The sequence below is a fragment of the Homo sapiens genome, chromosome 7, assembly GCF_000001405.40.
Source record: "Homo sapiens chromosome 7, GRCh38.p14 Primary Assembly".
Taxonomy (NCBI): Eukaryota; Metazoa; Chordata; class Mammalia; order Primates; family Hominidae; genus Homo; species Homo sapiens.
The window spans coordinates 148,453,041-148,513,988 of NC_000007.14; the positions used below are offsets into that span (position 1 = coordinate 148,453,041).

Genomic DNA, 60,948 nt, shown 5'->3' on the forward strand with positions numbered 1-60,948 from the left:
AAAATTATTACGTGTACATGTGTGTGGTTGTTAGACATCTTTGAATAGGTGATAATATCTTATTAAGTTCTTTCATTAATTGAGTTTAAAAATATTTGACACCCATTGATTTTATATTTGTATGAGAGTCATGATTTTACTTTTTTAAAAAATTGCTCTTTAAATAACAGATGCTACTGAGGTTGCAGAGAAAAGGGAATGCTTATACACTGTTGGTGGGAATGTAAATTAGTTCAACCATTGTGGAAAATAGTGTGACATTTCCTCAAATACCTAAAAACAGAAATACCATTTGACCCAGCAATCCCAAAACTAGGTATATACCCAAAGGAATATAAATCATTCTATCATAAAAACACATGCACATGTACATTCATTGCAGCACTACTCACAATAGCAAAGACATGGAATCTAAATGCTCATCAATGGTAGACTGGATAAAGAAAATGTGGTACATATACACCATAGAATACTATGCAGCCATAAAAAATGAGATCATGTCCTTTGCAGGGACATGGATGGAGCTGGAGGCCATTATCCATATCAAACTCATGCAGAAATAGAAAACCAAATACCGCATGTTCTCACTTAGTAGTGGGAGCTAAGTTATGAGAATACATGGATACATAGAGGGAAACAACACACACCAGGGCCTATCAGAGAGTGGAGGGTGGGAGGAGGGAGAGGACCATGAAAAATAACTAATAGGTACTAGGCTTACTACCGGTTAATGAAATAATCTATACAACAATCCCCATGACACAGTTTACCTGTGTAACAAACCTGCACATGTACCCCAGAACTTAAAATAAAAGGTTTTTTATTTATTTATTTATTTATTGAGATGGAGTCTCGCTCTGTTGCCCAGGCTAGAGTGTAGTGGCGTGATCTCTGCTCACTGCAACTTCCGCTCCCCAGGTTCAAGGGATTCTCTCTTCTCAACCTCCCGAGTAGCTGGGACTACAGGTGCCCACCACCATGCCCAGCTATGTTTTGTATTTTTAGTAGAGACAGGGTTTCACCATGTTGGCCAAGCTGGTCTTGAACTGCTGACCTTGTGATCCACCCGCCTCAGCCTCCCAAAGTACTGGGATTACAGGCATGAGCCACCACGCCTGGCCAAGGTTTTTCTTTAATTGCTCTTTAATAGTTGAGGATTCATGAATTACTGTCAAAAAAACTCAGTCATTTTGTGACCTGGCTCCAAGTAGTCATGTGGACTTTCCCTATAAGATTGTCATGAAGGGAAGATCAGACATCTGTCTTATTAACCTCTCTACCCCCACTGACACAAAGCTGACACATGGTAGGTTCTTAATGAATATATGAATGGAAAAGCTAAACTCGGTAAAATAATTTAAAGAGGTTTCTTCTGAGCCAAGATGAGTGACCTCAGGCAGGGGAAAACAAAAACCCAAGAAGTCTTGAGTAAGTGAGCCCAAGGAGATCAGATTACAGTTTGGTTTTATACATTTTAGGGAGACAGGAGTATCAGGCAAAGGCATAAATCAATGCATGGAAGGTATACGTTGGTTTGGCCCAAAAAGAAAGGATATTTTAAAGCAGAAGCTAACAGGTGTATAGGTGGATTTAGAGATTATTTAATTTGTAATCGGTTAGAGTAGTAAGGCTCTCTCTAAAACTTGTAGTCAGCAGAAAGGAATATCTTAAATTCAGATTAGGATGCTATGTAGCAAAATCAATGGCCTGCAGGCGTGATTTAACCCTTGCCTTGCATGGTCTCAGGTCTTGTTTATAATTTGGTATCTCATCTCGACAGAAGTCTGTTTTGTCAGTCCGATGGTCTCTATTTTAACATTAATGCTGGCCAGTTGTGCTTAAACTCTAAGAGGGAGGGAATATAGCAAGGTATGTCTGACCTCCATTCTCATCATGTCCAGGAATTCCATTTTTAAGGTTTTCTTGGGTCCCTCTGGCCAAGAGGGGATCCTGTTCAATCAGAGGGGGGCTTAGGATTTTATTTTATTTTATTTTAGAAACGTTTGTAGAATAAATGAATTCATGTGGTCATGGTATCCCTTATGCCAAGGTCAGTAAGGGACCTAACCATGTGTGAGGTGATAAACTTTCCGATGAGAATGTTTCTTTCCCTACATCTGTCTTTGTTATGTGCCACGCCCATGATTTCTGATTCCTTTGCCCTGGGGAGGCAGGTTTCTAATTTGAAAAGGAAGCCAGAAAAAAATGTCAGGAAAAAATAAATTGTGATGGAGAAAAGAAAGAGTAATGTCCTGAATAGGAAGGGGTGATAAGTGAAGAGAATAAAAGCAGTTTTGATATTGATGTGCTTATTGAATTTAAAATGCAAAGATACATTTTATGAGAAATGCATATTGAAGGTAGAAGTTAGAGAAAAGAGCAAAAGACCCTGTGGTTTTAAATCTAATAGAATCTGTGACAGGCAGGAGGAAATCTAACGTCTTGAATTGATATGGACGAAAATGAGAAGTAATACAAGAAAATGAGTGATTATTTCTCTTCCTAGAGTAGTGTGGTCTAATAAAAGTATGATGTGAACCACATACGCAATTTTAAATTTTCTAGTAGCAAGATTAAAAAGTAAAAACAGACAGGTAAGATCAATTTTAACAACGTTTCATTTCTCAGTATGTTGAAAATATCTTTGTAACATGTAAACAACATGTAAAAATTACTTAATGAGCTATTTGACATTCTTCGTTTTCATGCTAAGTCTTTAAAATGCAGTGTGTATTTTATGTTTAAAGCATATCTCAGTTCAGACAAGCCACATCTCAAGTGGTCAATAGCCATGTGTGGCTGGCGGCCACCGTATTGGACAACACATGTATGCAACTTCAAGGTGACAAGGCTCCTGTATTTTGATTCAGTGGCAGATTTATTAAATCACTTCCAATTTCTATTTATTAGAAAACATTGGGTCTTCATGGTCCCCTTAATCTTTCTAAAATTTCAACTTTCCTTTAAACAAAAGAAAAATAGTACTCTGCATATCATTACATTTTGATGTTTGGTGTTATTAAGTACTTATTTCAGTATCAGCCAAAATGTCAAAAAAAAGTCTGATTCAAATAAAATGAAAGTCGTAAGAGCCAAACTTGTCCTTAAATCTTCACATTCACATTTACCATTAGCTCCTTGTAGATCTGTGTTTCAAGAGGAAATATCAGAATGCAGGAGAGTGACTGTGTCGGGACATCTCAAAACCACTCCAGCCCTGTTCTGTGGCTGGGATTGCGAGGAGGCATTTGGAAGGGTCACGAGAGCCTTAGGTTATACTATACCACTTACTAACATCACAGGAGCTTCTGGGTGTCATTTTGCCAGCCAGAAACCTCTGTGGCTGGTGGTGCCTTTGTCCGAGTTTTGCTTGGGCTGGCTAGGCTCATTCCACCCACTCAGCCCAGCAGGCTGTACTCAGCCCACACTACCGGCCCAGATCCCACGCCTGCCAAGGGCAAGCCAGGCACAGAGTGGTGAGGGATGTGTAAGTGAGCGAGCATGGGGTCTGGACACTGCACACAACCAGGCATGCCAGCTGCTGCAGCGGGATGGGCAGCTCCAGACACCAGCTCCCTGCGAGGCCTCAGTTGGACCAGATGTACTACGAGTGGTTTCCCCTGTGGGCACCAGTGTCTGGACTGGGTAACAAAGTAGCTTGGAGATGCCAGAAGCCGCAGAGCCCTAAAGAGGGTGCTACAGCCCTGGCTGGGGGAGCCCCTAGGTCTGGGCTTCCTGAGGGGCTGCAGCTCTTCTCTCCTTCTTGTCACCTGCAACTTGGAAAACAGGGGTGCGTGTTTCAGCCCTGTTTGTGTTACAGCTCTTTCAGTCCCACCATTTGGGTTTCCTGAGTTATTGTCATGCATCCAGGAGGAATGAGATACATGGACAAATGGAGGGTGAACAAGGTGGAGAAGAGATTTATTGAGCCACAGTACAGCTCTCAGGAGACCCGAAGTGGGTAGCTCCTGACAGGTAGCAGGTCATCCCAACATCTGTGCAGCTCTCGGCAGAGAGGAGACCTGGAGTGGGTAGCTTCTATCTGCAGGCAGGGCGTCCTGCCATTGGCTTGAGTCTGGCTGAATGGGGGGGTTTATGGGCTAGGAAGGGAGGAAGTACATGCTGATTTATCCCTGGATGGCCATGGGCAGGCCCTGAAAAAAGCACCATAAGTTCTCACTCTGGGCTGCAGACTTCACCTAGAACTGACAGCCTGGCTCCCAGGCTTCAGGCCATCCCTGGCTTGAAGGTGGGCAGGGACCTCCCCATTTTACCCAGGAAGCTGTCTGTCTCCCGCCATCAATGTGCCATCCATGATGCCCAGGCTGTTCATGCCAAGGGGTGCTTTCAGGCTCACGTAGAGCCACCCTCAGCACCTCCCAGCCTCCCTCCCACACTCTTTGGTGCCCAAAGTCCAAAAAGGGCTGAGGCGGTGTGTCAGCATGGTCCTGAGCACATGCACACCTGGCTGGGTCACTACAGGGCCCAGGCTAGGCTACCTTGTTCCACATCAGAGCAGGCCCTAGATATGGGGAGAGGCCAGGGAATAAGAGGAGGAACTTCCGAGCCTGTGGGGGTAGGGGGAGCTTCCCTGGCCCCCAAGAGTGCAGGGATGCCGGAGCCTGGAGCTGCAGCTGGGCAGCTATAGCTATGCCTGGGGAGCCTGGGGCTCCCACCCCGCCAGCGCGGCCAACTCAGTAGGAGGCAGGGCTCTGACCTGTTCCTGGCCCCCAAGAACACAGGAATACCAGGGCCTGGAGCCTGTTCCCAGCTCCTGCTGGCTTCCTGGAGGGCGCAGTCCCAACCACACCCTTCTCCCCCATTACAGCCGGCATCTTCACAGTGGCCACTCCAGACAGGCCACTATTGCCATCACTAATTCCCTCTTTCAGAATTACCTAGAAGCCTCAGAGGACCCAGTACGCTGTGGGGGAAGAAAAGGAATAAAAGCTCCCACCCACTCCCAGATTCAGCCCCACAGACTTGCATTTCCCAAGTCCCCACCTTCTGTATCCCATAAAGATCGTTTGCCTTTAGCCATGGTACTCAGGGTGAGCTTGGCTATGGCAGGGCCTCTATAACCTTCATCAGCACCTTTCCTTGGCCAACCTCAATAAACAGTCATTAAAACAGTGGGCAGCTATACGAACAAAAAACCACAGGGATGTTCCCTGATCCCAGCTACTTTCCAGACACACCTTGGTTCCAAAGTCAAATTCTGGAGCTGACTCTGACAGAGACCACCAGGTCTAGGACCCAAAGTTCAGTGCCAGGCTCAAAGGATACAAGACAGAGGCAGACTGGCAGGACTCAGAGACTCCATCCAACTTTGCCCCTCCTGAAGCCACAAGACAGGGAATGCCTGGGGCTACCAGGAGCTGGAAGAGGAAGGAAGGATTCTCTCTAGAGTCTTTGCAGAGAGAGCAAAGCCCTGCTGACACCTGCTGGCTTCCAGAACTGTAAGGGAATGCATTTGTATTGTTTGAAGATGTCCATGTTTGTGGTCATTTGTGATAACAGCCCTAGGAAACTAATGCACCCATATGTCAGACATTATTACAGACAGGCATCCTTATGGTTGGATCAGCTGGATCCTGGAAGAATTGAGCTCACCTGGGAGCTCTTACTCCCCTGGCAAGCAAAAGGGAACTCTGAATGCTGAACAATGTGCCAGGAAATGGTTATTTATATGAAAGCTATTGGTGGGAAGAGGAATGGGTTCTCAAACCTGGCTGATTATCAGAATCCCTGGGGCTATTTTTAAATAGCCAGGTTGTTGTTGTTGTTGTTGTTGTTGTTGTTGTTGTTGTTGTTTGAGAGGGGGTTTTGCTCTTGTTGCCCAGGCTAGAATGCAATGGCACGATCTCGGCTCACTGCAACCTCCACCTCCCGGGTGCAAATGATTCTCCTGTCTCAGTCTCCCAAGTAGCTGGAATTACAGGCTCCCTCCGCCATGCCCAGCTAATTTTTGTATTTTTAGTAGAGATGGCGTTTCATCATATTGGTCAGGCTGGTCTCAAACTCCTGACCTCTGGTGATCCGCCTGCCTTGGCATCCCAAAGTGCTGGGATTACAGGCGTGAGCCACTGTGCCCGGCCTAAATATCCAGGTTCTTAGAGCTCATCCACAACCTTATAAATCAGAATTTCTAGTAGTACAGCCAATAAGCTGAATTTTTAAGGGTCCCCTGAGGTTTCTGCTTTTCGACTTGGTCTCATCTCCATGCCAGGGTGAGAGGGGGTTTACTTCTCTATGATGTGTGTGTAACAGGCGCCATCCTGACCAGAGGAGGGCAGGGACAAGAAGACTTCTGAGTTCTTCACACAGCCAGGAAAGCTTGGGTAAAAAGAACCAAGGGATCATGGTAGCCGCTCACACAAAGCTTTAGAGGGGAAGATGCCTTCTTTTAGGGTTCAAAGCACATTTCTCATTCTTGAAAATGGATAGCAGATTTATCAGGAGGCGTTGGGAGTGGCCTGTGCAGTGAAGGATTAACCTTGACTGAAGATAGGTTTCATCTTTTGTGCCCCAACTTGGGAGGTAACTTCGAAGCCACTGGGATGTTCTGGCAGATAAGAATGCCTTTGTTGCCGGGCGCGGTGGCTCATGCCTGTAATCCCAGCACTTTGGGAGGCTGAGGCGGGTATATCACGAGGTCAGGAGATCAAGACCATCCTGGCCAACACGGTGAAACCCCGTCTCTACTAAAAATACAAAAAATTAGCCGGGCATGATGGCAGGTGCCTGTAGTCCCAGCTACTCAGGAGGCTGAGGCAGGAGAATGGCGTGAACCCGGGAGGCGGAGCATGCAGTGAGCCAAGATTGCGCCATTGCACTCCAGCCTGGGCGACAGAGCGAGACTCCGTCTCAAAAAAAAAAAAAAAAAAAAAAAAAAAGAATGCCTTTGTTTACCGAGGGGCTTTGGGCTATGCTAGATAGTCTCTTCTAACAGTAAGATTCATCCTGGGGACTTTGGGCCACATGATATTAATTTGACCTCTTGAGGGGCTAGAGACTAAGGTCAGCCTTATAGTTGTCAGACATATCTGTATTACCAACCTCCAATGAAAGCCCTGGATGCCAGGCCTCAGGCAGGTTGGTGATATTCCATACTTCATATCACACATTTTTGCTAGGAAAAAGAAACTTTGCTCACGATGCCACTGGGAGCAGATGACTGAGTGCTCTGTGCCTGGCCTCACCTGGACCATGCTCTATGAACCTTTTTGCATTACTAATTTTAATCAATATCATTTCACTGTAGTAACTATAGCCATGTGACCAGGCACGGTGGCTCACGCCTGTAATCCCAGCACTCTGGGAGGCCAGGGCAGGTGGATCACTTGAGGTCAGGAGTTCGAGACCAGCCTGGCCAACATGGTGAAACCCCATCTCTACTAAAAATACAAAAATTGGCCAGGTGTGGTGGTGCAGGCCTGTAATCCCAGCTACTCGGAGGCTGAGGCAGGAGAATCAGTTGAACCCAGGAGGCAGAAATTACAACCAGCTGAGATCGTGCCACTGCACTCTAGCCTGGGTGACAGACAGAGACTCTATCTCAGAAAAATAAAATAATAAAATAAAATAAATAAAATAAAATAAAATAAAATGAATAAACTGTAGCCATGAGTATAACTGCTTTGCTGAGTTCCATGAATCCTAGCAAACTATTGAACCTGAAGGTAATCTTGGAGATATTCCCAAAGCATAATTATAAATAAAGTTTTGTGACTAGTGTTTCTTCACTTAACAATAGAGCATAATTGCATTTTATATTATTAAACATTTTCCATCATTTAAATGGCATATATCCAATATATGGCTATCCTCAAACTTACTTTACTATTATTAATTTACCTGCCCTACTACATTACTTTATTATTGGACCTTTAGATAGTACCCGAATTTTCCCTATGGAAATATTGCTGAAAATAACAATTATAAGTAGATGTATTTGTTTGTCCATCATTTTGACTTTATAACAAATTCCTAGAAGTGGGATACTCCATCAAATGGTACGCATATTTGTTTCATATTGCCAAAGAGTCTTCACAAATATTTTCCCAGTTTACATTTCTCATACCCTTGACAATTCTGTGCATTAGCATTTTTCCATTTCTGCCAAATTAAGAGGTGGAAAATGCTATCTGAATATTAGTTGAACTTGCTTTAATTTGCACTTCATTGATTACTAATGGGAGTGGACAGCTTTTTCAGATGTTTTTATTAGTCCTTTGAGAACTCCCTGTCATTTAGGAGATTCTCGATCTTTTTTTTTTTTTTTCCAGTTTGCACCAATTCACACTCCCACCAGCAGTATTTGAGAATTCCTGATTAGAAAAGGGCCGTATTGGTGTGAGCTGGACTCACTGGGGTGGACCCAGCAGGTGAGGCTGGGGTTTGAATAGACGGGCATTTTCATCAGGGAAACCTGCATGTAGTGAGAGGCAGGTATATTTCAGAACCTGAGGATAAAGCAGCTGGGTGGGAGCAGAGGGTGGGTCAGGTTGAGCAAGAAACAGCAGAGCTGGCTAGACGGGCCTCAAGGTGGAAAGACTTGAGTCATAGCCAGACCACTTATCCTGTGGACAGCAATAACCCACAACAGGTCCCTATGCAAGGGAACAATTTATAACTATTGACTTTCTTGCTTAACCAAATATTTAAATTCTCAACATGTGTGGTATTGCTAAAAAGTCTGTTTTAATTTTTATCTTCCACCCACCCAATCTCCCAAGCCTCCATCTGCTCAACTCTGCTCCTCAAACACATATCCATATCGCAGTACCTATACCACCAACACTACCATGGTATGTACTACATACACACTCACATACACATGTACACATAACACACATGCACACACACAAATATACACACTCACATACACACACGCACACACATACACACACAAGCACACAAACATACACACATAAACACACTCACATACACATATACACATTCACACATATACATACACTCACACATATATACATACACATGCACACATATACAAACATACATACACACATACACAACATATACACACAAGCACATATACACACATGCATACACACATGCACACACAACACACACATGCACACAAACACATACACATTTACACATGCATGCACACACAATACACACTGTACACACATATACACATACATGTACACATACACTAACATGTTTCGAGAAGTCAGGGACCCCAAATGGAGGGATCAGCTGGAGCTGCAGCAGAGGAACATAAATTGTGAAGATTTCATTTTAATATGGACATTTATCAGTTCTCAAATAATGCTTTTATAATTTCTTATGCCTGTCTTTAATCTCTTAATCCTGTTATCTTTGTAAGCTGAGGATGTACATCACCTCAGGACCACTGTGATAATTGTGTTAACTGTATAAATTGATTGTAAAACATGTGTGTTTGAACAATATGAAATCAGTGCACCTTGAAAAAGAACAGAATAATAGCAATTTTTATGGAACAAAGGAAGACAACCATAAGGTCTGACTGCCTGCAGGGTCGGGCAAAAAGAGCCATATTTTTCTTCTTGCAGACAGCCTATAAACGGACGTGCAAGTAGGAAACATATCGCTAAATTATTTTCCTAGCAAGGAATATTAATATTAATACCTTAGGAAAGGAATGCATCCCTGGGGGAAGGTCTATGAACGGCCGCTCTGGGAATGTCTGTCTTGTGCAGTTGAGATAAGGACTGAAATAAGGCCTGGTCTCCTGCAGAACCCTCAGGCTTACTAGGGTTGGGAAAACTCAGCCCTGGTAAATCTGTGGTCAGACCAGTTCTCTGCTCTCGAACCCTGTTTTCTGTTAAGATGTTTATCAAGACAATACGTGCACCGCTGAACATAGACCCTTATCAGTGGTTCTTCTTTGCCCTTTGCCCTGTGATATTTGTGAGACCCTTATCAGTGGTTCTGCTTTTCGCCCTTTGAAGCATGTGATCTTTGTACCTACTCTCTGTTCTTACACACACCCCCCTTTTGAAACCCTTAATAAAAACTTGCTGGTCTGAGACTCGGGCGGGCATCACGGTCCTACCGATATGTGATGTCACCCCTGGCGGCCCAGCTGTAAAATTCCTCTCTTTGTACTATCTCACTTTATTTCTCAGCCGGCCGACACTTACGGAAAATAGAAAGAACCTACATTGAAATATTGGGGATGGGTTTCCCCAATACTAACACACATACACACACATGCACACACAACACATACACACAAGCACACATATATGCACACTCATACACGCATACACATGCACACACAACACATACACACAAGCACACATATGCACTCATACACGCATACACATGCACACACAACATACACACAAGCACACATATATGCACACTCATACACGCATACACATGTACACACATGCACACATACAAACATACACATACACACTCACATACACAAACACACACGTGCACACATGCACAGATGCACACACATACACACATATACACACTTATACAGGTGTAAAAATATACACACATACACATATATACACATAAACACTGACATATACCACATGCACACACATATACATGCACAAACATGCACACACATACACACACATACACATACATACTCATGAATGCACGCACATACACACATACATAAATACACACACGTACATACATATACATATGCACATACATACATATGCCTACCCACCCATTTTGCCATCCAGTGGGCCCTTCTGGTTTGAATGTCCTTGTTCCACTTTTTCACCTTTAGAATAAAGATACCTTCTTTACCCTAAAGGTGTAGAATAAAGTCCTACAAATCTTTTAAGGCCACAGTCTGCTTGTTCATATCCTTGGGAGCTCAGTTACAAGCTGTACCACGATGTGTCTGTTTCCTTATCAGTCTACCTGCTGACAAAGATTAAGACCAATTCTGTTTTGTGGTTGTCATAGTCATTAGGAACCGATCTTTCCTAGAACTCTCCAAGCCTTAGTGGTCTGATTTGAGGGTCCCTAGGGAAGCTTTCCCACCTGAGAATTTCACACATTTGCCAATAAACCAGAAATTCTACTTCTTTTGAGTCTCAGTGGGTTTTCATTTTCCAGCTTCTCCTAATAAACTGAAAGTGCTCTTACTGTCAATCTCTCATCAGCTAATATTCTGATCATTGGCCCATATCTAAGTGGTGATCAGACAACAGCTCGGCTTTGCCTGAGTGCAGGTGAGTCGGGCAAGGACAAAAGAACGTGCACACTAGGACTTCACCTGTGTTGCTGCTTCCTGGCAGCAGACTCTGAAGGGAGAGTAACAGATGCCCACAACTGGAATCAAAATTTAATCTGGAGGCCAGGCACAGTGGCTACTGCCTTAATCCCAGCACTAGAGGCCAAGACAGGTAGATCACTTGAGGCCAGAAGTTGGAGACCAGCCTGGTCAACATGGTGGAACCCCATCTCTACTAAAAATACAAAAATTAGCTGGGCATGGTGGCTCACGCCTGTAGTCCCAGCTACTCGGGAGGCTGAGGCACAAGAATTGCCTGAACCCAGGAGGCGGAGGTTGCAGTGAGCCGAGATCACACCACCACACTCTAGCCCGGGTGACAGAGCAAGACTCTGTCTCACATAATAATAATAATAATAATAATAATCTGGAAAATAGCTGCAGAAGTAGCTCCAGCATGCATATTGGTCCCTGAGTTTCAATTCTCAATACATCATATTAAATGCCTCCATCCTCTTTACACTAACCTGGATCAAAAAAGAGAAGAACTGGCATCCTGTGGACAGTAACTGTCCAGAAAGTCTTGAGATAAATTTATTCATAAAACCAGGCATCCCAGTGAATCTGTTGGGCCATTTTTTAATAACTTCCATGTCTTCATCTTAAATAACACGTATTTCACAGTTCACTCCTGTCTTCCATCCTACTCCCTCCTTTTGTTCTTTCTGTGTAACTTTCTTTATCCATGGCCTAAGCGCTGAGGATACAGAGGTAAATGCTGTCACCTTTCACAGACTCTCAGTCCGTCCCTCTCGTAATCCCTTCCCCATGGTGTTGTCTGTCACTCATGGCTCTTTGTGTGGGTGTGCGCATTGCCGTGTGATGCAATTCCCTCATCTTCTCATGAAAACACACGCACAGCCAAGTTGACTCTATCATCCATGCTTGTCAGAAGCAGGGAGGCCTTTGCGTGACTCTCCTCTGGGTTACAGGAAAGACATAAACATGAAAAATGTGCTTTTAATTGTATTTGCTTGCACTCCTACTCAAGTCTATTCTTTTTTTTTTTTTTTTTTTTTTTTAAGACAGAGTCTCGCTCTGTCACCAGGCTGGAGTGCAATGGCGCGACCTCGCCCCATTACAACCTCCACCTCTCGGGTTCAAGCAATTCTCCTACCTCAGCCTCCCGAGTAGCTGGGGCTACAGGCATGCGCCACCACACCCGGCTAATTTTTGTATTTTTAGTAAAAACGGGGTTTCACTATATTGGCCAAGCTGGTCTCGAACTCCTGACCTCGTGATCCGCCCACCTCGGCCTCCCGAAGTGCTTGAATTACAGGCATGAGCCACTGCACCCGGCCCAAGTCTATTCTTAAAAGCCAGAAGAAGGGGCCCAGCGCGGTGGCTCACACTTTTAATCCCAGCACTTTGGGAAGCCAAGGCAGGTGGATCACCTGAGGTCAGGAGTTCGAGACTAGCCTGGCCAACATGGTGTAACCCCGTCTCTACTAAAAATAAAAAATTAGCTGGGTGTGGTGGCGTGCTCTTACAGTCCCAGCTACTCAGGAGGCTGAGGCAGGAGAATCGCTTGAACCCAGGATGAGGAGGTTGCAATGAGCTGAGATTATGCCACTGCACCCCAGTCTGGGCAATAGAGTGAGACTCCATCTCAAAAAAAAAGGAGAAAAAAAAAAGCCGGAAGAAGGACCCATTAACAGCAATCACAGCCCCACAACCAGCACTGAGGCAACAACAAGGATCTCTGGTTCTAATTTTTCTTCCCAAAATCCTCTGGAGGCAGCGCTGAAGACACCTTACAGCAGGGGGGTGATTAAGTCAATTTCCGGGAAACAAGCCAACAGGTTGCGTTGTGGTTTAGAACAAAAACCTTGATTAAATAAATTAGAGTCTTGGGAGCCCTCTTTCTCTGAACCCCAATTCCATGGTACTCATACTAAGATGCTTCAGTTCAATTCTGCAAATGTTTATTGAGCGCCTGCTATGTGGCAAGCACAGTGCATGGCGCTGGAGCTAATGAGTGATAGAGCCTCTTCTCTCTAGAAGCTCATCCTGACAGGCAGACAGGACACACCCTAAGTGACTCTATTACTCAGTAGCCTATAGTAGGTGCTAATTTAAGGGTTCAAACAGAAGTGCAATGAGGAAAGACAGAAAGGAAACAGTAATCAGAGAGGCAGTGGAGCTTAAGAGGTAGGAATTGGAACCCAGAGCCAGTGGACTGGCTCAACACTCTCAACCATTTGACTTAATCTCATTAATCCTCAACTTCCTCACCTGTAATATCAGCATAATTCTAGTAACATCCTTATTGTGTTATTCTGGAAAGGATTTTTAAAACGGTGGATGTGTCCTTCTCAGCACAGTGCCTGGCACATAGTAAGTGCTCAGCGTAAATATTAGATAGCAGCAGGGCAGCACACAATAACTTCTTTGAAAATTATTATAATAGGATTTTCTATGACCTCTGAATGTTAATTTTAGAAATGTTCTTAATTATGGAGGAATCTCAAAAGACTTCCTGGTTCCAGTTCTTCCTAGGTGTCCAGCTGCCAACTCCCCCTGCAGATCCAGGGACTTGCGGGCTCTCTAACTGTGTGAGCCAATTCCTGAGAATACATTTCTGTCTCTATGTATACATCCTATGGATTCTGTTCCTCTAGAGAACCCCGAGGAATACAAGTACGGTTTACATCTGAAAACGGAGCACATCCCTCCCCAGGCAGGGTTTGGGTAACTTTTCTCCGAAGTCATGACCTAAATGCAAAATAACTGGGCCAAAAAGGAAGTCCATCAAAAGGATAGACTTTTTGGAATTTTTCCTGTAAGTCTCTATTAGTTTCTTAAGGCTAAATAAATTGGGATATCATAAAAAGTACTTTTCATGCTTTTCTGATAAATCCAGGAAAAGATATGGGAGAGATATAGATATATAGATATACATTTGGTTAATGTCAGTCAAGTGTTGTGAGAAACGGCCTCTCGTCAAGAATATCCCAGTGGGCAGCTCAGGCTCCTGGGTTGCCTAGCATGCTGCCCTGTGACACTGTGTGGTCACTTAGCACTCCAAATCCCGCTCTGCCAAATACCTCTAATATTGCTTCCAGCTCCACAATGCCAAAATAAAGCTCTATGAAATGTACACTAAATATAAATAGAAATAATTACACATTTGTGACTGCGCATCGATTTACAGATTTATAGACCCATCACTCAAAGCTTGATATCGGCATCAACTGACATTTGGTAGCAGCAGTTATCTCAGTTCTTAAGGCTTCCTGATGCTGGCTACAAAGCTTATGTGCTTTATGTGAGATCCAATTTTTTTTTACTTTTTACATGTTTATTTATTACTTATTTTTTAAAGAGACAGGGTCTTGCTACGTTGCTCAGGCTGGAATGCATGATAAAACCCCATCTCTACCAAAAATACAAAAATTAGCTGGTTGTGGTGGTGAGCACCTGTAGTCCTAGCTACTCAGGAGGCTAAGGCAGGAGAATCACTTGAACCCAGGAGGTAGAGTTTGCAGTGAGCTGAGATCACGCCACTGCACTCCAGCCTGGGCAACAGAGTGAGACACCATCTCCAGAAAGAAAACAAAATAAAAATAAAACTGATGGCAATAGGTGAATAACACGGAAGCAGAGCAACATGAAAAAAAAAAATCTATATATGAAATTAGATCGAAAGAGAGCCCATGAAGACCTCTCTGGCACAGGTCACAATCAATACATAAGCCTCGGCCTCAAACTTCACACTCATCAATTCACAAGATGTCAAACTCCTGTCCACCACATACTGCAACCAAAGGGTGAGGAGTGCTATTGTCTCATCTGAGGCTGGGGAAACCCGGCACTCAATCGTATGTACTCCTACATAATCATCAAACAGATTTGTGCAGTGGTGTCTGCAGAGTGCTCAGCGGTCCATGGAGGTTTATTTATTTATTTTTTATTTTTTTTTGAGACAGAGTCTCACTCTGTCATCCAGGCTGGAGTGCAGTGGTGCAATCTCAGCTCACTGCAACCTCTGTTTCCCAGATTCAAGCGATTCTCCTGCCTCAGCCTCCCGAGTAGCTGGGATTACAGGCACGTGCCACCACGTGTGGTTAATTTTTGTATTTTTAGTAGAGACAGGGTTTCGCCATATTGGCCAGGCTGGTCTCGAATTCCAGACCACAAGGCCGATCCGTCCGCCTCGGCCTCCCAAAGTGCTGGGATCACAGGCATGAGCCACCGCGCCTGGCCGTCCACAGAGGTTTAGAGGCCACCGTGGAAGAGGGGAGAAAAACACAGAGAACACCATCTGTGTCTGCTTCCTGGGTGCGCCAGAACAAAGATGAACTTATTGTCTCACAGTTCTGGAATCTGGGAAGTCCAAGATCAAGGTGTTGGCAGGACTGGTTCCTTCTGAGAGCCGTGAGGAAGAATCTGTCCGGGCCTCTCTCCTCTTCCGATGGTGTGCTGGCCGTCTTTGGTGTTCCTTGGCTTAAAGAAGCATCACCTCAATCTCCGTCTTCATCCTTACATGGCATTTTCCCTGTACATGTGACTGTGTTTATACTGCCCCCCACCTTTTTTTTTTTTTTTTTAAGACAGAGTCTCCCTCTGTTGCCCCTGCTGGTGTGCTGTGGCACAAACTCAGCTCACAGCTCACTGCAACCCTCACCTCCTGGGTTCGAGTGATTCTCCTACCTTGGCCTCCCGAGTAGCTGGGACTAGAGTTGTGAGCCACCACAACCACACCTGGCTACTTTTTGTATTTTTAGTAAAGACAGGGTTTCACCATGTTGGCCAGGCTGGTCTTGAACCCCTAACGTCTGATGATTCGCCCATTTCATCCTCCCAAAGTGCTGGGATTACAGGTGTGAGCCACCATGCCTGGCACTTCCCCCTTTAATAAGGACATCAGTTATGTCAGACGAGGTCCCACTCTCATGACTTCATCTTCATCAATTACATCTGTAACAACTCTATTTCCAAATAAGGTCATGTTGGAGGTACTGGGAGTTAGGACTTCAACATATGAATTGGGAGGGGGCGGGGCACACAATTTAACCCATAGCCCTCTCCTGCTTCAAAGCCTGTATGAATATGTAAACTCACATTTTAGAAGTGCATTTTTGGCCGGGTGCGGTGGCCCACACGTGTAATCTCAGCACTTTGGGAGGCTGATGCAGATGGATCATGAGGTCAGGAGATCAAGACCATCCTGGCTAACACGGTGAAACCTTGTCTTTACTAAAAATACAAAAAATTAGCCGGGTGTGGTGGCAGTCGCCTGTAGTCCCAGCTACTCCGGAGGCTGAGGCAGGAGAATGGCGTGAACCCGGGGAGCAGAGCTTGCAGTGAGCCGAGATGGCGCCACTGCACTCCAGCCTGGGCGACAGAGCGAGACTCTGTCTCAAAAAAAAAAAAAAAGTGCATTTTTATTTTGAATTAGTATAAGACTCACAAGAAGTTGCAAAAATAGTGCCAGGAGGTCTCACACACCCTTCACCCAAAGATTGCTTATGTAACGCTAGTTAGTACATTGTAGAAAGCAGGAAATTGATATTGGTATGATGCTGTTAACTCTGGAACAGATCTTACTGATCAACTTTTACATACAAATTTTCAAATCTGTTTTTTAAGTCCAACAATAATAAGAAAAAATAATAACTACATGTTTTAAAAGATACAAAATGAGAATAGTACCAGTAAAACATGATTTCTTAATGTAAAATATCAAAATATAATGTACTTGGTTTCAAGAGCAGCAAATTCTGGCATTTGAACTACAGTACTTGATTTGGGTTTATAAAATGTTAGCAGGCTATTGAGGCAGAGGTCCAGAAGATGAAATATTTTCCTATTATTTCACTGGATCAATAAACTCTGCTTTGTGTTCAAAGCCTCTCAGCTCAGTGCTTTGCAACGGTTCACTTTCATTTCTCCTCCATTTCCCCTCCAGAAACCAAGGTCATCTCCCTCCACCATTCGGTCTTAGCAGCTAAGCCCTAATCCTCACAATTATTAGAGGAATTGTTCTTAGGTCACTATTCTGTTTCTACTAACTTTTTGGAAAATGCAAGATGTAGTGTATTGGGGAGGGGCAACCACAAAATTCCTGAAATGGGCCTGGCGCGGTGGCTCACGCCTGTAATCCCAGCACTTTGCAAGGCCGAGGCAGGCGGATCACGAGGTCAGGAGATTGAGACCGTGCTGGCTAACACGGTGAAACCCCATCTCTACTAAAAATACAAAAAATTAGCCGGGTGTGGTGGCGGGCACCTGTAGTCCCAGCTACTCGGGAGGCTGAAGCAGGAGAATGGCGTGAACCCATGAGGCAGAGGTTGCAGTGAGCAGAGATCACGCCACTACACTCCAGCCTGGGCGACAGAGCAAGACTCTGTCTCAAAAAAAAAAAAAAAAATTCCTGAAATGAATTTAGATCTGAAATTCCAAATTCTCCCATGAGAAGAGTGGGGATTTGAGATTTCTAAGGTATAGATTTTACAAGTTACTCCTTCCCAAAGAACCCATGCCCACCAAGACCATGATGAGGTGAAGAGAATCCTGAAGTTACACCAAGGGAAAGGAAGTCCCCCACAGCAAGAGAGGCCAGGCAACTGGAAGGCAAGAAAGATGAGGAATGAAGCAAACCTCAGAAGGCACATTTGGATAAAAAACTGACAGAATATGCCCTTCCCACTCTAGATTAGGTGAGAGGGCAAGGTTGAGTGAGTGGGCATTGGAATGGCTAAAGATGGGCAGGGGAGGGTTGTAGGAAGAGGACACGTTCATGTCTTCCACAGACCTGGCTCAAGGTTAATTATAATACCTTTGCAAAGTTGAACCTGACCTTCCTGTACCCACCTAGAGCTCCCACTCCAAGTAACCACTTAGCCATTCCTGTTCCTGGGAGGATTTACAGGGAAAATTGTGATTGGGTCTCATCACCATCAATGGCATCCCATTTTGTTATTATGTTTTAAATCATCAATTTGTGCCAATATTGATAGAATTAGTGAGACAGTAAGTACCCTACCTGTCGGGGAGAAAGCAATACTTACCTTGACAACCTGAGGAGGCCGCACTGGGTATGTATGGTACAGATGCTAACTGAACTTTAAAGGGGTCAGTACATTCAGTGAATATATATTGAGCCTGTGCGGCATGTCAGGCTCTCCTTTAGGCTTTGGACATACAGCAGTGAAAAAGACAAACCATTTTTTGACCTTGTGGAACTTATCATCTAAGGGGAGCAAACAAATAACAAATACCTAAATGTATAATGTAACGCCAGAAGTAATGTGTGTCATAAAAAAGAAAGCAGTGTAAAGAGAAAAAGAAAAGCCAGGCACAGTGGTGCACGCCTGTAATCCCAGCACTTTGGAGGGCCAAGGTGGGCAGATCGCTTGAGCTCAGGAGTTCAAGACCAGGCTGGGTAACATGGCAGAATCCCATCACTACAAAAAACAGCTGGGCAGTACAAAAATTAGCCAGGCATGGTGGTGAGCACCTGAAGTCCCAGCTACTTGGGAGGCTGAAGTGGGTGGATCACGTGGGCCTGGGAGGTGGAGGTGGCAGTGAGCCAAGATCATGCCACTGCACTCCAGCCTGGGTGACAGAGCCAGACCCTGTCTTGCAAAGAAAAAAAAAAGAAAAAACAGAACGAGAAAAAGGAGGAAGGTGCTGGTTTAGATTGGGTGGCCCTTCTTTGAGGAAGAAGGAGGCATTTGAGCAGGGACCTGAGTGACGTGAGATAGCCAGGCAAGTGGTCTAGGCAGAGGGAACCATAGGTGCAAAGGCCCTGGGGCAGCAGCCAGCTTACTTAGGGAAACTGGAGGGACAGGTGAGTGAGTGAGGATATGAAGCCACGGGATAGCCAGGAGCCTGGTCACATTGGACCTCCTGGTGAAGATTTTGGATTTTGTGCAAATGTTTGTAGAAAGCCATAGGAGGATTTTGAACAAGGGAGTGACAAAAACATATTTCGGTTTTAAGTAAAACAGAAGTAGATGAAATGACACTAGTTAGAGGGCTAGTCCAGCAGTTGCAGGGAGAGATGGCAGTGGCTTGAAATGAAGCTGTAGCAGAAGTGGCTGAAGCAGCCAGATTTAGGATATATCTTGTAGGTAAAGGCAGCAGGACCTGCTAATGGATCGAATAGAAGGTGTGAAACAAGGAGAAGAATCTAAGATTCATACTGCGTTTTGAGTATGGTATCACTGATTGCAGTGGGAAACTCAAGTTCTGTTGGCTTTCTGAAATGTGAGGTGTTATTAGTCATCTCAGAGAATGTGTCCCGTAGGCAATCGGGGTGCCCGTTAACAAAGCCTTGTAAAATGACTCACAAAAGAAACAAATTGGGCCGGTCGTGGTGGCTCACGCCTATAATCTCAGCACTTTAGGAGGCCGAGGCAGGTGGATCACCTGAGGACAGGAGTTCGAGGCCAGCCTGGCCAATGTGGGGAAACCCCACCTCTACGAAGAAAACATCAAAAAAAAAAATTATCTAGGCATGGTGGCACACACCTGTAATCCCAGCTATTCGGGAGGCTAAGGCAGGAGAATCACTTGAACCTGGGAGCGAGAGGTTGCAGTGAGCCGAGATTGCACCACTGCATCCCAGCCTGGGCAACGGAGCAAAACTCCATCTTAAAAAAAAAAAAAAAAAAAAAGAAACAAACAAACAAACAAATTAGGAGATGCTTAATTGTGAGATATACTGGATTAATAAGAAAGGTGAAGCCAGCTCAAATTACAGGGGCCCATTATCCTAAAGTCCAGTACTCTTTTCCCCGGGGTCTGTCTCCAGAGTGTGAGTGTGAAGCAGTCTGCACCACCCTACTCTGGCCCCGTGGACTTAATCGTGGCATCTGAGGCTGGTTCTGCCTTTCAGTCTGCCTGGCTGCGATGTTGAGTCCTACCTGCGTATCGCCACACTTTCCCCTGCAGGGAGCCTCCTTCCATCCCTAAGCAGCCAGCTGCAGTCCTGCTCCAAAAGGACAGGACGCTCAGGATCTAGGAAATGAGCGTTTTCCAAACACCAGGTTGAATCCCTTGGAACTGAAACTAGACTCAGTCAAGCTCAAGTTCATCACATCCCTTTGGGCAGCCAGCTACCCCCAACCCTACTACACTCACACCCACCAGGTCCCATTCACCCCGGCCAGAGCACTGAATTTCAGCAACCCTACCCCATACAGCGTCTGACGCTGCAGTTTCTTTAAACATTTGGTGCACTTGCAACAGAAATTGAATTTCTGAAAACCATTTTCACACAATTTGTCAAGTCACATATGCTGGGAGAAGAGAAACCCACCTGTAGCAGAATAATTTTATTTCTGTTTATTTTAAAATAAGGAGGAGAAAGCTATCTGATTTCAGGCTTTCTTGGGAATCTTATCCTAGTAATTTGGACAAATGGCTGGTATCTAGATAGCAACAAATCTATTTCTGATAATTAACCGACAGTGAAAAATACTAAGGTCCCACCATTTGTCATTTGAAGTGAACTATGTGCCCTGCTGGAGGGAGTGTCATTACGCAGCTGCCGAGCTAGCAAACAAAACTAGAACATCTCCAGAGAAGTTTCTAACCTTGGCTCCAATTCCTTAGATGAACTTCTGTGACTCTCACTGCGGAAAACTCCAGAGGACTTTTGTCTGTCCTCTGCCCAGATCTGACACGGGTAGGAGCACGATGCAGCTCTCCCCAGGTGATCAGCTGTCCCCAGAAGACAATATGGCACCAGACGGTCTTTCTCGAATGCTTGGAGAGGCAAAGCGATGGCCAAGGGTTTCCACTGAAGCTGCCATCAGGACAGGAGTGAATGCAGGGTCCTTCTTTGTGATTTTGACCTTCACCGACCTTGATTATTCAATGTGACCTTTCCCTGGACCTACGTCATCCCTTTCAAGAACGTTATTCCCATTTACCATTCTCTGGGTACACAGTTCAGCATAATTTTATTTTTAGACCTATGTCTAGAGACTAACTTTAAGATAATGTTCATAAAAAGTTATAAATTCCTACTGAAATGTATATGGTCATAAATTTTCCTTCCCTTCTGTTTCACAGCTGTTGCCTCCAAAATGCTGTTTTCAATTTATTCGCAGTCCCACCTTCTTCTTTCTTTCGCCCAAACCCTTTCAGTTTGAATCCACAGGACACTGACAGTTAAGTCACCCTTTGTCAAGTGGATGAATGTGCACACTTGCATTTTTCTGGAGCCACCAAGCATATCAAATCCTGTGTGAAGAGAATTCCCAGTCTTTCTTTCCGGCTGCCCCAGCTGACAACAGGGGGTCTTCACTGAGAGACCCTCTCTCTGGGCAGCTTCAGTGAGAGCCACATTTCCAGTTCCAGGGCTGTGAGGTGCTGTCAGAAAGCCGCAGAGAGCAGGTCGGCGTGGGTGGTAACACATCCCAGAGGGTCAGGCACAGCAAGACCTCCCTCTTTGTCTCCACAGACTCCAACTTAAAGACCACAGCCACACAGCGGACTAAATTAGAGAGTAGGCACTTGAGATTCCCTAAAGAAAGACACTGCAGAACTACAGGGTATCCACCATATTTATGGCATCCAAAATGCCTTGTGATCTATAGAAATCTGTCTTCTCCGCTTCTTCCCTTCATCTTCCCTTCCATGGCTGTAAAACTTCATTTCCCACAATTGGGACTGAATGAAAGAGGACTCCAATAAAAAGAGGGAGAATAGCCAATTTGACACCACTGTGCAGAGTGATCAGATGCATTCAGCTCTGATAAAGGAGAGGACTCGGAGAGAGGCGGGCCCAGGAACCCATGGCTGTCTGTTAGTGGAGAGTTTATTCACCCAGATGTTGGGTGCCTGTTGCTGTAAGAGGAGCTTAGGAATCAGAGATGAATGTGGTTGTCAAGGAATTATGTGTTCTGGCTACTTATTACGAGATATGTGGCCTGAGATAATTACTCAACCTCTTGAGCCTCTGTTTTCTTTTCTGACAAATGGGAAGAATTAAATCCATCACTACACGTAAAGAGACTTTCCAAGTGACTACAAGTGACTACAAATATTAGTCATTATTTGTATTAAAAATAAACTCCTAGACCAGGCACGGTGGCTCACGCCTGTAATCCCAGCACTTTGGGAGGCCGAGGCAGGCAGATCACTTGAGGTCAGGAGTTCAAGAACAGCCTGGCCAACATGGCAAACTCCATCTCTACTGAAAATATAAAAAATTAGGCCGTGCATGGTGCTCACGCCTGTAATCCCAGCACTTTGGGAGGCTGAGGTGGGTGGATCATGAGGTCAGGAGATCGAGACCATCCTGGCTAACACGGTGAAACCCCATCTCTACTAAAAAGACAAAAAATTAGCCGGGCGTGGTGGCAGGTGTCTGTAGTCCTAGCTACTCAGGAGGCTGAGGCAGGAGAATGGCGTGAACCCGGGAGGTGGAGCTTGCAGTGAGCCGAGATCGCGCCACTGCACTCCAGCCTGGGCAACAGAGCAAGACTCCATCTCAAAAATAAATAAATAAATAAAAATGTTAAAATTAGCCAGGTATAGTGATGCATGTCTGTAATTCCAGCTACTCAGGAAGCTGAGGCATGAGAATCACTTGAACCTGGGAGGCCAAAATCGTGCCACTGCACTCCAGCCTGGGTGATGGACTGAGACTCTGTCTCAAAGATAAGAAATTATTTTTATTTTTACTTTTATTTTATTTTTTCAGATGGAGTCTCGTTCTGTCGCCCAGGCTGGAATGCAGTGGCGCGATCTTGGCTCACTGCAAGCTCCACCTCCCGGGTTCATGCCATTCTCCTGCCTCAGCCTCCCGAGTAGCTGGGACTACAGGCACTCACCACCACGCCCAGCTATTTTTTGTATTTTTAGTAGAGACAGGGTTTCACCATGTTAGCCAGGATGGTCTCGATCTCCTGACCTCGTGATCTGCCCGCCTCAGCCTCCCAAAGTGCTGGGATTACAGGCATGAGCCACCGCGCCCGGCCATAAATTATTTTTAAAAATAAAAAATAAATAAACTCCTGGAGTCCCATAAGAGAGGTGTAGGAGTTCAAAGGAAAGGAGATTTTCTTTAGGTGGGGTAATCAGGAAGGGTTCATGGGAAAAGCAGTTTGTGAATGGATCCTTGAAGGATTTGTAGGGTTTAGCCAGGCAATTATGAGGAAAGAGAATCGGCCGGGCGCGGTGGCTCACGCCTGTAATCCCAGCACTTTGGGAGGCCGAGGCGGGCGGATCACGAGGTCAGGAGATCGAGACCATCCCGGCTAAAACGGTGAAACCCCGTCTCTACTAAAAATACAAAAAATTAGCCGGGCGTAGTGGCGGGCGCCTGTAGTCCCAGCTACTTGGGAGGCTGAGGCAGGAGAATGGCGTGAACCCGGGAGGCGGAGCTTGCAGTGAGCCGAGATCACGCCACTGCACTCCAGCCTGGGCGACAGAGCGAGACTCCGTCTCAAAAAAAAAAAAAAAAAGAGAATCAGTAACAACATGTGGGCAGCAAACAATGAAGCTCAGATGGACAAAAACAGGGAATTGTTCCCAACTAGGGTTTCTGAATTATGAAAATGATTCTTATATAAGTGAAGCCCCTCAAATCAACTTTCATTGCACTGCTTCCTACGTTCCATGCACCACGCTGCTGCCTTGAAGGCGTGGCTTCAGCTGACCCTCTCAGCCCCCATATTAGCTCAGTCTCTCTAATGCTCCTATTTACAAAGAAACAAGCACAATTTCCCACGGTCCCACTTCCAGCGAGTGGTGGCATCAGAATTTGAGCCCAGTTGTTCTGACCAGCAGATCCCATGTATTTAAATGGAATCCTTGGGGAGGATCATTGCAAGAAAGACCAGTGTTACAGGCTGAAGTGTGACCTCCCACCCCAAAATTCATATGTTGAAGCCCTAACCCCCAGTACCTCAGCTGTGACTATATTTAGAGATGGGGAGGGAATTTAGGTAAAATGAGGTCATCAGGATGGGTCCCCATCCAACATAACTGGTGTCTTTATGAGAAGGGAAGGTTAGGACGCAGACACACACAGAGGGAAGACCGGGTGAGGATAATGGGGAGAAGGCGGCCACTTACCGGCAAAAGAGAGAGGGCTCAGGAGAAACCGACACCGCCAGCACCTTGACCTCAGACTTCCAGCCTCCAGTACTGTGAGAAAGTAAACTTCTGCTGTTTAAACCCCCCAGTCTGTGGTCCTTTGTTATGGCATCCCGAGCAAACAGATACAACCTGTCATGGAAATCTCACATCAGCACAGGGAGACAAATCATTATTTAGATCTCAGAGCCACACAACTTGATCTGAACACCTTCCTCATCGTGGGAAAAAAGGGAGCCTTTTTTTTTTTTTTTTGAGACAAAGTAAGTCTTACTTTGTCACCCAGGCTGGAGTACAGTGGGGTGATCTCGGCTCACTGCAACCTCCTCCTCCTGGGTTCAAGTGATTCTCCTGCCTCAGCACTGAGTAGCTAGGATTACAGGCATGCACCACCATGCCCAGCTAATTTTTGTATTTTTAGTAGAGATGGGGTTTCGCCACGGTGGCCAGGCTGGTCTCAAACTCCTGACCTCAGACAATCCACCCGCCTCAGCCTCCCAAAGTGCTGGGATTACAGACATGAACCACCGCACCCTGGCAGGAAGTCAATTTTTATCTCCACGGACTTCAGAAAGCCCAAGTTTCAATATTTCGGGTTCCTGTCATTAGGCTCTTAGTTTTATAAGAACAGGAACAACTGGACATTTCACCAAGGGTAGAGTATCATGAGGCAGAGCCCTGTCCCTTAAACACTTTACTGTTTTTTTAGAAGATTCCAGGTGGAGCCATACCAGAACTGGGCAGGTGAAATCCTGCCTCAACCAGTCGCTGGAGGATTTATCTTGGAGAAAGCATTGCAGGGTCTGTGGTCGCAGTTTGGACTTTTTGACATTTGATTATTTGCACAATTAAAATTTATTTTAGGCCAGGCACGGTGGCTCATGCCTGTAATCCCAACACTTTGGGAGGCCGAGTCGGGTGGATTGCCTGAGGACAGGAGTTCGAGACCAGTCTGGCCAACATGGTGAAACCCCATCTCTACTAAAAATACAAAAAAAAATAGCCAGACATGGTGGCGTGCGCCTGTAATCCCAGCTACTCAGGAGGCTGAGGCAAGGGAATTGCTTGAACCAGGGCAGCAGAGGTTGCGGTGAGCCGAGATCCTGCCACTGCACTCCAGCCTGGGCGACAGAGCAAGATTCCCTCTCAGGAAAAAAAATAAATAAATATTTTAAAATTACAAAAACTTTTAATGATGGAGCTGGGTGTCTTGTGTATCCTCAGGTCAGAAGCAAAAGAGCCAGTTTGAATGCTCAACCCAAACTCCCTGGCTCTTCTGGGTTAGCCCATGTCCCGGAACTGCTGGAACATCTCTCACCCCATCTCCCGCTATTCGGTCCCACAAGTGCTGCTGTCACTCCTGCTCCTGTTAATACCGCCTCAGTGTCATCAACAGCAGGAAATTACAAAGGAATTCAAATGGAAAACTAATCCCTTACAGGAGACAAAGAGCATTAAAGACAAAGCCCATTGGAATGACTTTCATTTTTTTTCTGGTGCGTGCGTGCATGTGTGTGTGTGTATCTGTGTGTGTGTGTGCGCGTGTGTGTGTGCGTGTATGTATGTGCGTGTGTGTGTGTGTGTCTGTGGGGGGTGTGCATGTGTGTATCTGTCGGGGTGTATGCACAAAAAGCAAAGGAAAGAAAACATCACTCTTGAAGCTTTCCAGGCCCCAGAAGGCACACACCAACCACAAATCTAAGGCCAAAATCTTTCCTATTGTTCAACTATGTTTAACAACAATCCACAAAATTTAATAGAGCAATTTATAATCATGTTCAACAAACAATATATGTGCACTTTATATACCCCCCAAAATTAACATTTTTTTTGCAGTTTTTAGTTCCCCCAAATTTCTCTACCACCTTCCGGTCAATTTTAATTTCCCAAAGAGAAGAGCAACGTGACAGATTTTGAGAAACAGAAGAGACCCTTGACAACTGGGAGCCGGCCTGGCACACAGCTGGGAGCGGTGTCTTCCTGTTAAACAGGCGATTCCACAGAACACCAGCACGCAATCACTCTGTGACTAAGTGGAACAAGACAGGAGCAAGACCACTCCTTAATCATGTCTAAACACTGAAAAAAATAGAATCATTTGTCCAAATCACATAGAAACCAAACATCTCCCCATCCTGGTTAATATGGGTGACCTCTGCTCCTTTACCAGTAACAGCATGAGCCTCTATTCATTCCAACCCCTTGCAGATACTGTCTGTTAAAATATCTAATCACAAAATTTGCTTCCTGACAACATTCGGTCCAGAGCAAAGCTCTGCTTCCTTGGATCAGCCCCAGAACCACCAAATACAGCCCGAATCCTATATTAAGTCCTTCCTAGCACTCTCTTACTGAGGTGCCCCACAATTCTGCATGGGGTTCTCTCTGTTTGCAACAAATAAACCCAACATGTTCCACGACAGGTGTATTCCTGTAGTTCCTGCCCCTTTACTTCAAAATTGCACAATCCTTCTGTGTTAGCTGCAGTTACTCAGTTTACACAGAAGAGCCTCAGACCCAGTTCTCAACACATTCCACTTAAATTATAGCTTCTGGCCGGGCGCAGTGGCTCACGCCTGTAATCCCAGCACTCTGGGAGGCTGAGTTGGGTGGATCACAAAGTCAGGAGTTTGAGACCAGCCTGGCCATAGTGAAACCCCGTCTCTACTAAAAATACAAAAATTAGCCAGGCCTGGTGGCATATGCCTGTAATCCCAGCTACTTGGGAGGCTGAAGCAGAAGAATCGCTTGTTCCTGGGAGGCAGAGGTTGCAGTGAGCCCAGATTGTGCCACTACACTCCAGCCTGGGTGACAAAGCAAGGCTCTGTCTTGAAAAAAAAAAAAAAATTATAGCTTCTGAGGTCTCCTCAGCTGCTACTCCATCATTCAGTCAACAAACATTTGTTTACAGGGGTTTCTGTCTGCTATTTCTCTGGCAGCAAATCCTGGAGACAATAAGAATACCCAGGCTCTGACACTCTGTGGTCTTTATATATGACCAAGTATTAGAACTGAAGGGACCTCCCTTTTACAAATGATTAAACCGGTACTCAGAGAAGTTAAGTAGCTTGCCTAGAACCATTCATACTCTCTTTTGCATGCACGTAACCTGCTAAGGGCATGCTCCCAGGTCAGTAGAGAGGTGGGGGGAAAAGAACAGGGACGTGGAAGAAGCCAGTCAAGGATGGGCTTTTGGATAAAACCTGCGGAGAGTAGTTTCAAGCCAGTGGTTCCCAACTCAGGCAACTTTGCCCCCAGAGGACATTTAGCAGTAGCTGGCATATTCTTGATTGTCATGACTTTGAGAGAGGGTCCTACTGTCATCTGGTGGATAGAAGCCAGAGATGCAGCTCATCATCCACCAATGCACAGGCAGCCCCCCACAGCAAAGACGTGTCCAGTCTAAAATATCAGTCATGCTGATGCTGAGATATTCTGGCCTCCAATGCTGACAGAAAATGAAAGTTTGACAATTTGGGACCACATGCCTGAGCCCCAGGCCAGCTGGGCCTGGAGAACACTGAATTCCCTCTTGAGCAGCTGAGAGCCAAGCCCAAGCTTGCATGGAGTATTTGGAATCAGCTGAGGCATTTGACCATTTTGCAAATTCAACCAATGTTTATTAAGAGAGTGATTGGGTTATTTCCAGGCAAACTCTCCTCCTTTTTTAAAATTTGAAGTTTGATCTAAAAGTGAAAGTAGCACAATACAGGAGAAAGGGCCCGATCCTGACAGCCAGTTGAAACTGAGTCTGAATTTCAGAGTCATCATTTTCTCAATAATACGTCTTCAGGCGGGTTACTTACACTTTCCAAGTCTCTGTTTCCTCCCCTAAGAAATGGAGGTGATCTTGCCTTGTCTTAATAGTGTTGTTGTGAGAGTTAAAACAAAGCAATAAGTAAACAGAAGAAGAACACTGGACCACATAGGCACTGAATGGATGAGAGCTACTTTGAATTTAATCATTCTGTTAGGAACTGGTCAAATAAACCTTTGGCCTCCAGCATCCTGCCAACCATCTGGTCATTAGTCTCGTGCCCAGGCTTGGGGGGAAGTTCATAAGGGTGCATGAACTTCAACTTACCAAGGAGAACTGCATCCCAAAAATCTCATATTACACTACTCTGATTTCTGGCAGAAAAGAAAATGGAGCACATAGTAAAGAAGACAGAGTACACACACACACACACACACACACAAGGTCACAGAGGTCCCCCCTGCCGCCACCCCACAACTTCTGGATGGGCTGTAGTGAAGCCGTAGCATAGGGAAGCCCCTGGCCAGGGCAGAAGGAACAGCTGTCACACGGCTGAGATGATGCTGTCTTCTAACAAGGAAGCCCTGGCACAGCCAGATCAAAGGAGACATTCTTGTCCTGATGAAAGCCCGACGAAGCCTGACAGGTAAACTTTGGCTCTTCCAGCTAAGGCAGCAAATCCAAGTTTTCCTGGCCACAAGAGTTGGGACACTTCGTGCACAAAATCCCCATTCCCAGTTCTACCTGCAAAGCAAAAATATTCCACTTGCATGTTGCTTTTATCCGTATAAAGCCAAACTCGCCTGGCAGACTTGGATCCAAGGGTTGATGCGGGGCTCTGCAGTGGGGCATCTAGGAGAGGCAAAGCTGCCTGTTCCAGCCTGTCCCCAGGGCGTTCGTGTAATTCCAGACACTAGTAATTACTCAACCTTCCCCCTCACCCCAGGGCTTCCTCCAATCTGTAACAAGCCCCAAACCATCTGGAGACGAGCGGGATCCTCCCTGGCCTCCGCAGCTTCAGGACACATCCAAAGGAAGCTGCCATCGAGCATCAAACGGCTTTGCCAACAGATCACATTTCTGGAGCTCTCGCAGTCTGAAGGGATTCGAGATGACAGATGTAACCCACATGATCTATGACAGATACAGCCATGGAGAATGTCAGCGTTAATATTTAATATTATTTGAATAACTGCCCTGTTTGTCTCACTTAACATGGCAGGCACCGTGGGCTGGCAGCCCGTCTCCCCGGGTGTTTGGCGGGGAACGAAGCTTGTAGAAAATGCTCGGTCAGCAAGATGTTCAGTAATTCAGATGTGAGATTCAGATTTGCTTTGAGAAATTACATTAAACTTGTTAAACATGAATTAGGGAGACCCCAAAGCGCTGGATACACAGAATTCCCTTCGTGCAAAAGTAGTTACAAGCACCACAGAAATTTACCTGTGGGGTTTGAAGGCTGTATTGATGACAACAGCTAAGAAAAGGTGTAACATTTAGGGAACTCATAAATAAAGATCTTTATTAAGATACGGTGCTAACTTCTCAGTCTACGCCTCCAGGGCAGGAGCAGAGGCACCTTCTCTATTTTCCTATGCCCCTCCCACCCACTCCTCTCTCCTCCCCGTTACCCCCACCATGCAGAAACTGGGGCCTGCTGTAGAATCACTAACAATGACTTCAAATGCTGCTTTTTTTTTTTTGAGACGGAGTTTTGCTCTTGTTGCCCAGGCTGGCGTGCAATGGCAGGATCTCGGCTCACTGCAACCTCCATCTCCTGGACTTAAGCAATTCTCCTGCCTCAGCCTCCCAAGTAGCTGAGATTACAGGCGCCCACCACCACGCCCAGCTAATGTTTGTATTTTTAGCAGAGACAGAGTTTCACCATGTTGGCCAGGCTGGTCTCAAACTCCTGACCTCATGTGATCCACCCACCTCGGCCTCCCAAAGTACTGGGATTACAGGCGTGAGCCACCACACTCAACCCTGCTTAACTTTTGAAGCCTGCAATTCACATATTCCTCTTGACATCCTTTCCAAGATTCACTTGCATGAAGGGTGTGGCTGCCTTCCAGCAGCTTCACATGTAATGGTTCTTTAGAGAAGTGGAAGCAAGGGCAATTGCTCTGGAGCAACATTCTAGGAAAGTGCTTGGTGCTGTTGATGGGGTAAGGGAGGGGCATTTGGAATACTTCAAGAAGACTTGAGCCAAATCATCACCTTGGGGTGATTACACACCTGCCCTGCGCACCACCCAGAAGCTGGAGGCCGGGGAGAGGTTCACCGCAGAGCCTGGGAGAGGCCTGCGGAAGTGATCCTCAGCTGTCGGAAGGGAACACACACTCAGGAGATGTGAGGGAACATTCAGGGAATACACACTCAGGCCATGCTTTGCAACGGTCTTCTCCATCCCTGTGTCACTCTGGATATAGCCAGGGCCAGGACCAGGGGGTGGCAGGCAAAACCAGGGCCTAGGGCACCAATCCAGGGAGGCGCTGGAGCTCAGGGTCGTACTAGTGCAGAGGCGGCGCCTGAGGGCCGGCGCCTCCTCCTTGGGTGTTGGCCCTGGCTCCCCCTTGCCTCCTCCTGGTCCTGGTCCTGGGAGTATAGCCAGCCTTTCTTCCATCCCTCCCTTTCGTTCTGATAATGTTATCTCAGGATTGTGTACCAGGCAAAGTTCTGAGGAAATCTAGAACAGGTCCTGGCATGCAGTGTCACCTAGGAGGCCAGCTGTCATATCTTGCTTGTTCACAGAGTGCAAAATGAGTTCCTTCAACCCAATTCAAGAATCGTTTTTTGAATATTTCTTGAGTTAAAAAGCATTTTGCTAGCCTGCTGGAGGATGCCAAAATACATGAGAAGACTCCAGTGCCCACCAGGGCTCACATTGAGAGATGAAGCCTGCTGGGGGGACGGCACTGTGAGCGTGCACGTGGGGAGTCATGTGTAGACAGCACCCACTATCCAGGTCCCGTGCCCTGTGCCTGGTGCAAGCGGCTGACAGCAGCTTTGTCCCTTGGGATCACACCAGCCACAGTAAAGCACTGAGTGCCAGCCACGGAACCGCTCCTGGGAGCCTCCGTTGCCTCATTAGTGAAGCAGAAATAACACTGCTGTAAAAGAGTGTGTATTAGTCTGGGTTCTCTGGAGAAACAGGACCAATGGTATAGAGAGAGATATATAGAAAGAGATTTATTACAAGGACTGGTTCACGTGATTACAGAAGCTGAGAAGTCCCCTAATCTGCCATTTGCACCCAGGACAGCCAGTGGTGAAGTTCCAGTCCAAACCCGCAGGCCTGAGAACCGGGGGAGCCAATGGTCTAAGTTTTGAAGGAGTTTGCAGGCCCAGCAACCAGGAGTGGGGATGTCTAAGGGAAGGAGAAAATGAACGTCTCAGCTCAGCAGGGAGAAAGTGCACTCCCCCTCCGCTTTTTGTTCTAGTTAGGCCCTCGGTGGATAGAATGGTGCCCACCTGCATTGGTAAGAGTTGACCTTCTGTACTCAGCCTACCAATTCAAACACTGATCTCTTCCAGAAACACCCTCACAGACACACCCAGAAGCAGTATTTTACTGGCTCTCTGGGCATTCCTTAGCCCAGTCAAATTGACACAGAAAATAACCATTGCATTCTCTATTTTGCAATGTAGGACAAGATATTATCTCATTTAAGCACAAACTCCTCTAATTACATTAGTTTTAATATATTGGTATGATGATGTTCTTCTCCCCTGTCCAAGGAGCTCAAAACTTGCAAGTTGTTCTGTCACCTAGATAAGTTTGAAAATTACTGGGAAAGGGCACTTTCTTTCACAGGCATGAGGTCTTTTTTGGTGGAGGATGGAGGCTGGGCTCTGGCAGGCTCCCACCGCACCTGGCGTGAGAGAGTTGAGGGCAGGCTCCAAAGCACCCAGCTGCTCAAAGCCACCAGCCACTCTGTTTTCCACTGGAACAGGGGTCAGTTCTGTCCCTGGAATTTGCAGCCTAAGTATCACAACTCCACCAAAGTCTGAAGGCAGGCTGGCAGATCTTTGGGTTGTCATATGAGTCTTTGGAGAGGTAGGATGTGGTCCTTTTGGGAAGAGTCACCCACTCTTCCTGGGCAGAGATTATCAGGACATTCAGGTTCAACTGAGATTTCAGTCACTATGTCTGAGAATTAATACACCGTAAATACTCATTGATTAAATCACTTATTTGATTCAGACTTTGCCTAAATGATATTAAGGTGGCAGACAAGAGAACTGAAAACATAGCAAAATGGGTTTCCTTAGGTTATTTTCTGATCACTTGATTAATTTTAACTTTAGTTTATCTCTACAGAATCCATCTCTGTGTCCTTTAGGAAGAGGGTGTCAAAAAACAACATCTTATAAGCCAAAGCCATTAACTTTCACTTTTGATCATGAGTTCCCTTTCTACATTTTTTATAATAAATTTTACATCTCCATGATATGCATTTCTGTTGGTGCACAGTTATTATCAGATATTTTTCACTTTAATGAATCTCTGTGCACACATACTAGGCAGAATGTAAATTTCCATATGTGATGAAATGTGTGAACAGAAGTAAAATTACAGTGCCATCTTCAGGAAACTAAAAGTCTTTCTTTACAAAGCACTACATATGTAGCTCCAAGTCAGCTAAAAATGTTCCCGGATTTGAACATAAATCTCTCCTTTATGTTATAAAAATGGTAGGTGAAGCAAAGGATAAACATGGGGCAGCTCTTTGCAGTGAAATGCAATAAAATCTTCTAGATAACCACAGAGGCGCTAAGGATTTAGTGCTCCTGGAACCAGAGAGGGTGTGACTGCCTTGTTTTATAGCCGTATATTCATTACAGATGGCTAAAGGAGAGGAAAAATTAAAAGGAGGACGCAAAGTTGCCCTTGTTGCAAGCAAACTGCCTCTGTTTTTCTTAAATTGTTATGGATTGCCGAAGCTGGAAGAAAACCTGCGTAGTTCCGGGTGCCAGCTCCTGGTCTGGTAGAAAGTTATTCTGACAAGCCATGGTGTGCACCTATATGTGTTTGGATAAGAGCACTGGGGGACCCCCATCCACACACTAAAGGAGGTTTAAGAAACTCAGGCCATGAACGGCTAAAGCACAGGGCTTGGTTTCAGAGAGCCAGAGAAGGTTAGAGCTAGAAAGAAGTTGTTTTACAGATGGGGAAACTGAGTCCTGAAGAGGATGCTTAACTTGCCCAAGGTCACGTGTCTAGTAGACCACTGGAAACTCTCTTGATACCTGGAGCCCTTCAATAAATGGGCAGGTAAACTGGTCTAATCTTTCTGGAAAGCAACTCGGAAATTGATCATATGCTTAGAGCCAGGACTTCCTGCCCATACTGACTTTTTTTTTTTTTTTTTTTTTTTTTTTTTGAGACAGAGTCTCAGTCTGTCGCCCAGGCTGGAGTGCAGTGGCGCCATCTCCGCTCAATGCAAGCTCCGCCTCCCGGGTGCACGTCATTCTCCAGCCTCAGCCTCCCAAGTAGCTGGGACTACAGGCACCCGCCACCACGCCTAGCTAATTTTTTGTATTTTTAGTAGAGACGGGATTTCACCGTCTTAGCCAGGATGGTCTCAATCTCCTGACCTTGTGATCCGCCCACCTCGGCCTCCCAAAGTGCTGGCATTACAGGGGTGAGCCACCGCGCCTGGCCACCATACTGACTTTCAAGCTGCAGAAGTGGGGCCTTTCCCTAGCCTTGCGCTTTGGAGAGCCCCTCCCTTCCCACCCTGCCGCGGGTGTCATCTCCCCACCAGGCAAGGAGTAGGAAGAGATCAGGGAACATGCCCATGCCTCACCAATCCCCCTAGATCACACTCCAGCTTCCTGGAACTCTGGAATTCCCTGCCCAAGCAGTCCTAAGCCAGCTTCCAGGACCTGAGCATATCACCCAAAGGGTAGCAAGGCGTGAAGGTTTATGGGAAGGGAAAGTGTGGTCAGCCCTAGAAGCTTCAGTGTGCAGGCTGAGGTGCCAACACGCATGCGCACAAGCCCCCTCCCAGTGAGAGACAAAGCTGGGGGTGGGAAGAGGAGGCGGTCAGGCCCCGGGTCAGTGCCTGGGGTCCGTTCTCCCCACGCCAGCATGTTCCATTACAGAACTCCAAGGAACCTACAAATTCTAAATTCAAACCTTGTATTTCAGGCCATTTTGAAGGTATATTTGTCAAGGTAGATGGCTAGAATATATCTTATATAAATTATCAATTTGTTTGCTTGATTTATAACTTAAATATCTAGACACATTTTTACTTTTGCTCTGAGCTCAGCAAATCAGGAATAGACTGATTTTTCTCAATACTCAAAAGACATAATCAGAAATGCAAACAAAGCTTTATGCACAAAGATATTTAAAGTATATTTTATAAGAGCCAAGAATATGTATCATCTTAAAAGTCCAATATTAAGTGAAGTATTAACTAAATTATATTATACCCTAGATGTAAGATCTCTCAAAGATTTTAGGCTTGAATGATTGGAGATGGAGGAAGAACAAGTTGCAGGAGACGGTGAGGAGTTGCAAACCAAGAGTTCCATTGTGGACATATTATGTTTGAGATGCCTGCAGGCAAGCAGGTGGTTGGTTATACAAATCAAGAACACAGGGCTAGAAATATAAATTTGAGATTCACATAAATAGAATTATCATGTATATATGATCATATCAATATGATTACATCTATATATAAAACCATTGGAATCATATATGATCATATGGATAGATGTAATATCTATTGGTTGGTTTAAGCCACTCTACTGAGAGCCGTAGGGCAATGCCTATGGCGAGAGGGGAAAACACTTCTCTTTCTGAAGCCATCAGGCCTCTTCCTCAGAACACTTGCTTCCTTTCAACCACATCCAGCCTTGTTCCATTAAGGCCCCTTCTGGCTCCCTCTCTTTTACCATAGACTTGAGTGTTTCAGGCCTATTGATGCACTACAGCATTCCGCATGAGCTTTGGAAAAGAGCCAGTAATGGATTAACCCTTTCTACAGCTGAAGTTCAAAGTGCTCCCCCAAGACGGAAGCAGTGAAAGAGAAGGTGGACCACAAACTGCACCCTCCTCCCTCCCCAGGAATCTCACTAAGCTCCAGAAAGAGCTGCAGGTGTCCAAATCAGCAGTGGGTCTCACTGCAATGTGAGTGCATCCATCTTTTTGCTGTTGGGCCCTCAGTGTGGATAAAGAGAAAAAACAAGAGGAAATGTCCTTCAGGGTCGGTTTCATCCTGGACACAGGATAAAGTGGGACACAGGGCCACGTTCCTCTCTTCTACAGGATTCAAACACTCAGCAACACTGCAGTCAAGGGCAAATACATGCATACATGGTTAAATAATTCTGTTTTGCTTCAGGGGGAATTTTGTTGTTTTTTTGTTGTTGTTGTTTTTTGAGATGGAGTCTGGCTCTGTTGTCCAGGCTGGAGTGCAGTGGCACGATCTCGGCTCACTGCAAGCTCCGCCTCCTGGGTTCACGCCATTCTCCTGCCTCAGCCTCCTAAGTAGCTGGGACTACAGGTGCCTGCCATCACACCTGGCTAATTTTTCTATTTCTAGTAGAGACGGGGTTTCACCATGTTAGCCAGGATGGTCTCGATTTCCTGACCTTGTGATCCACCTGTCTCAGCCTCCCAAAGTGCTGGGATTACAGGCGTGAGCCACCGTGCCCGGCTGCTTCAGGGGGAGTTTTAAAAGATAAAGATGTTGTAGTTACGGGATTTACTGTGTTTCTTTTGAAAGATGCTCATAACTGTTAAGAAAACACTTATCAGTTTACTTAAAACAGTGAGCAAATTTTCCTCTTTTCCCCTTTTTATTATTACATATATATTTTTCCAGACAGGGTCTCTCTCTGTTGCCCAGGCTGGAGTACAGTGGCATGATCTTAGCTCACTGCAGTCTTGACCTCCCAGGCTCAAGCCATCCCCTCAACCTCAACCTCTCAAGTAGCTGAGACTACAGGCCCATGCCACCACACCCCACTAATTTTTGTATTTATTATAGAGACGGAGTCTCACTATATTGCCCAAGCTGGTCTCAAACTGGGCTCAAGCAATCTGCCCACCTCTGCCTCCAAAAGTCCTGGGATTACAAGTGTGAGCCACCATACTTGGCCAATCTTTTCCCCTTTTTATAAAAAAAAATATATGTGAAATTGTAGTGTTCCATTTTTTTCCTCCTTTTTCATATATGATTTAAAATGTAATCTACATATTTTGCATCATTAAACATCATTAAAAGTAGAAAAACAAAGAACTAGGACTGGGTTTTTCAAAGGTAGAAGTGAAAACACGTTAACATAATCATGTAAATATAAGCAAATAATGTAAATATAAACTGATGACTGAGGAGTAAAACACAGGAATAAAAGCAGAAAGGCAGGTGATGAAATAGATTACAAATCTAAAGAATATGTGGCTGGAAAATGTGGACACCACTCTTCCAAAAGTAGAAACACAGTCTGTATGCTTTGGGTATGTTATGTGTTGGAAGCCGGGGGTATTTATTTATAGATGTACACCTCTGTCTCTGTCTCTGTCTCTGTCATTCACTTCCAATCCATCTGGAAGGTGGGGATCAGGAAAGTAGCTTCAGGTGAAATGGTAAAGTCTTATCTATCCTTCCTCTCACAACACTCCACAGCCCACACCTTTCGGAATGCCTTCCTTTTTCACGAAGCCCTCTGCCCAGCCACCTTAGGCAGCTCACTCCCTGTGCCCGGCCTCCTGTTCCTGCACTCTCCAGCTCCACCACTCACCTTTCCCGTGGTGTCCTACTCACCCAGACTCAGCTGCCTCTAATCTCATTTCTTCCCATAGTCACCTCTGAAGTGTCAAATATCACAGTAAACCCACCGTTTCTCCATCCGTGTGACCTTGAGCAATATACTTAATCTCTGGGTACATTGGTATTCCCCCTATAAGGTGGAGTTAATACTAATGCCTGCTTGTTGTGAATAAGTTTGTGGGTCAAAAGGTGCCACATGGAGAGCACTCAGCACGATGTTGACCCATGGTCCCATTCAGCAAGTGTCAGCTTCCATTCCTATCAAAGACCTGGTGAAACGAAACGAAGTGATGGTGCTCCCACCTTTGGGGGTGTCAGCCCCTCCACTCCATCCCCCAACCTCCCAGTCTCTGTGCCTCTGCTTTTCCTTTTATATTATCAACACTTACGGGGTTTTTTGTTTGTTTGTTTGTTTTTTTGAGATGGAGTCTTACTCTGTCACCCAGGCTGGAGTGCAGTGGTGTGATCTCGGCTCACTGCAACATCTGCCTCCAGGGTTCAAGCGATTCTCCTGCCTCAGCCTCCTAAGTAGCTAAGATTAAGGCACCCGCCACCACAGCCAGCTAATTTTTGTATTTTTACTAGAGACGGGGTTTCACCACATTGGCCAGGCTGATCTGGAACTCCTGACTTCAGGTGATCTGCCCGCCTCAGCCTCCCAAAGTGCTGGAATTACAGGAGTGAGCCACTGCACCCGGCCAACACTTATGGTCTTTATATGAAATACTTCTGAGAATTTCATGAGTTGTCTCTAGATTGATTCTAAAATTGAAAACCAATAAATGCCACTTATGTGATGGCAGCTATGTAAATATTATCACTATAAAATCAAGTAGTGTGCTATGATCACGCTTCCTTCTCCCCTATGCTACACAAAAGAGACTGCACCAGCAACACGTCCAAATGCATTCTCTCTTTGTATATGTTGGGAGATAATTGCTGATCCTTCTGCACCAGAAACATCTTCTGAGCAAAGGACACCAACAGCTTTGTTCAAAGATGTTTGGATAACAGACAACCTTGGAACCTAGAGGTAGTATCTCCCCTCTGGGACAGAGGGCAGATTTGTTTATAATAACAGTGATTTCCTCCCTTCAATTTAAAGCAACCTCTCCCAGACACGTTCTAGGGTAATACAGCTGGACAGCCCTCCTTTTCCTCCCCTGAGATATTCCTGGGTAATGAAGCCAACATCTCTACTTGGAAGGAGAAGAGGCAGCTTTGATGGCTATACCTGTAGAAGATCAAGATCTCCCATCTGCATGTTACTCAGCTGTGCACGAACCCACTGTATGTGCAACATCCACCTAAGCCTGCTCCACACTGTCCCCATGAGACCTGGGGGCAAAGGGGAGCAAGGCAAACATGGAGTCCACGGAGCCTGCTGTACTGTGAGTAATAATCCAAGTCCCCTGGGCTCATTTCTCCTTACTGGCTGAAGCTCTACAGTATGGCGAATCAAGCAACTTAGTAGTTTCAGTGGATGCTGCCGCTTAAGGACTGCTCGACTATTTTAACAGTTTACTCCAATTATTCAAAATCATTGTGCCACAGTTTGGTTTTCTTTTTGACTTGTGCCTTTCTTGTATAATTTGTTGTTGTTGTTTCCTGGAATTTTTCCTTCATTCTATGGCTTGGTCTTATTCTCAGACTTTTCCAAGCCATTGATCATACAATTTTCTATCAAATTCCCCTCTCTTGTTTTTTCTAGATCATTCTCTGATGGTCTCCATGCTCCTCTCCTTACGTGGACTAGTTGCTCTGGAGGCCTTCTATGTAGTTGTTATCTGGGAACTTTTCTTCTAGATTGAATGTACTATTTCCTAAAACTCATGTTAGTATTTATTGTTTTACTTTCTCATTTTGCTGAATTACATCTGCAAGTAACTCCCAAAGAAAAGGTGCTTTGTGCCTGTAAAGTCAATATTTTGAGTTTTTAATTATATAAGAAGATTGTTATTCTTATTTTACATTTGATGATTTAGATTGGTATAGAATTGAAATCAATTCTCTTCAGAAATTTGATGGCATTTTTCCATTTTCTTATAGCATCAATGGCTGTTGATGAGATATCATATGTCAGTATGATTCCTGTTCATTGGTAGGTAATCTTTTTGTTTCCTCCCTGAAGTCTTTGATTTCTTATCTTTATACTTAATTCCCTGAATATCTAAATGAGGGCTTTTAAAATTTATTCTGTATAGATCTTTCACTTTGAATATTTATGTTCTCCTTTAGTTCCGGGAAATGTTCTTGTATTATATCAGTGATATTTTCCAGCCTCTTCTCTCTATCTAGAATTCTTGTTAGTCAGGATTCTAGCTCCTAGACTCATGTTACATAACTTTTCTTTCCTCATACTTTAAAAAAATCTCATTACATTTTGTTCTTTATTATGAGAGACTAGCTTGAGTACATTTTCTACCAACTGAGTCATCAAGATCCTGGAAGGAAACAGATGGCACATGCAAAAGGTAAGTGAGGAAAATTTAATAAGGCAACTATTTGTAGAGTTACGGTCAGTGCTAAAGAACCAACAAAGAATGGTGAAGTTCTCATAGATTAGCAACAGTGCAAAGCCATTATCACCCCTAAACCTGAAAGGGTCTGGAAAAAAAGCAAAGTTATTGGAAAATGAGCTGCAGCCATGAATGAAGGACCATCTGGCAGGAATTGTGGCCACAGCAGAGAAAACCAGCCATTGCCAAAACCACACTCAGCAGAGTACTGAAGATTCTCATTATTCATGGTAGCTATGTTCTATCAAGTCACCACAAGCACTGAATCAGCAAATACTGTTCCTAGGAGAATTACGGGGTTAGGTTCCTGTAAGCTTCTGGTCACATTATTGCCAATATTTAATTCATAACCTTGTTTTATGTGTGTTTCTGTTTAAAGACATCATATTTAATGTATGTTGTGGATCCATTAACATTAAACTCATGGCTAATAGCCCTTATCATACATGTCTGAACAAAGGTTATCTAATCTGTGTTTTTTTCCATAAGGCACCACATCACAGCTTTCTCACACTTAGGAACAGTAGACACTTGGGGCATTTTAAACACTGAAATCACCAAAAAAAAAAAAAAAAAAAAATCCACTAAATGTAAAAGTATGGCACTAAATAGACTGAGAAAAGGACACCTGTTTATACTGTGCGAGCTTAAACAAGAAGGGAGAGCATTGCCTGGTTCCACCTCAGCTGGGAAGTGTGTATCCAGCAACTCAAATTTTTTGCCACTCTGTGCCTGTCTGTAAATGACAAAAGAAGTCCATAAGCACTGACTTTGGGGTGATGAATAAATTAGTGAATAGGTGAATTCACATATGTGGAATCCAAGAATAATAAAGATTGATCATGCTTTCTTGCCCTCTAATCAACTGGCGTTTCTTTGGCCAAACTCAACCAGAAGTCAGAAGCAACAAAGCCCAGATAATACAATTTGTACAAGTCAGTCTCCCAGGCACACAGTAAGGTAGAAAAGAACAGAATAGATCTGGAGGGACAAACAGAAAATCCAATCCACCCTTACCATTGAATTTCAAAATTGGCAGTTATATTTTTCACTTCCAGAAGATCTTCCATTCTCTAATTGTTCTTTTTTTTTTTTTTTTTTTGACATTTTACACACAGACAAATATCTTCTCAAATTTCTCTGAAGATAACAACGAAAGTTATTTTTTACTGTGGTATGTCTTTTTGTACATGCTTTTAATTCTCTTTGGTTACCTGTATTATGTCTGATTCCTCCAAAGTTTTTTTGTTTTGTTTTTTGTTGTTGTTGTTGTTTGTTTGTTTGTTTGAGATGGAATATCCCTGTGTCACCCAGGCTGGAGTGCAGTGGCACAATCTTGGCTCACTGCAACCTCTGCCTCCCAGGTTCAAGAGACTCCCCTGCCTCAGCCTCCTAAGTAGCTGAGATTACAGGCATGCATGACCACACGTGGCTAATTTTTTGTATTTTTAGTAGAGGCAGGGTTTCACCATGTTGGTCAGGCTGATCTCAAACTCCTGACCTCAAATGATCTGCCTGCCTTGGCCTCCCAAAGTGCTGGGATTATAGGCATGAGCCACCACACCCGGCCTCCTCCAAGGGTTTTTTAATCAGTAAATATAGGTGTCTTAGTCTGTTTTGTTTTGCTATAACAGAAAACCTGACACCGAGTAATTTATAAAGAGGTTTATTTAGCACATCATTCTGCAGCCTGAGAAGTTCAAGGGGAATGGCCCTAGTATCTACTCAACTTCTGGTGAGGGCCACGTGCTACATCAAAACACGGCAGAGAAGGCCAAAGGGGAAGTGAACACAAGCAAGGAACTCGTGGGAACCAGATCATTCCTGGGAGAACTCACTCCCATGAGAGACACCATTTTTCTATTAATTAGGGATCTGTCCCCATGACCCAAACACCTCCCATTGGGCCCCACCTCCCAACACTGCCAGCTGGCAATTAAACTTCCACATGAGTTTTAGTGGAGACAAACCACATCCAAACCATAGCAACAGATATTTCTTTTCCGTATCATATTCTTTCCTCAACTGTATGACCGTATTTGTAATATTTATTTATTTACTTACTTATTTGAGACAGGATCTCACTCTATTGCCCAGGCTGGAATGCAGTGGTGTGCTCATGGCTCACAGCAACCTCAATCTACCTGCCATCAGGTGATCCTCCCATCTCAGCCCCGCAAGTAGCTCGGACTACAGGTGCACCCCACCACACCTGGCTAATTTTTGTATTTTTTGTAAAGATAGGATCTCGCCATGTTGCCCATGCTGACCTCAAACTTCTGGGCTCAAGGGACCCACTGCCTCGACCTCCCAAAGTGCTGGGATTACAGGTGTGAGCTACTATGCCCAGCCTGGCCATACTTTTTTTAATGAGGTAATAGAAAAGGTAACTGGGAGTTTCTTGTCAAAGGTACGGCCTGTTAGCACTGTTGACAAGTAGGCTTTACTCCAGATTAGGGCTTCTCAACCTTGACACTACTGATGCTTAGGCCCAAGTCTTTGTTATGGGGCTGACCTAATAGCATCCCTGGCCTCAACCCACTGGATGCCAACAGCCTTGCCCTTCTTGTGGTGACTATCAAAAATGTCTCTAGATATTGCCAAATGTCTACTTAGGGCTAAAATCACCCCCTGGTTGGAAACCATCATCTCATCATCCTACTTGAGAATTACTTAGAAATCCAGGCCAGGAGCGGTGGCTCACGCTTGTAATCCCAGCACTTTGGGAGGCTGAGGCAAGTGGATCACAAGGTCCGGAGTTCGAGACCAGCCTGGCCAACACAATGAAACCCCATCTCTACTAAAAATACAAAACTTAGCCAGGTGTGGTGGCATGTACCTATAATCCCAGCTACTAGGGAGGCTGAGGCAGGAGAATCACTTGAACCCAGGAGGCCAAGGTTGCAGTGAGCTGAAATCGCACCACCGCACCCCAGCCTGGGTGACAACATGAAACTCCATCTCAAAAAAAAAAAAAAAAAAAAAGAAATCCAAATACTCAGGTCCCACTCCAGATGTCCTGAATCCCCTAAAACTTCTGGCAGGTGGAGCTCGGCAATCTATTTTAACAACGCTCCTGGTAATTCTGAAGCACACAAATGCTGGACAATGATCGCTCTACAGTAAGAAGGTGAAATACTTGCCATTTTACTGGCACAGTAGAACATAAAAAAAGAGCATGATTTTTTTCACCTCCCAAGAACTGAGCGCATAGCCTGGACTCTCCGTTATCAGCCCTGCTTCCTGCTCCCACCCTTAAATATTTCAATATTCAAGTCAGGAGCCTGCACTAACTTCCACCAAGCTGATCACCCCCTCTATGGCTCACCCATACTCCAGTATTCTAAGGTGCCACTCCCCATTCCACTGGTCAACACTCTCCCTCTCACTGTGCATTTCCAAGAAAACTGATGAAACCTCCCATCACATTGCTTCCCTCCCATTCTCTCTGTTTTGTCAGTTTCTACCTTTCTTATCCCTGTACTATAATGTGTTAAGTTGTCAGTGGGGGGAATAGCATCGTGACTAAGAGTCTGGTTCCTGGCGTCAGATCCCTGGGTTCCTATTCTGGGTCTGCCACTTCCTAGCTGTGTTTGTCTGGGCAAGTCACTTGGCATTTCTCTGCCTCAGTTTCTTCATCTGTAAAAGTGGGATAATGGTCCTTACCCCACAGGATAGTTGGGAAGATTCATGAGTTAGTGCATGTAAAAAGAAAGATATACCATTAAATATGAAGAACTGGCTGGGCGCAGTGGCTCATCCTTGTAATCCCAGCACTTCGGGAGGCCGAGGTGGGTGGATCACCTGACTTTAGGAGTTCAAGACCAGCTTGGCCAACATGGCGAAACCCCGTCTCTACTAAAAATACAAAAATAAGCTGGGTGTGGTGGCATGCGCCTGTAATCCCAGCTACTCGGGAGGCTGAGGCAGGGAGAATTGCTGGAGGCAGAGGTTGCAGTGAGCCAAGATCGTGCCATTGCACTCCAGCCTGGGCAACAGAGCGAGATTCTGCCAAATAAATAAATAAATAAATGGATGGATGGATGGATGGAACTGAACACATGCCATTTACCTCTAATCCCTCCCACAACCTGACTAAGATTTTAAGAGACAGAGAAACAGAGAACTGGAGTTGAGATCATTCTGGAGGCTGAAAAGCAGCAGGAAGGGCCGAGAAGCAGCCCACATGGCACTGGAGAATCCCGTAAAGGCTCAGGAATTGATGGCACCAGGTACCTCTTGAAAACACAGGCAGAGTAAGTAAAAGTTTACCTACTGAATATGAAGCTTGATTCCTGCATTGCAAACCCTCCCCACCCCCAGATTTCTTCCCTGACTCAGCTCCCAGAAGGTTAGCCAGCCAGGCTCATACTCTTCCAGCCAGGGAGTTGGAAAGAAATTTTTCCAAAAGTTAGAGACCTGAATTTCCAGATATATAAGTCCATCTCATGGCCTGCAAAATACATGAAAGTGATCCACATAGAGGTACGTCATGTTTCAGAACAGCAAGGCCAAAGAATAGGTCCTTCAAGTTTCCAGATAGGGAGAAAAATAGGGCACATACTCACCCGGAGATGGGAATCTGCACGGCTTCAGATTTCTCAACAGCAACACTGAGTGCACTGCCTTCGAATGTTGAAGGGAAAATGATTTCCAACCTGGAACCATGCTACAGCTTGGATGCTTGTCCCTTCCAAATCTAATGTTGGAGTCTGATCTCCAGTGTTGGAGGTGAGGCCTAATGGGAGGTGTTTGGGTCATGGGGGTGGATCCCTCATGAATAGATTAATCCCCTCCAGGAGGTGGGTGGGGGTGAGTGAATTCTCGTTCTGTCAATTCCCATGAGAGCTGATGGCTAAAAGGAGCCTGTTACCTCCCCTCTGTCTCTCTCTCTTGCTTCCTGTCTTGCCGTGTGATCTGCACACACCAGCTCCCCTTCACCTTCTTCCATGAAATGAAGGCAGCTTCTGCCCTTACCAGATGCAGAGGCCCAGCCTTGAACTTTCCCAGACATGAGAACCATGAGCCAAAGACACCTTTTTCTTTATAAATTACCCAGCCTCAGATATTCCTTTATAACAACACAAAACAGATAAGACAAACCATATGTCAGGTGAATTACTGTGAGAGTACACTAACCACATTTCCAGGTTTGTAGAATCTCAATCCAAATTAGATCTACTATTCTCCTACTGTCAGCATTCCCCTTTGCTTGCCTTTAAGTGGGGAGAAGGCAGTAAGGAGGTATGTGCTCCCCTGGAACAGAGATTCCCACGCTGCATGTCCTGCAGAGTGCCTGTGCCCCGCAATTCTCCTCTGTGGACCAGGGGAGGGTGGGGAGGCCCCCGCCTCCCACCATTCCTCTCCGTGGAATGACGGAGGGTGGGGACCAGGCCTTCTCATCTCTTGCTGATTCAGGTGTTGTACATTTCACCCTTCCAGTAAACACATTGTAGAGGAGGAAAACTTTTTTCTCTGTACTTCTAGGTTCTCCAGCTGGGGCTCTTGAAATTAAACTGGCAAAAGATAGACTAACCAGAAGGAAGTACAGTGTATTCATATACACAGCATGTATCCATGCAGGAGAAAGGTAGTGACCAATAACTGGAAGGGATGATTAGAACTTAAGGTTCTATAGCATCTTAACAAAGAACAGTAAATTTGTAGAGAAATGACAACACTAAGGGGTTTAGGCTTTTAGGGACCGCACACTATGGGAAGGTAAATGTACAGAGGAAGCTAACAGAAGATGCAGGTTATTTTAGGAATGTTTGTTGTATAGATTCCTTCGCGCTGTCTTGAAGCAAATAAGTCTAAGCCTACTTTTACCAGGCAGGGGGAGGCAGAGAATGCTTTTTTTGGCATCTGCTCTTCCACAATTGTCTTCAGCTCAAAACAATCCTTAGGCCAGAGTGGTATATTTTGGGGTGACATATTCTGATCCCCTACACCAGGGGTTCCCAATCCCCAGGACCATGGTCTGTTAGAAACTGGGCTGCATAGCAGGAGGTGAATGGGGTACAAGAGAGCATTACCACCTGAGCTCCGCCTCCTCTCAGATCAGCGACAGCATTAGGTTCTCATAGGAGTACAAACCCTATTGTGAACTGTGCATTCGAGGGAACTGTGCATGCTCCTTATGAGAATCTAACTAATGCCTGATGATCTGAGGTGGAGCAATTTCATGCCAAAACCAACCCCCACTCCCTTGTCTGTGAGAAAACTGTCTTCCATGAAACTGGTCCCTGGTGCCAGCCAAAAAGATGGGGGACCGCTGCCCTACAGTATGATGAAAGAATTTGTTCCAAGCCCTATGCCCTTCAGGTGACATCCCAAGCTTAATAAAAATAGCACATAAGCTTGAACTAAACTTCCTACCTTGGTCAAGGAGTTGGGAGGGTAGGAAGAGAGTGTGTGATGATCTCTCTGGTTAATTTTCCTTTTCTGTAAAATGTGAACAATAGTGTCTATTTTTCCAGGACTCTCTGAAAATCAGAGATAACATATATTGAGGACTTAGTAGATTAGTTTGCTTATGTTGGGGACAATCATAACTATTTTATTACTTAATTACTTCAGTTTGCCCTTCTTAAAATACAGCAGCCAGGTGTTACCTGAGTGGTACCAAATACAGAATCTGGACTCTCCACTCTGATTAATGCTGACTGTGACTGGTGCGGCCTTCTCCAGCTGCTAACTCAGGGTGGACCTGAGATAAGCTAAAATACCCGATTTTTTTTTCTCTTTCCTTTATTAAGTAAAATTTAAGTGCTAAACTATTTATTTCTACTGAAATTCACTTTATTGGTTTCAGTTCAGCATGATAGCCTATTGAAATCATTTGGATTAAGACTTTCTTCTATATATTAGGTCTGTCTTCCCACTTTTGTCTCATAAGCCCACACTTGACAGTCATTTCTTCTGCATCTATATCGAAATCATTAATAGGAATATTAGGACCAAAGGCAAGGCTATCTGCCTCTCTACTAATGACATTACTGCCTGGTAGAAGACAGTTCCCCTTTCAGAGTTACAATTTTTTATCCTCACATTTCAAAATGTAGAAAAAATTATGTGATTATTATTATTATTATTATTTTGAGACGGAGTCTCGCTCTGTCGCACAGGCTGGAGTGCAGTGGTGCAATCTTGGCTTACTGCAACCTCCACCTACTGGGTTCAAGCGACTCTCCCGCCTCAGCTTCCTGAGTAGCTGGGATAACAGGCACCCACCACCATACTCAACTAAGTTTTCTATTTTTAGTAGAGACGGGGTTTCACCACATTGGCTAGGCTGGTCTTGAACTCCTGACCTCAGGTGATCCACCCGCCTCAGCCTCCCAAAGTGCTGGGATTACAGGCATGAGCCACAGTGCCTGGCCAAAAATTACATGATTATTATATAGAAAAAGTAAATTTTAAAAACCTCTCATTTCATTGATAAATAGCTGTAACATTTTCCAGTTTTGAAAAGGTATGGATCAACACCCCTGAGCATGAAAACATCATGATACCCCTATATGGATTTAAAATAAAAATAAGACTAAGCCACAAAAAAATATTGTTTTGCAAAATGACACACAGCACACAGGAATGCCAAAATTGTTTTAAAGGCTTTCCCCTAGAAGTTTCTCATCTGGGTTGTGAATGGGTTTTTTGATGGTGGTAATGGTGGTTTTCGTTATTGTTATTTTTACTGCTGCTGTATTGGTGCCCCAAGCAAGTGACTAGCCAGCATTCTGTTATCCAACAGCATTCCTGAACCAGCTATAAAAATCATCAGACCAGTGAAAATGGCTCTTATTTGAAAATTCATAAAAATACAGAGTTAGAAGGAACATTAGATATAATCTAATCCAAACTCCTGTCATGAAAAAGAAATACCCGATGCTTTAAAATTCACAGGGAAAATTGTTCACATCCATCATCTAATTCTCAGCTCCACACTGTCAGGCAGCCCATCCCACATCAGTCCGCCTTCTCCCCGGATTTCTGGCCATTTGTCCACAACTCTACACAGCTGAGAGCAGCAGTGGACACAGACTCCACTCCCTGCCCAGAAGTGAATGCTGATTACTCAAATCCCTTCTCCTCCAGGAAAACTCTGCTGAAAAAGATTCCTTATACCACTCGGATACCTCTTAGGGTACCTCTTAGGATACCTGGATCCTAAGAAAGATGCAATGAAAGACAACTGTGGAGACTGTCATGGTTGGATGTGAGGTCACTGCTATATGAAATCTCGCCTACAGGACAGACTACGTTTCTTTGTTAACCAGTTTGAGTCAGTTTTTCTGTTTCATGAAGCCAAAATAATCCTACCCAATATAGGAGGGCATTTGAGTTCCATTAAACACATGAGGAGCTGAGGCTCAAAGATAAGTTACTTCCCAAACTAGCACAGGAGCAGAGCCAGCACTAAAAGCCCCCGACAAATATTTTAACTCATTCTACTACACCCCAGAGCATGGGGGCTGATGCTTGAGCCACCCCCTACAATGCCTCCTCCATGTGTTCAACTCACGTTTTATTTCTTGAAACCCAGAGGGCACCTGGTTCTCACCTGCCTCCAGGCGAGCCACTGGGGACGACATTCAAAGAGATCTTGTTCTTGTTCACAACAGAATCATTCCTTCGTGGACTTGCCTGGTCTGCTACTTGGAGCAACCTCAAGGCTGCAACTCAACAAGCATCGTTAAATACACAGGTAGATAATTAGCAAGTTTGTTGCCAGCTGCTACCTGGAGTTTGGACACAGAAAAGATTTGAAGGCAGCCGAGATTGCCTTCAGCACCAACTTTAGAGTCCTGGCTTGAAAGCTGGAACCTTTGCGTCCTCCTAGAGCTGGGGATATTCGAGTGTAAAGAGATCTCAGAGGGGATCTTGTCCAACGGCATCATTTCACAGGTGACATGAGTGAGCCCTGATGCCAGGCAGCAGGTTAGTTGCGGAGCTGGGGCTACAACTCAGTTCCCCCGCCCGGCTCCCAGCAAAGCATTTCCCGGAGCAATCTGCAATGTGGATGGTAACACCTGAAACTTTTTAATGACCTATAATTCTTAAACGCAAATGCACTTTGTTTACACTGACACGGCTCAGATAAGTGGAGGAACACCAGGGTTCTTGGTCCTTGCACCGGTTTAGATAAAACGACACAGACACACGTGGAGTGGTTTTAAGGAATGGAGAGTTTAACAGGCAAGACAGAAGAGAGAAGAAAGAAGCAGCTCCCCCTACACAGACAGAGGGAGGGGGCTCCAAAGCCAAGATAGGAAACACTATCTTGAGTGCCGCGGATACCAACCAGTTCTGTGAGGAGGCTGGAGGCGGTGTCTGATTTGCACAGGACTCAGAGGATTGGTTTGACCAGGCATGTCATTCACGTGGCCGCAAAAAAACCGGCCTTCTCACCCTAATCTTTTAATATGCAAATGCAGGGTGCCATGATGTTCTACACACGTGGGGATATGTGGGGGCGGCCATGCTGCCAGACACATATGGAGGGGCAGGGAAAGAGGACAAGGGGGGAATCCCCATGTTAGGATGGACCCAGTTTCTAATGGCTTGCATTTGCATATCAAAGGTTGCTAGCCAGGCTCTAAGAGCCGGGGCTTTCCTGCTAGACAAGAAACTTTTCTGGAGCTACTTTAAAAGAGACAGACGCGGTGGCTCATGCCTGTAATTCCAGCACTTTGGGAGGCCGAGGCAGGCGGATCATGAGATCAGGAGATCGAGACCATCCTGGCTAACACAGTGAAACCCCATGTTTACTGGCAGGGGCCTGTAATTCCAGCTACTCGGGAGGCTGAGGCAGGAGAATCGCTTGAACCCAGGAGGCGGAGGAGGTTGCAGTGAGCTGAGATTGCATTCTAGCCCAGGGGACAGTGCTAGACTCCGTCTCAAAAAAAAAAAAAAAAAAAAAAAAAGACAGAAATTTTCCAAGGACCCCTTTTCCTCTCTAACCGCCTAAAATAATTTCTTAATAACTCCTATAACAATACCATGAGGTTCCTGGTTTTGGTCTGAACTGTGCTCACCCAGGATTCATGCTTGTTTTGAGGACCCATAGGATGGGAGCTAGAGGGCCTTATTACATAAGGAACCCAGGTGGCCTCAGGGAGTGAGCCATCCTGAAAGGGGACAGGCCAGTTGCACGTGCTTGACCCAACCACATCAGGGGCTCACATTCTAATGCCAAGTGTGTGTGAAGTGCTTGCATTTTTTATCTCTATCTTTACAATTAACCTAGGAGACAGCAACTATTATTACCCTGTTTTATTCTTAAGGAAACCGTGACCTTCAGAAGTTGCAGAACTTCCCCCAAAGTCACACAACTGGTAAGTTACAGAGCCAGGTCTCCGCAGGCTCCAGCAGAGCCTGGTCTGTCAGTGACAACTGCCCATGCAGTTACCCGCTATGCTACATTGCCCCCAAAGAAGTAACAGCTGACATATGCCTGTTTCTAATTTGTGCAAAGAACAGTTTTAAGGACCCTCTACAAAGTAATTTGTTTAACCCTAGTAACCTCCTGTATCAATTTCCTAGCACTGTCGTAACAAATTAGCACAAACTGGGTGGCTTAAAACAACAGAAATTTGTTCTCTCAGAGTTCAGGAGGCCAGAGGTCTGAAATCAAGGTGTTGGCAGAGCCATGCTCCTTTCAAAGCTTCTTGGGGAAGATCCTCCTTGCCTTTTCCAGGTTCTGGTAGCTCATTAGCAAGACAGTAGAAACATAAAGTAGCACCACTTAGGCCCAATATGACAGAATGTGACACAGAAATGTTGGTCAGAGTTCAACATATCTACCTTGGAGGCTGTAACCCATCACAGGCTCTGGCTATATCAGATGCTACGACGTACTCCCAGTATTCTGACTCCCAATATTCTAGATGCCAGGAGCACCTTCAGTGGAGCAATAGACCTGCCTACGTGAGCCAGCGGACAGCACCCAGGCCCAGCACCTCCACGGGGCCCTTCAAGAGCCGAGGCCTCATAGTTGACGTCACTATAGAACATAGAATTAGCATCAGAGACAATAGACAGAGAAAACAGTAGGCACTATATGGGGACAGAATCCTAAGAGGAAACCTATACTGGCATTTGAGGTGTGTCAGGCTTTGTGCTAAAATGAACACTTTGCTTCTGTTGTCTCACTTTATCCTCACAAGACTTCCGTGACAAATGAGGAAACTGAGGCACGGAGATTTTAATAACCTGCCCAAGGCCAAGTCCAGGTGGTCTAGCTCTGGAACCCACTGTATCACACGAAGACCTGTGACCACCAGCACATGAAGACAACCTTCCTCTCTGTTCCATTTAATCTCACTCTTCCATTTAATCTCTCTGTTCCATTTAATCTCACACATTATGTAAATATTTTCAGAAAAGCATGGGCAATTTCATCAGTAGAGGCTCAATAACACCTGGAAATTTATTCTTCAATTGTTAATTCTACAACCTAGTTTCCTGTGCATGTAGAATTCCTGTTCAAAACTGTATTTTTTAATATCAAAGGTTTACTTCTTTGTACAACTCCGATTGACAATATTGTTTCTAAATAAAGAGAAACATTCTGAAATTCCGCTACCAAACATTGAATTACAAGGAAAAAGTAATGTCAGCATTAAGCCACTAGATGGCACATTCTCACAGTTTGAGGCACAGACAAAATATTGAACAAATAAATTACCATCAACAGAACATTTTTAAAAATAGGTTCAAAATCAAATACTAGCATCAAATGTAATCAAGAAATTGTTTGTGATAGTAACTGATTGCTTAGGGAATAAAAAGGATAAAAATATAACCCCCATCTACTCCCAACCCTTACACCCTAACAATCAATAAAAATTAGTAAGACTGGGAGGATTTATAGAGAAAAGGAAATAGGTTATCTCTGTGCTTCCAGCTGAGCCTTAACTATCAATCTCTTTGGATAGGAGAGAGGGAGCCTTCTGATATTTCTACAGTTGCAACTGACAGGCTCTGTCATAGAAATTGACCACCTGGGAACCTACAGCACCCGGCTCATCCTCGGGTCAGGTTTTTGCCATGAGGCGGCAGCCGGCAGGCATTGGTTTATGGTGGTAGAAGGGGCATGTGCATGGAAACCTGGGTTTGGGCAAGTCACCTGGGTTTGGCCAGGTCACTTCACCTTTCTGAGCCGCAGGGTCCTCGCCTATATTTATAACCTATTTGATGAAATGTATATATGGTAACTACGTGAGGTGATAAATATGCTAATTTGATTGTAATCATTTTACAATATCTATCAAATCATCACATTGTACACTTTAGAATATATAAAATTGTTATTCGTCAATTATACGTCAGTGAAGCTGAAATATATGTAAGTATAAAATATATATAATATGCATATATCATTCACTTGGCAGAGTTACAGTAATGGTTGGGAATAATGACTTTAAAGCACCTCCCACATTCAACAGTTGTCAGATCATTCTTTATAGCTGTTACATCTGTGTCACTTTGGGAAAGTCACTTCACCTCTCAGAGTCTCAGACTCTTCGTCTGTGAAATAGAGACAGTTCTCACCACTCTCGGTCTTCAAGCCATGACTCCTACATTTTATCTTTCTTCCTTCCCTGATTTGTTTTTCTCAATAGCTCTTAATGCCACCAGACATAATTTTGATTCATTTGTTTGTTTATTGAACATTTCAGCATACAAAAATGCAAGTGCCATGAGGGAGGGCTTACCCTCCATCTGGTTCACTGCTGTGGCCCAGCATCCAGGACAGGGCCAGCATACAGCAGGCACGTATAAATATCTGTGCCAGGAATGAATGAATAGCACTACCTCAGACAGTTGCTGCAGACTTAGATAAGCATACTTTAAAAGAGTTTAGCACAACATCTGGCCCACAGTAGACATTCAGTGAGCCGTAGTAGTTAGTATGATTACCTGTGTGTCTTTTTTTTTTTTTTTTTTGAGACGGAGTCTCGCTCTGTTGCCCAGGCTGGAGTGCAGTGGTACAATCTCGGCTCACTGCAACCTCTGCCTCCTGGGTTCAAGCGATTGTCCTGCCTCAGCTTCCTGAATAGCTGGGATTACAGGTGCCCGTCACCACACCTGGCTACTTTTTGTATTTTTAGAATGTTGGCCAGGCTGGTCTTGAACTCCTGACCTCCGGTGATCCACTCACCTCAGCCTCCCGAAGTGCTGGGATTACAGGCGTGAGCCACTGTGCCCAGCTATGATTGCTTATATGTCTTTGTGCATGCAAGTGTAGAATCTCTCAAAACCCCAGTTACTGTATTTCCAAGTGGAACACAGGTTTGCTATCCAGATCAATTGAGAAGACATGTGCAACTCTTAGCTCAATACCTGGCACACGTCCGTCTATCAAGGCTCTGGTAACAGAATCAAGGCTGTGGAAGTTGGCAGCACTCACTTTTCCTACGTGAGGAGCTCACAGAATACACTGTCTTCGTTTCCCAGGTCTGCAGAAACAAATTACCACAAATGTGCTGACTTGAATCCACAGAAATTCATTCTCTCACAATTCTGGAGATCAGAAGTCTGCAATCAGGATGTTGGCAGGGCCACAGCCCCTTCAAAGCTACTAGGGGAGGCTGCACTTCCTTGCCTCTTCTGGCTTCTGGTGGCTCCAGGCATTCCTGGACCTGGGCAGCATCACTCTAATCTCTGCCTCCATCTTCACATGACCTTCTGTGTCTCTTCTCGTTGTGTCTCCTATGATAATTGTCATTGGATTGAAGACCCACCCTTATAATCCAGGATGATCTCATCTCGAGAACCTTAATTGAATTGCATTTGCAAAAACTGTATCCAAATAAGGTCACATTCTCTGTCTCAGAGACAGAGACACAGACTGGGACTCTAACTTCTGCCTTCACCAAGGTCTCTGACCTACAAATAGGCTGCATTCCAAAGGACTGTTTGTCACTCAAAATGTGTTTTCCCAAAGAAACAATGCCATAAATGGAGGCTAAGTTCTCAGGCACATCAATCTACAATAGTTTGTATGACCGTCATACAGATAAAATTGCATACAAGTGAATTTCTAAATCATAGTGAATATCGGCCTGGCGCGGTGGCTCACGCCTGTAACCCCAGCACTTTGGGAGGCCGAGGCAGGCGGATCACCTGAGGTCGGGAGTTCGAGACCAGCCTGACCAACATGGAGAAACCCCATCTCTACTAAAAATACAAAAAATTAGCCGGATGTGGTGACGCACGCCTGTAATCCCAGCTACTTGGGAGGCTGAGGCAGGAGAATCGCTTGAACCTGGGAGGCGGAGATTGTGGTGAGCCGAGATCACGCCATTGCACTCCAGCCTGGCAACAAGAGTGAAACTCCATCTCAAAAAAAAAAACAAAACACAGTGAATATCATCACATCTAATAATTAATATTAAAAATCATAAAGTTAAATAGATCATTTTGTGTCTTAAATACTAGTCCACACTTACTTAGAGGGAGATAAGGAGGCAGATGAAATTTTTGATGGAGATGCTAAGGGGCTTCAAAGGATGAGGTCGTGATCTTTGTTTCATTTAATTTCCTATTTTAGGAGTTTCTTTTTTTTAGTGAGGCTTTATGACTAGTGGCACTCTTACACCTGCAAGCTGGTTATGAATCAAGTTGGCAGAAGGAAGAAACAAGGAGAGATTTTTCTGAAACAACCCATTAAATTCCCCTATGCAAAACATTAGCCTATAAAGATTCTTAAATTTTCTGCCTAGACAATGATATCAATTGCTCATAATGACAGTTCTGTTACTTCCTTTTTGACTCTTACATGTTTCATTTCATCTTTCTGTTTTACTGGGCTTGGTAGGCCCCTCGGTACAGTGATGATGTAAATACCCTTTTTTTTCTTTTTGAGACTGAGTTTCGCTCTGTCGCCCAGGCTGGAATGCAGTGGTGCGATCTCAGCTCACTGCAACCTCTGCCTTCTGAGTTCAAGCAATTCTCCTGCCTCAGCCTCCCAAGTAACTGGGCTTACAGGCACATGCCACCATGCCCGGCTAATTTGGAATTTTTAGTAGAGACGGGGTTTCACCATGTTGGCTGGTCTCAAACTCCTGACCTCAAGTGATCCGCCCACCCCAGCCTCCCAAAGTGCTGGGATTGCAGGCATGAGCCACCATGCCCAGCCGTGAATACCCTATCTTGATCCTGATTTTAAAGGAGATACTTTTAACGTTACGTCAGTAACTATGAAGTTTGCTGTCTTTTTGTTTGTTTTTGTCAATGCCTTTCATCATAATAAAGAATTTCTCCTAAAATCCAGGAAGGCTAAGAGTTTTACTCTAGTTTTTGTTTTTTAATCATGAGTAGATATTGAACTTTTTTAACTTTTGAAATAACTATAGGCTCCGATTCCATATAGCCTTCACTGGGTTTCCCTCAATGGTATCATCTGCATCACTATAGTACAAAAGCACAACCAGGAAACTGATATGAATACAACCCATGGATCTTATTCAGATTTCACCAGTTTTACTAACACTCTTCTCTGTGTGTATATTTAATTCTCTGCGATTTTATCACCTGCGTAGATTCATGTAACCACTACCACAGTCAAGACATATTTCAGTCGGGAGGATCCCAGGTGCTTTTGTAGCCATAGCCACCTCCCTCCGCCCCCGCCCCAACCTCTGGTAATCATTAATTTCTTCTGAATCTCTATAACGTTTTCATTTCAAGAATGTTATCTAAATGGAATCATAGAGTATGTACCTTTGGGGATGGCTTTTTATTTTTTCATTCAGAATAATTCCCTTGTGATCTATCCTGGTTGCTGCATGTGTCAATAGTTTGTTTCTTTTTATTGCTGAGTAGTATTCCATGCTATGGATGTATTAATCCCATAGTGTGTTTACCATACATGCATTAAGAGGCATTTGTGTTGTTTCCAGTTTGGGACTGTTATGATTAAAGCCTGCTTTGAACACCCATGTAAAGTTTTTGTGTGAACGTGAGTTTTCATTTTTCTGGGAAAAAAAAAAAGCCCAAGAGTGCAGTTGTCCGTGGCTATATGGTGAGCACATGTTTAGTATTGTAGGAAACTGACACACTGCTTTCCAGAGTGGCTGTACCATTTTACATTCCTACCAGCAATATATGAAATGATCCACTTTCTCCACATCCTCACCATCATTTGGCATTATCACTATTTTTTAAGCCATTATGATAGGTGTGGAGTAAAATTTCACTATGGTTTAGTTTGCACCTCCCCAATGGCTGACGGTGTTGAAGATTATTTCATGCATTTATCTGCCATCTGTATAATTTCTTCAGTGAAATGTCTATTCATGTCTTTTGCCCATTTTCTTACTGGATTGCTTGGTTTTTTTGTTTTTTGTTTTTTAACCGTTGAGTTTTGAGAATTCTTCATATATTCTAGATACAAGTCCTTTGTCTGATATGTCATCTGTAAATATCTTCTCCAAGTCCGTAGCTTGACTTTTCACCTTCTTCATGGGGTCTTTTGCACTGCAATCGTTTTTAATTTTGACGAGGTCTAGTTTATCAATTTAACCTTTTATGGATTGTGCTTTCGGTGCCAAGTCCAAGAATTCTTTGCCTAGATCTAGTTCCCAAAAATTGTCTGCTATAATTTTTTCCAAAATTTTTATAGTTTTGTATTTTACATTAAGTCTTTTATCCATTTTGAGTTAATGTTTGCATAAGCTGTGAGACTTACCCAAGGTATTAGACTCTTTTTTTTTTTTTTTTTTTTTGACCATGAATGTCAAATGGCTCCAGCACCATTTGTTGAAAGACTATCCTTCCTCCATGGAACTGCTGTTGTATTTTTGTCAAAAATCAACTAGCCATATTTCTGTGGGTCTTTTTGTGGGTTATCTGTTCTGGTCCATTGATACATATCTATCCCTCTGCCAATACCACATTGTCTTGATTACTATAGTAATATAGTAAGCCTTAACGTTGCGTAGAGTGGTCCCTTCCTTCCACTTTATTCTTCTTTCACAAGATTGCTTAGGGCCTGTGCCTTTCCATAATAGAATAAGCTTATCTACAAAGATTCTATCTGGGATTCTGACAGAAACTGCATTAAACTTACAGACCAGTTTGGGGAGAATTGACACTTTTTTTTTTTTTTTTTTTTTTTTTTTTGAGATGGAGTCTCACTCTGTCGCCAGGCTGGAGTGCAGTGGCGCAATCTCAGCTCACTGCAAAGTCCATCTCCCTGGTTCAAGCGATTCTCCTGCCTCAGCCTCCTGAGCAGCTGGGATTACAGGTACACCCTACCACACCCAGCTAATTTTTGTATTTTTAGTAGAGACAGGGTTTCACCATGTTGGCCAGGCTGGTCTTGATCTCCTGACCTTGTGATCCACCTGTCTCACCCTCCCAAAGTGCTGGGATTACAGGAGTGAGCCACCACACCCAGCTGAGAGTTGACATCTTTACTGCGTTGAGTTTTCTAATCCAAATAGATGCTGAATTTTCTCAAATGCTTTTTTATATATTGAGATGATCATATATCATTTCTTTTTTAGTATTTTGATATAATGAGTAAAATTTTTATATTGCCTAACATTCAACCAATCTTGCATAATTGGGCTTAATAATTTGTTTGTGCTTACATTTGTGAATGCATGTATCTGTATATGATTGCTACATTGCTAGATTAGGTATACTAAAATTTTATTTAGGATTGGGTTCTAAATCAATGACTGATTTTTCTCTTTCATGCTGTCCTTGCAGTTTTGGCTTTAAAATTACATTATCCTCAGAAAAATGAGTTATTGTTTTCCTTCTATTTTTTAGGAGAGTTTCTTTACAAGTAAAATATTTCTTTGAAGTTTTGTTAGGACACCTCTGTTTGGTTTGGTGTTTCTTTTGCAGGCAAATTATTAACTACTTACCGATTCAAGTTCCTTCATCTTAAATTCATTGGACACATATTTTTCTAGGTCCATATCCATTTACTCTGAGTTTTCAAATATGTTAGCAAAAGTTGTTTGTGATATTCTCTTATCTTTGTAACCAGCTGCAACTGTAGTTACACCTCCCTTTTTAGTACAGGTATCGTGTATTTGTGCCTTCTCTGATTTTTCTTCAATTAACCTTGTTTGAGGTTTGGTTATTTATTTATTTATTGAGACAGAGTCTCGCTCTGTCACCCAGGCTGGAGTGCAGTGGCATGATCTCGGCTCACTGCAACCTCCGCCTCCCGGGTTCAAGTGATTCTCCTGCCTCAGCCTCCCGAGTAGCTGGGATTACAGGCGCCCACCACCATACCTGGCTAATTTTTGTGTTTTTAGTAGAGACAGAGTTTCACCACGTTGGCCAGGCTGGTCTCGAACACCTGACCTCAGGTGATCCGTCCGCCTCAGCCTCCCAAAGTGCTGGGATTACAGGAGTGAGCCACTGCGCCCAGCCAAGAGGTTTGGTAATTTTATTAATGATATCAAAGCTGCTCTGTATTACATGTTTATTTCCTTAATTTCTGCTGTTATATCTTCATTTTTTCCTTCCCTCATTATTTTTTAATTCATTTCACTGTTATGATTCCTACTTCCTAAGGCAAAAGCTTAGCTCATTAACTTTTAGGCTTTCTGCTTTCTGTTTTGTTGGAGTAGGGGGTGAGACTAATGATTTAAAGTGGGAAGGCGGTTGTATACATAATAATCAAACTGTAATGTAATATATACTACACTACAAGTAAATGCATGTTGTTATTTATTAACATATTTAGTTTTTATTTTATACAATTTCAAACATATATAAATAATAATATAATGGACCCCAGGTACCATGGCCCAGCTTCAAAAATGATGAAAATCATGGTCAAATTTGCATCAGAGATGTGGTCACTCACATCTGCCCCATCTTGTGTTATTTTGAGGCAAATTTCAGACACCATATGATTTCATCTATAAACATCTCAATATGTATCTATGAATTATAAAGAGTTTAAAAAAACAAAATGCCATTATCACAACTAAAAAAGTAGTAATAATTACTTCATATCATCAAATACAGACTCAGTGTTCAAATTTTGCAAGTCTTTCTTGTTTTTTGTTTGTTTGTTTTGTTTTTGTTTTTGTTTTTTTGAGACGGAGTCTCGCTCTGTCACCCAGGCTGGAGTGCCCTGGCCCAATCTCGGCTCACTGCAACCTCTGCCTCCCGGGTTCAAGCAATTCTTCCTGCCTCAGCCTCCCGAGTAGCTGGGATTACAGGCACACGCCACTATGCCCAGCTAATTTTTGTATATTTCATTGAGACGGGGTTTCACCATGTTGGCTAGGCTGGTCTCGAACACCTGACCTCAAGTGACCCGCCCACCTCAGCCTCCCAAAATGCTGGGATTACAAGCGTGAGCCACCGCGCCTGGCCCTTGTGCAAGATTTTTTTTCACATCTTTGATTTGTATGAATCAGGATCAAAACAACCCTGACACCTTGCATTTAGCTAATATGTCTTTTAAATGTCTTGTAATCCACAGCTTCTCTCTCCTGTTTATTCTTACAATCTAGTTCTTAAAGAAACTGGGCTACTTGTCCCATAGTTGTACTCATTCTAGGTTTTGCTTATTAAATCTGTATGGTATTGTTTAACAGTTTCCTGAATCCTTTATAATTGCTGTAAACCAGATTAAATTCAGCTTCAAATTTTTGGCAAAAAAAAAAAAAACAACACTTCTTAAGAAGCGTTTAGGTAGGATTGATTAGTGGATTGTTTAAGCCATGCATCATGAAGCACCCTATCAATTTTCACCTAATGGTTTTGGCAATCACTGGTAGTCATTATTAGAGTGACTATAACATTGATAATGTTTTCACCAAAAGAAGAAGATCAACAACTAATCTCACTTAAGAAATATAGCTGCAAAAATCTTTACTAAAATATTAACAAACAAAACTCAAAGTACATTTTTAAATAACATACCAAAACAAAGAGGGGTTTATCCCAGGCAAACAAAGGTGGTTTAATGTTAGAAATTCTATTAATATAATCTACCATATCGGTAGAGCCAAAAAGAAAACCTATACACTCATCTCCATAGATGCAGAAAGACTTTAGAATTCAACTATTTGTGTTAAAAACACATACTTTCTTATGTTGATAAAATACATATTTAAGCCCCAATGCCATTATCTTAGTAAAGACACACTAAAAGTTTTTCCACTAAAGTTTAGAATAACACAAGAATGCCCACAGTCTCCACTATTCCTTAACACTGTGTTGGAAGTATTAGCCAATGCAATTAGAAATGAAATCAATTAGAAGCATAAGAAATGGAAAAGAGAAGGTATTAATAAAACCATTTCTAGTAAATAATGCACCTATAAATAAGAAAAAAATTTTTAAGGAAAAACTCATACAAATAATAAGAACTTTTAATAAAATGACAGGTGATGAGGGTCTCTGATATTTTTAAGATTCTCCTGCTCTCGGGGTTCTCAAAGCTCAGTTGCTCCATCTCTACTCCCTCTGATACACGTGTCATTAATACTTGAGTCTGTCACTGTTGATGTGTTCCCAGACAGTCATGTATGGGGGTTTATAGGGTTACCTTGTCATATTGTCACCTAGTTTTGTTGTAGGTGTGAATCTCTAGTTTTGCTATTGTCGTGGCTCTTTTTGTTTCTATGAGGCAATTTGGGTAGATTCAAACACCACGCCACCTTATCATCCATATTAGGCCATTCTTGCATTGCTATTAAAAAAAAAAAAAAACCTGACATTGGGTAATTTATAAGAAAAGAGATTAAATTGGCTCATGCTTCTGTTGGCCATACAGGAAGCATAACAGCATCTGCTTCTAGGGAAGCCTCTGGAAGCTTCCAATCATGGTGGAAGATGAAGAGGAAGCAGGCATGTCACCTGGCAAAAGCAGGCGTGAGAGAGCAAAGGGGGAGGTGCCGCATCCTTTTAAACAAACAAATCTCATGAGAACTCACTCACTACTTCGAGGACAGTACTGCAAGGAATGGTGCTAAACCGTTCATGAGAAATCTGTCCCCATGATCCAATCACCTCCCACCAGGTTCCACCTCCGACACTAGGGATTACATTTCAGTGAGATTTGGGCAGGGACATCATCCTAAATTTTATCATCGATTCTTCTTTATATCTCCCTGGTCACCTTTGAGAGCCTATTACCCCTTAATCATATTTCCAATTTCTGTGTTATTCCTTCATACGTATTAAACATACTTATTTTATATTATATATCAGACATTTCCAATATTAAAAGGCTCTTCAGGTCTGATTCTGTTGCTTATTGTTTCTGCTGGAATGTATGTGTTTTTTGTTGTTGTTGTTTGTTTCTTTTTTTTTTCTTTTTTTTTTTTTTTTTGAGATGGAGTCTCACTCTGTCACCCAGGCTGGAGTGCAGTGGCGCAATCTAGGCTCACTGCAAGCTCCACCTCCCGGCTTCATGCCATTCTCCTGCCTCAGCCTCCTGAGTAGCTGGGACTACAGGCACCCGCCACCATGCCTGGCTAATTTTTTGTATTTTTAGTAGAGACAGGGCTTCACCGTGTTAGCCAGGAGTGTTTTGTTTTT

General features: G+C 44.1%; 5 annotated features.

Moving 5' to 3' along the window:
- Window positions 11,843–12,043: a silencer, noted in NCBI's record as "peak6829 fragment used in MPRA reporter construct". NCBI's record gives its function as "represses an SCP1 promoter by STARR-seq MPRAs in K562 erythroleukemia cells {active_cell/tissue: K562}" and the evidence as "EXISTENCE:reporter gene assay evidence [ECO:0000049][PMID:32103011]".
- Window positions 25,508–26,027: an enhancer, noted in NCBI's record as "NANOG hESC enhancer chr7:148175640-148176159 (GRCh37/hg19 assembly coordinates)". NCBI's record gives its function as "activates a minimal SCP1, AML or CMV promoter by ChIP-STARR-seq in naive H9 embryonic stem cells {active_cell/tissue: H9 hESC(naive)}" and the evidence as "EXISTENCE:reporter gene assay evidence [ECO:0000049][PMID:30033119]".
- Window positions 48,675–49,377: an enhancer, noted in NCBI's record as "OCT4-NANOG-H3K27ac hESC enhancer chr7:148198807-148199509 (GRCh37/hg19 assembly coordinates)". NCBI's record gives its function as "activates a minimal SCP1, AML or CMV promoter by ChIP-STARR-seq in naive H9 embryonic stem cells {active_cell/tissue: H9 hESC(naive)}" and the evidence as "EXISTENCE:reporter gene assay evidence [ECO:0000049][PMID:30033119]".
- Window positions 48,797–49,091: an enhancer, noted in NCBI's record as "tiled region #8846; HepG2 Activating non-DNase unmatched - State 22:ReprW". NCBI's record gives its function as "activates a minimal TATA promoter and a strong SV40 promoter by Sharpr-MPRA in HepG2 cells {active_cell/tissue: HepG2}" and the evidence as "EXISTENCE:reporter gene assay evidence [ECO:0000049][PMID:27701403]".
- Window positions 49,257–49,306: a silencer, noted in NCBI's record as "silent region_18732". NCBI's record gives its function as "represses an Ori minimal core promoter by ATAC-STARR-seq in GM12878 lymphoblastoid cells {active_cell/tissue: GM12878}" and the evidence as "EXISTENCE:reporter gene assay evidence [ECO:0000049][PMID:35858748]".